At 40.1% G+C, this 72,089-nt stretch overlaps 3 protein-coding genes and 1 long non-coding RNA gene across 6 annotated transcripts; 3 read left to right on the top strand and 1 right to left on the bottom strand.

Annotated features, from left to right (window-relative positions):
* The first annotated feature begins 12,472 nt into the window (after positions 1–12,472).
* LOC134030922 (uncharacterized) lies at positions 12,473–13,091 on the top strand. Its single transcript, XR_009931778.1, has 3 exons — positions 12,473–12,633; positions 12,720–12,822; positions 13,002–13,091. It is a non-coding gene; the product is annotated as an uncharacterized LOC134030922 (long non-coding RNA).
* Positions 13,092–28,175: 15,084 nt separating this feature from the next.
* Positions 28,176–31,767, top strand: lrit1b (leucine-rich repeat, immunoglobulin-like and transmembrane domains 1b). The gene is made up of 4 exons (XM_062474753.1): positions 28,176–28,450; positions 28,828–29,285; positions 29,670–29,975; positions 30,105–31,767. Exons 1-4 carry the CDS (start codon positions 28,329–28,331, stop codon positions 31,163–31,165), a joined length of 1,947 nt encoding a protein of 648 aa, XP_062330737.1. The 5' UTR covers positions 28,176–28,328; the 3' UTR covers positions 31,166–31,767.
* A 974-nt stretch (positions 31,768–32,741) lies between these two features.
* Positions 32,742–35,255, top strand: LOC134031210 (leucine-rich repeat, immunoglobulin-like domain and transmembrane domain-containing protein 2). Of its 2 annotated transcripts, none has more exons than XM_062474755.1 (3): positions 32,742–32,904; positions 33,087–33,868; positions 34,251–35,255. In XM_062474755.1, exons 1-3 carry the CDS (start codon positions 32,795–32,797, stop codon positions 35,039–35,041), a joined length of 1,683 nt encoding a protein of 560 aa, XP_062330739.1. In that variant the 5' UTR covers positions 32,742–32,794; the 3' UTR covers positions 35,042–35,255. The 2 variants fall into 2 exon arrangements, with proteins under 2 accessions (XP_062330739.1, XP_062330738.1); XM_062474754.1 differs by having other exon boundaries at positions 34,116–35,255.
* Positions 35,256–37,020: 1,765 nt separating this feature from the next.
* On the bottom strand, positions 37,021–66,799 carry LOC134031204 (cadherin-related family member 1). Of its 2 annotated transcripts, none has more exons than XM_062474741.1 (18): positions 66,635–66,798; positions 66,376–66,393; positions 66,175–66,270; positions 58,488–58,633; positions 58,339–58,389; positions 58,165–58,254; positions 57,972–58,058; positions 55,249–55,365; positions 49,984–50,127; positions 49,791–49,869; positions 47,491–47,591; positions 46,934–47,137; positions 45,376–45,528; positions 41,000–41,164; positions 40,237–40,304; positions 39,313–39,541; positions 38,942–39,196; positions 37,021–37,714 (listed from the first exon to the last, which is right to left on the bottom strand). In XM_062474741.1, exons 1-18 carry the CDS (start codon positions 66,690–66,692, stop codon positions 37,178–37,180), a joined length of 2,598 nt encoding a protein of 865 aa, XP_062330725.1. In that variant the 5' UTR covers positions 66,693–66,798; the 3' UTR covers positions 37,021–37,177. The 2 variants fall into 2 exon arrangements, with proteins under 2 accessions (XP_062330725.1, XP_062330726.1); XM_062474742.1 differs by having other exon boundaries at positions 37,580–38,663; positions 66,635–66,799.
* Between the last annotated feature and the right edge of the window lie 5,290 nt (positions 66,800–72,089).

Raw genomic sequence — 72,089 nt, 5'->3', positions numbered from 1 at the left:
TAAGCTATATGTTATCACTGGCCTTTGACCTGTGGTGTTTCTGAAGTTGTCTTGCCGTTTTAGGTAGCCAACTATCTCACAGAAGTTAACAAGCTGCTGAACTAATGTTCAACTATAGGTAATTGCGCGTGGGTTTGTGACGTAGTGACGTTTGTGACTGTGGCTACCGAAGCTAGCCACCGTTAGCGAATACAAGCAACGCAATCGGGACCAAGACGAACATTTTGACACCGACGTTGTCTATGTAGTACAAATATTGAGGGATCCTTAGGGGTGGGAAAATAAATAATAACTAGAGAGGGCACAATTTCTGGGGAAATTGTAGGGTGTGCTTGCTTGCGTCGGTTGCAGATGGGTCAGATTATTAACTGTAATTTTTACAACTGATATTTCTGTATAGTTTATATAAAAATACGTACTTATTATTTATGAAGATTGCATAGATTTAAAAGCATACATTTGTTGCTCCTCATTTACAATTCAAAATACAAAAAGTGAAGTGTAGAATGAAACGGTTCTCTTCTCATTTCCCCTGCAAGAGGGAATTGAAAAGTTGGGTCAAACAAAGATATTGGGCAATCCGGTGTAAAAATGTTCCTAACCTCTATGACTTAAACGTCACCTTAAAAATGCTGTAAAGCAAATTCTATGATTTGCTTCTCGGTATACGTGTGAAATTAGTTCCTGAAAGCATGGGCAAAGCGCGAAAACGTAAAATTTGGAGTTAGACCATTGAACAGTTTCTCTTCCGTTTTCAGCTCAGGTTTTGTATAGGCGGAGCCAAAACCTGACCTATCTACGTCACAGCGACCTATCTACGTCAGATCACAGACGGCTGCATTCTGTTACTCAGATGGTACGATGCAAAGACAAAGTAATTAACACATAAAACACTCAGAGACTGCAGGTAGGTCTGTTCTGATATCTGCAATTGATTTAGCTATTGTTGCTGTTGTTGCTAAATTCAATAAATTCGAGGGGGCGGAGCTTCAGCTCCTTCAGGCGACACGCCCCCCCAGTCTCAAGCAGAGAAGACTGATGATTTTCTCACGATTTCAAAGCCTAATTTAACATACCCTATTTCTTCAAATAAACGCTGCAGCGTTTTTGGTGGTCATTTTTGGTGCGGTGTTTATTCGAGGGCGGCGTTTAATTAGTAAGAGAGATTTTGAGAATTGCAGCTGCAGTGCGGCCATAGACAAATGAAGAATAGACAAGGAGGTCAAACACAAAGCCAAGTATAACATTGAAGCGCGTGTCTATATTGTGTAGAAATCTGAAGCAGCATGCCGAAACGTTTTTACACTTCAGCTTTCAAACAGAAAGCTGTACAGAAAGCACTCACCAGCAGCAACAGATCTGTAGCACGCAAACTTGGGGTTGATGAAAGGCGAATTCGCCAGTGGTGAAGTCAGCTACCTCGCTATATTGTAGGCTACATGTAATTGTCGCAATTACATTATTAGGGTTCCTCCGGTAGGAGGGAACCTATTGTTTTTGTTAGTTTTCTTATTATTATATTTCTCAGTGAAATGGCTCAATATCTCAAAAAATCCTTGACCCGATTTTTTCAAATTTGGCCCAATGATACAACAGGTCACTCACTACTCCCTGATCGCTAATGGTCCACATATGCCCATAGGTGGCGCTATAAGCCACGCCCAAAGTCTACGTGATTTCAACCAGCGCCCCATTACTCCAAAAGGCCTGAAAATTGGTATACATGCCTTATTCCTCATGGGGAACAAAAAAGCCTCTAGGACCCATAAGGTCCGTCATGATGGATTTTCCTTTACAGCGACGTCATCTTTCAAAATGTTACCTGGTGGAAATTAATCAAATACAAAATGGCTGAAAGAGGTGTATTTATGTAAATTTACACATTGCCTCAATATCTTTGTGTCAATAAATCAAATATAATTTTGACTGATGGTTTTTCAAACCTTATTGGCTTCAAGATTACATCATTCTGAAGTACCATACGCAATTTCACCTTGATATGTCAAAATATGATTGAATTAAATTGAATTGCTCCACAGCGTGCGCAGACTCATCCTGCCCTTGACACACGCGCAAGCTTGGCGAGACACACACACACATCCTTTCTGGAAATTGTGGGCTGACCAACATAGACATAATAAAGAGTAGACGCTGCATTGGCTGCTGGGCGCGAGAAATGTGTCCGCCATCTTGGACAGGGCAAATTCCTAGTTACGTAGCATCAGAATAAACAAGATGTCAGCACTGTGCAGCATATTCCTGCTCAAATCGGCGGACAATCGCAAACAGGGCTCGGGGGATTACTTTTCACAAGTAAGATTTAACATTACCATACTATTGTTGTATTTTGTGAAAAGAATAACCATGTCCTGTATCATAGCTACATGTATGACCTTTGCAGCAAAGCAAACCGCATGAAAATCAGTTCGGTATTCAGTTCGGTATGATTAATTAAATGCGCTGACAGCTCATTGCCCCAGCCAAAAAGATTGCCCGTTCCCAGATGGCGGCCCCACGGCTCGTCAGCGCCAGTAGGCAGTAGCGGTCTATGCGGCATCTACTCTTTATTATGTCTATACTGACCAAGTCCAATAGTATGAACCTGCAGAGCCGGAGACCCCGGAGACCCCGGAGACCCCGGAGAGCCGCAGTTTCAGGACCGCAGTTCTAGGACCCTCGTTTTATCTGACAGCGCCACCTAGCGAATTGGATAACGAAAGGCAGTGTCACTAGATCGCAACAAGATATTTGAATGGTTTGCGAGGCAAGAAACAAGGAAAACTCTGGCATATGTGATGATGTTTGATGACACAATTATATAGAAAGGTATAATATTTGAAAATATGTTCTAATAATATAGAAAGGTATAATATTTGAAAATATGTTTGAATAATAAATATTGGATAATTAAAGAAATTAAAATAAAATTAGAAACAAATGTACAAATTTCATAGATGTCAAGATCCATTTGTTCAAATGAAGTAAGCAAATTAAGCAAAATAAAATAGCCTAAAAAAAGGTGGAAAATATATCAATGTGGACAGGTGTGATGCCCGGAGTGACTTTAAAACGTTTTCTGGGACTACAGAGAACCAATGAACACCCTGCAACATGAGCCTTAAGGATTGGGGCACATTTGCAGATACTCTGAACTCGTTCTAGAGTTGCTTTGATGGGCTTAACTTCACAGTGCCAAAATGTGTTCTGCTCCTTTCTTTCACCAACCGTCTCTGGAGGAGGGGATCCTTCACTGAATTGCTCCTCCCAAGGTTTCTTCAATTTTTTCTCCTGCAGTTAGTTTTTCTGGGAGTTTTTCCTTGTCTTCCTTGAGGGTTTAGGTTGGTTGAGGTGCAGTTCTATGGGCGTATGTGAAGCCCTCTGTGACATGCTTGCGTGTAAAAAGGGATATACAAATAAATGTTGATTTGATTTGACCAAAGTCAACAAAGCATTATGTCCTGAGAACATCAGTAATAACAAGCTCCTGGAGACCTGCTACAAACAACTGGCCCTGCCTTCTGTGAACTGTTCGACTGGTCCTTTTGAGGAACACACAGTTCCAGCTCTGTGGAAGACCTCTGCCATCTGCCTTGTTCCAAAGAAGAGCAGACCCAGACTTCCCAGTGACTTCCGACCTGTAGCTCTTACATCAGTGGTGATGAAGAGTTTTGAATGTCTGATACTTTTTCAACTACAAGAGACAGTCCAGAACCTGGCAGATCAACTCCAGTTTGCCTACATGAAGAGTAGAAGTCTAGATGGTGCTGCCCTTACATTGCTGCATCATGCACTCCCATCTGGAAAAACTAAAAGCACATGCTCGGCATGTGTTTGTGGAATACCTCTAGTGCCTTTAACAGAATGTAACCACATCTGTTGGGAATACAACTACTAAACATGAGTAAATCCTTGATTCATACTGAAGATGATTAAACTCCACACACACACAAGGTTCTGTCTCCTCCCCGGTCAAAAGACTTATGCAATGTATGTATTCTGTGATTCATTTCATTATTTTATTCTATGCTCTATTATACTTAAATATCAAAGTTATCTGAGGAAACATAAGTTCAACTCTAATCAGTTATACTTTATTTTATTTCATGTCATCATCACCAAAAAAAACGTTTTCTTTGTGTGATGTGGGATGGATGGTGCTGCGGAAGATCCACCGCTTCCTTCTCTTCTGCTGCTGGTGGTGAACCTCTATGGTGGATGAATGGGCTGCATGACGATGCTTCCTTTGGTGTGGATGGGCATGCTAGGATTAACTGTTTTGTATTGGACATGACTCAAAACATTGACCGCATGTCAGTGAATCAGATCATCTATCATATACCTGTAAATACTGCACACGCCTGTGTGCATGCTACATTTGGTATGTGTCTAACACCACAAAGTTCTGGAAAGTTATATTCTATTCTATTTGCTATGGCTTTTGCAGTCACTCAATCTCAACAACAAATGTGTAATGTTAGAGAGGCAAGACACAAGGTTGACTCTCAGGGCAGATTCAAGATATACATTGTTTATTTTTAACAATTGTCAATCAATGACAATCACCCCTCCATATCACTCCATCCCCCCTCCATATCACTCCATCTAGACCTCCATATCGACCTCCATATAACTTCATCCTTCAATGAGAGACAGAAGCAAGAAAAACAAATATAAAAAAAACATTATGGATATTTGACTTTTCCTGACCCTTCAATATTCAAACCCCAGATTGTGAAGTCGGTAACAGCACTAATTACTAGTTGAATGGTCTCCCTTCTGTGCGCAATTGTTTAGATATCCCCCTATCAAACTACTCCACTTCACTGAAATAGTACAGACAATATTACTTCTAGGTAAGCATAAATATCAGTTACACTAACAAAGTAGTATACATTAATTAGCATTACTTAAGTGGTTGATAATAAAGGTATTAATATGTAATAATTAGTATTAATATTAGATGATGAAGTTGTATGGCATTGTGCAGAAAATGTACATTCTCTACTTACCTCCGATGATAAACTGGTCCAGAGATGAAGACCTTTTCTGCATCCTGCAGGGACAGATTCCTCAGCATACTCAGTAAGACTTTATTTATATAGCACATTTCATACAAGAATTGTAGCTCAAGGTGCTTTACATAAAATCAATAAAAACAATAATACAAGTGATAAACAATTCAAACAAAAATAAAAATCCCAATAAGATCTCTGTTCAAGAGAGAAAACAACTTTAAACATGCATCTTAAAAGTAACATATACATTTGGTTCACCCCTGGTCTGTATATATAAAACCATACACTCTGTTAACAGATCCTTTCCCCAGGTCAAGAGTATGGGCCGTATTCTCTGTTAACCCTTGTGTTATCTTCGGGTCATTCTGACCCATCAGTCATTGTGACCCACCGTCGTATTGCGACAGATTTACCGCATACAAAGACAAAGTGAAGCATTTTCTTTTAACCGTTGGGCTGTCCCGAAGGCAGCACGAGGGTTAACAGATCCTTTGCCTCAGATCAAGAATACAGATTGTTTTACATATTTGTTTAAATACTTCACGCGACCAGAGTTCTTGTACGCTATCAGAGTTCGCCAACTCTGACCTAGACAAAGTAAAAATAGCAAGTCAAATATATAATACTCAGGCCGTATATGATGGCCTACAAAAATTATATGGTTAATTTTTAAGACAGTAGGCTGCAGATCATTTAGCTGACGGATCAAATCCACTTGCTATTATCATTTTTTGAAGTTTTATTAATGTGCTGGCTTTATCATATAAGACACCTACAATAGTTGGGCTTGCCAAAATCGCACTATGGTTTCAATATAACAAAACAAATTTTATAAAAGTTCGTATTTCATAAAATTATCATAAGTGAACTGTCATGATATAACTAGAGAGGGTACAATTTCTGGGGAAATTGTAGGGTGTGCTTGCTTGCGTTGGTTGCAGAGGGGTCAGTTTTTTAATGAAATTTTTACAACTGATATTTCTGTATATTTTATATATAAATGCATAGCCTACTTATTATTTATAAAGATTACATAGATTTAAAAGCATATTTTTTGGGCTGCTCATTTACAACTCAAAATACGAGAGTGATAGTGAAGTGTAGAATGAAATAGTTGTCTTCTCCTTTCCCCTGCAAGAGGGAATGGTAATCGGCTATTGCAGCCTCATAGTTCAATCAAAACAAATACATTTGGCAGACCGGTGTAAAAATGAACCTAATGTCTATGACTTAAACGTCCTTTTAAGTTTTTCCCTTCTCGTGATATTTTCAGGCATTTAGGCTACTCATTCATTGCTATTGCATTCATTCATTAATAAAAAAAAACCCTTCGAAGCTTATTCTAACAACGTTACCGGCAGTAGCTATCTCAAACATTACCATCTGCTAACTGAAATTATACCCCAAAAACGTAAATAAGTTTGACATTTATTTAGGGGAAAATCGCTCATTCATAAAAAGCTCACTGTACGGTGTTCATTATAGGACATCCTCAGATCTCAGACTCAAGTGTCAGACTCAAACGAAAAGGCGTCAAGCTCAGACCAAAAGTCGTCAGACTCAGGCGAAACGGCTTCAGTCTCAGAAAAACCTCTGGCATTCTCAGACAAAACGCTCTCAAACAAAACGCCATAATTTTCAGATAAAACGCTCTCAAACTAAACGTCGTCATTCTCAGACAAAACGCTCTCAAACTAAACGGCGTCATTCTCAGACAAAACGCTCTCAAACTAAACGGCGTCATTCTCAGACAAAACTCTCTCAAACTAAACGGTGTCATTCTCAGACAAAACGCTCTCAAACCAATCGCCATCATTCTCAGACAAAACAACGTCAAACTAAACGGCGTCATTCTTAGACAAAACGCTCTCAAACTAAACGGCGTCATTCTCAGACAAAACGATCTCAAACTAAACGGCGTCATTCTCAGACAAAACCAAGCCCTCGCCCCTCGGCTTGAAGCAATGGCCCCGGTGGATGTAGGTGGTATTGCATTTCTTGTTAGACTTCCGGCTCTTCCGGTCGTTTTTATTCTATTAACTCCAGTTAACATTTACAAAACTATCTCCCCCACTAATTTTTGTTCGATTCTCGAACCTGGCTCATACTACTAGCTTTTTGATAGAATACTTTTTCCTGATTTTTGCTAAATTTGAAAACAATCCGAAATGGGTAAACTAGCACCCCATTTATTTGCTTACGTCAATAAAAGTTGCCTGCAAATGTGCTCGCGGATACTAACAGGGCACGAACACAAAAGTTCACATTGGCCGATAACCGATTTACCTGGAGCTGAATGAGCCATATTGAATGAGCACAGGGAGAAATGGCTTGAGTTGCCTGCCCTGTTGTAGCAAGTTTAGCAAATGGTTGTCACACATACATGAAATGTTGTTAATATAGTTTATTCTCGTTATTTTAAAACAGATTTGATTTTTCTGTCAAGAACGTTTTTACGTTCATGACATGATGGCAAATATTATATTATGTTATGCGTGAGCATAGATTGTTGACATGTCTATCTGGAGCAAAGACGAAGATTAATACTTTAACTGATAACCACAATAAGAAATGATATAAATATGATTAGTCTTGCCTTCAGAAGCTTTTGTTAAACACACCCATTATTCTTTTTTTTATTGTGTCATCAAGCCAGACTGCTTTTGTGGGACAATGAAGGTCCTCAGTGACTATGTTTCACCCCCACTTATATCTGATGGAAACGTCTTGTATATAGGCCTAGTTCTGTTAATATGCCCCTTTCAAAGGCAAATGTTAAATAAAGTATATTTTAGACACACTTCTCAAGCTTTTATTTATTACAAGTCTTATTAGATCACGTTATATCCATTAATAGGCGTTTGGTTTTGTAGGTTGAACATATAAAACACAGGCCACATTTCTACACTGATATGTAAATTGAAGGCAGTGTGAATTTCGTCGCATTTCGTTTTAATATACAGTTGACAGTAAGCTATGGTAAGTCTGCATTATGGAAGATTTCAGTTACCAAAATAACTATTAAGCTTTCTTTGCCTGGCGAGAACAACGACGGAGCTAGGTGTTCATGTTAACAGTTTATTTAATCCGATACAATGCGTTGGAAATCATACTCAAATCACAAGAAAAAAAGCAACATGTGATGAGTTCCATCTAGAATATCCCTATATTTAGCCCTATAGCCTATTTCTAAAAACCAAGTGAAAGGAATACTATACAGTAGGGATGGGACGTATGGCACTGACGCAGCGATGCTTGTGTCGCAAAACCAATACGCTCAGTTTCGAAAAAGTGTTTTGGAGCTTGTATCAAATTACGAAACCACGTGATAGATGACGTTCAATGCTTCAAACGTCACGAACTGGTTCGAAGTTTTGCCGCTCTTCTGAACCAGAGCCATAGAAGGAACAAAGCCACCGCTTCTTGTTAAAGACAAATCTCACATTGCCAGAGAAGCAGCACCAGGCATCGCTCGAGTTTCTCCCATCAGTCATAATTATTTAGCCAAATCCGTATTGTAATAATTATAAATCCGTGCACTTGAGTGTTGTGTTATTTTATTGAAATGAAACGTAACATGATATGACTAGGTAGGTCTATACAGTGCCCAGAAAACAAATGTTGATGATTCGTCAATATTGTCAACAGTAATAATAATTAGTAAAAAATAAAGTCCCCCCCAGTTCACAATAGGCCTACATATCACAAATGTTAAGAATAAGAAAAATCAGTGTAATCTAGTTTAATTGATATAAAACCGTATCGTATAAAGTCCATCCACCCGCATCGACAGGTAACGGCTTTTTCGGTGGTGTAGCTGGTTAAAGCGTTGTACGACAACGTATTGATAATGCGAGTCTGGATACCCGAGTTTGCGCCCCATTGCAGGGAACCTCAGAAGATATTCTTTAACTTTTACTGTGAGAAAATGACATAATTCTAACGGCCTACAGATGTATCACAACATTTTAATGCGTGAGCACTAATATCAGATAAAAATGAACACATGTAGCCTTAATTAAAATATTAAATAACGTAGGGTAGTCTACCGTCGGAGACAACCACTACGCCTCATTCAGCCAGTTTATACGGCTGCTATATGACGCTGTTCATTTTCAATGCGCCAATAGTTCGGCTCTTTGGGCCGGCACAATCCAGAAGAAACCACCAAAGCTTCACAAGGCATCGTTCGCCCATCGCTATACAGTGACAGCATAAATTTACGTAAAGTTTGCATCATGTCTCTGATTCTAATCGGACTTGTACCCCATTCTGACACTGCAATTCCTTAGCTCACACGCTCGCAACCATATAAATCTATGCTCGCGACTGGTTGTCGCAAAGTATGACGTGTACAGCTAGTTGCAAGCGTGCACGAGGTCTCGGAGCTAGGGAAAAAAAGAGCCACTGTTTAAAGCTAGACCGGAAGAGTCAGAAGTGGAAAGATGGCGCGGTCCAGTTTCACGCTCTCGCTTGCCTCACTGCGCCACTGAGCACTTTTCATAGAAATGAATGGGGACGCCATCTTGGAAGACAAAAGTTGCTTCCTCTAGTAATATTAACTCTATGGGCAAAGCACACCCAATAAATGAGTCACCTATTGCCACCCGGAAGCATAAATGTAATGTTGGGGCTATGGGGGCGGGACCAGCAGAAGATAAAACTACATGGCTGAAACTAAGATCATGTCTCGTGTCTTCTCCATACAACACATCAAAACATGGTGTCAGAAGTAAAGTACTAAAGTAAAAAGCGCCAATAAGTGTGACGAAAATTGAAGTGTTAAAGCCACCTGCAGGACTTGATCTACTGCACGGTAATTTGTCCGAAAACTGGAGGAGATTTCGGCAAAGATTTGAGCTGTATCTAGACGCAACTAGAAGTGCTAGCAAGCCAGCCAAGGTAAAGTCCTCACTATTCCTTCATGTAGCCGGCGAAGAAGCGGTTGAAGTGTATAATACCTTCACGTTCGAAGGAGACGATGATAAGCATCGTCTGCCGAAAATAATGGAGAAATTTGAATAGTACTGTAACCCGAAAAAGAACATAACCTACCCAGCTAACACATAGGACATACACATAGTCCCATGGACAACGTTGCCGCGACGTTGTACCTTGGTCGGCTGGTTACGTTATTTTTTTGGTCCCATGGACAACGTTGCCGCGACGTTGTACCTTGGTCGGCTGGTTACGTTATTTTTAGACTCGTGGGCAACGTTGCCGCGACGTTGACCTTGGTCGGCTGGTTACCTTATTTTTAGACCCGTGGACAACGTTGCCGTGACGTCGTACCTTGGTCGGCTGGTTACGTTATTTTTTGGTCCCGTGGACAACATTGCCGTGACGTTGTACCTTGGTCGGCTGGATACATACATTTTAGTACCATGGGTTAAGTTGCCGTTAAGTCGCTCTTTGGTCGCAGGACAACGGATCTCGAGTGCAATATAGTGGTTTATCCAGAGATGGAGAGATCACACTGGACTCCTCTCAGTTCTGACACTTTTGCAATGTAGCCATAGTCTACATGAATTTCAATAACACACAATATTAAATGTTGCACCCAGCACGTATAAATGTAGACAATGCATGTAATTCATGTGCAGCTCAGCCCCAGCATGTCATTGGTCATCAATTTTCTCATATGCAGAAACATATCTTTAATAAATAAAAGACTGAATTTGGAATATAATTTAGTCTTTCATTCTTTACTATAAACATGTACAAAAGCAATCAATGTGTGATGTGTAACATGATTAAGCAAACATTCTTTGTATAGCACACCAAAGCTGTATGACACACAATGCAAATTTGTGCTCCAATTTTGTAATACAAAAGTGTTAAATGTGACCAAAAGGTAAGCGACTCTTAAGAGTTTTATTTCCAAAGACAAGTCATCACAGAATATTACAATTCTTCCTTAGCAAACCTGCCCCTCAGTCTGCCCCTGAGCAACAACTTTGCGCATGCCCATTTCAACGCATCGCTGAAACTGGGGTTTCAGAAGAGATTTTGCAGGGGTTCAACCGTCTTGTACGCATTGGATTTCAACTGGAAATTAGCTACTTCAAAGGTGAGTTTCTTTACAGATATAGTTTTAAATATATAAACATATTTTCAGAAATTGGATGGGGCATGCTATTACGTATATGTTTGAAATTGAGGCTATTTAGCCTGTTTATGTGCTATCAGATTCACATTATTTACGTTAGGATTTCGCTAGCTAGAGGTTAAACCCTCCAGAAAGTTATGTTGAAATACTGAAAATGCATAGGCCTACATGTTATCAAAGTTTAGCGTCTCACAAATAACCCACAAAAGAATCAGTGAAAATAAACGTTCAGAACTGTTAGAAAACCTTGTCCCAAAATAGTTTATTTAGCCCGGAATTTTAAAGACTGTGGAGCTAGCGCGTGGCTGATCACGTTTTGATCACAGTCGGTTATGGCATGCACAGCAATGGCGTCTATAAAAGTATCATGTCACTAATTCTTCCAATTTGTACATGACATCTGTTTTTGGGTAAGTGTATTCGTTTTAACGTTAACCTTTAGATGCGTGAGTTCTAAATATTTCCGACGCTTCCACAAGTTATTTTTCCAAAACGGAAGCTAGTTAGCTTTAATTAGCTTCTGTTACCTAGCAACCTAGCATAATACTCGTACCAATGCTACTACTTGCTAGTGTTACTTGTTAGCACACTAATTGTAAATGTTGAAGCCATACTATAGCGTTTGTCATATCGTTTTTGTCTATCGGAAAATAGTCGGTTGGAATGTTCAGAATCACACATGTGCGACGCTACGCTGTGGGGCCCTGCTTTCGAACGATCACATATGTGCGGTGCTACTCCTTTAATATCAATATGCTAATACTATGTACATAAACTACATTCCACTTTCATTTCTGTACATATCATCTTACCACCACCACTAGCACTGTGTCCCTTGGAAATTATGGTAAAGTAATGAATGACCGTTTATAACAGTGACAATAATTGTATGAGCCATGGCAACCCTAAAGGTTATGTTTTGAAGCAAAAGCATGACTTAAAACTTTTGCATCACCAGATGCCATACCCCTAGGTGTCAACTGTGGTCTAGTGGAGGAGAACCCATAGGGGGCCCAGGAAAACAGCTGGCATCCAGGCAAGTGCAAATATAAGACACTCAAAAAAATACTCAAACCATTGCCAACTCATTGTAAGGCATACCTAAGTTGTTCTGATCGTGGGGAAAACATATTTGTCAAAACAACAAATGTTATCATACTAATGCTTTGTATACCCCATTCAGCTGTACCATCTTGGGTAAGACCATTCAAGGTAACATTTGTTATGTACATCAATGTTACAGCTAATCTAGAAGAACCATAGTGTATGCCAATCATGCAAACTCTTGTAAACTTGTTTTACTTGTCCTTAATTACAGACACATTACAGGTTATGCTCCGGAAGATGGAGACATTGGAGGAAAACCAGCGAGATGCTCTCCTATTCAGGCGACTACAGGGCAGACACACTGAAGAGGTGCCAGTGATGGACCTACAGGTGGCCCAAACACAGGCTGAACTCCAAGACCTTGAGGAGCGCCTTAAGGTGCTGGAGTTCTGAAAGAGAGTGGTAGGTGTTTGGAGATGCCATGAACTATGGCTTATACGCAGCGTTCAAATTGGTGCTGACAATAAGTTCATGACTTCTAATTGCAGACGCTGTGATGAAGTGGAAGACAGGACCGGGAGAGAAGGCTGTGGAGCTTGTCATAGCCGAGACACTCAAACACGCCCCGGCAGCCCATTCAAAACAAGCAAGGTGAATGAATCATGATTGCAGCTTCCATATCCAACCTTTCACATGGCTATGTGACAAAAAACTAGAATCCCATAATATTTTTTTGATGATGTATATTATTTTAGATGTGATTTTTTTATGACTTTCACACATGCAATTATCTTGATAGGACACTAACTTATTTTGTGCTTCATTGTCAGGGACAACAGACAGGACCTGTAGCAGGGACTGGCAGAAGATTTTAATTCACTGTTTGGCACTTTGTTTGAAATAAAATGACTGATTGTTACATGGTAATGCTGCTTCGTTTATGATTAGCTTGAGTTAGGCTACACATCACACAAACATAATCCTCCTAAAGTTGGCTACCATGTAGCCTATTATACAAGAACAAGTAGCATTTTGGGCAAATGAGGTCTGCATATGAACCGCCCCAATATAAGCAGTCGAATTGAGAAATATAGGTTACTTAATTATAGTTGCAGTTACGGACTGGCAACGTCACAAAATTACGTTGCTAGGAGGTCGCGGTTACAGACTGGCAACGTCGGAAAATAACGTTGCCACGAGGTCGCGGTTACGGACTGGCAACGTCACAAGATTACGTTGCGGTTACCTTCTGGCGTCCCACAGATGCACGGTCCCGCAACGTCGCCAAAGACGTTGCGGCAACGTATGTTTGGTCATGTTTGGTCATTAATTCCTAATATTGGTTTAGCATCTGATTTCACAACAACGAATTCCAGTACATGTGTTCTCTTTTTGTATTTCACTGTCCAGTTACACTTTCCTTTCACAGGTATTTTGTCTCCGGTGTAACCCAGCTACCACAGTTACATAGCCCTTCCGTTGCCGCAACGTCATTCGATGACCAAACATTCCTTTGCTGCAACGTCTTTGGCGACGTTGCGGCAACGTGGGAAGTGAAAGACGCCATGAGGTAACGGCAACGTCACAAAATCACGTTGCCAGTCCGTAACCGCGACGTCGTGGCAACGTTATTTTCCGACATTGCCAGTCTGTAACCGCGACTTCCTAGCAACGTCATTTTCCGACGTTGCCAGTCTGTAACCGTGACCTCCTAACAACGTTGTTTTGTGACGTTGCCAGTCCGTAACCGCGACCTCGCGACATGGTAGCCAACTTTAGGAGGACTATGTTTGTGTGATGTGTAGCCTAACTCAAGCTAATCATAAACAAGGCAGCATTTCCATGTAACATTCAGTCATTTTATTTCAAACAAAGTACCAAACAGTTAATTAAAATCTTCTGCCAGTCCCCGCTACAGGTCCTGTCTGTTGGCCCTGACAATGAAGCACAAAATAAGTTAGTGTCCTATCAACATAATTGCACGTGTGAAAGGGGCTATACAAGTCATAAAAAATCACATCTAAAATAATATACATAAAAAATATATTATGGGATTCTAGTTTTTTGTCACATAGCCATGTGAAAGGTTGGATATGGAAGCTGCAATCATGATTCATTCACCTGGCTTGTTTTGAATGGGCTGCCGGGGCGTGTTTAAGTGTCTCCGCTATGAGGAGCTCCACAGCCTTCTCTCCCAGTCCCGTCTTCCACTTCATCACAGCGTCTGCAATTAGAAGTCATGAACTTATTGTCAGCACCAATTTGAACGTTGAACGCTGCGTATAAGCCATAGTTCATGACATCTCCAAACACCTACCACTCTCTTTCGGAACTCCAGTACCTTATGGCGCTCCTCAAGGTCTTGGAGTTCAGCCTGTGTTTGGGCCACCTGTAGGTCCATCACTGGCACCTCTTCAGTGTGTCTGCCCTGTAGTCGCCTGAATAGGAGAGCCTCTCGCTGGTTCTCCTCCAATGTCTCCATCTTCCGGAGCATAACCTGTAATGTGTCTGTAATTAAGGACAAGTAAAACAAGTTTACAAGAGTTTGCATGATTGGCATACACTGTGGTTCTTCTAGATTAGCTGGAACCAGGGCTCAACATTAACATTTTTTGCGACTGGCCCCACGGGCCAGTGGGTTTGAAACTTACTGGCCCCCCCTCCAAAAGTTGAAATTTAGCATTGTTACAACAAAACCAAAGACTTATAAGTTATGTTATTCTGTTAACATGTTGAACCATTTATTAAACACATCCTGGATATAAAAAGAACAAAAATTAAATCACATTTCTAGTGAAATAATAAGGTAATAGTCAGCAAAACAATTGACTTTTAACCTCAAACATGACGTGCTCTCTTCCCTACTGACGGCCATCTCTGCACGACTGTCTGGCTGAAACTGAAACCTCTGGTCCCTCAATGCCAATGTATAAAAGCTTCCATTGCATTTCATCAGTATGATACTAAGTACCCAAGTCGACACCATTCTTCTGCTGCAGTTCAATAGCCCGGGGGAACGAGGCTAACGGCTGGCCCGTCTTTACGTGATATGCCGTTGTTATAAGTCGTGCAATAACACGATGGGCATCTGCATTTAAATTCCTGACCAGCATGGTCAACGGCCTGGAAGATGGATTGTCAACCATCCGCTTAACTGTCACGCAAACCAGGTGCTGTCTGCTAGCATGGCTGGTCAGGGATTGTTTTCGAAAATTGTCGGTGCCTGTGTAAAAACATCAACTTTTGTCTGCTTTAGACGGGAACATAGGACAGACGACACAGTGCATCTTAGTTCCATAAAAAAAAGTTGCTTCCGTTTGAGCTCGAAGCTCTACTTTGCTGCCATCTTCACTTTTGTCTCGCGCCAGTTGTTAAAGAATGTATCGAGATTAGAGATTTACAAACTGACAACCACTCGTCACTCACTACTCAACTCTTGATTTGCCAAATGTGCGCCCCACGAGCTGCAAAGTTATTTATGCATTTAGCAGATAGCAAAACATATGAAGGATGTTCACTTTGACAATGCACATTTTTTTTATCAATCAATAATTTGCAGTGGCCGGATCGGGCTAGGGAGTTGCTAGTTTAACTGTCCCGACGTTACTTTTTACGGGCCCCGGGCCATTGCTTATGTCGAACCCTGCTGTAACATTGATGTACATAACAAATGTTACCTTGAATGGTCTTTTCCCAAGATGGTACAGCTGAATGGGGTATACAAAGCATTAGTATGACAACATTTGTTGTTTTGACAAATATGTTTCCCCCCACGATCAGAACAACTTAGGTGTGCCTTACAATGAGTTGTCAATGGTTTGAGTGTCTTATATTAGCACTTGCCTGGCTGCCAGCTGTTTTCCTGGGCCCCCTATGGGTTCTCCTCCACCAGACCACAGTTGACACCTAGGGGTATGGCATCTGGTGATACAAAAGTTTTAAGTCATGCTTTTGCTTCAAAACATAGCCTTTAGGGTTGCCATGGCTCATACAATTATTGTCACTGTTATAAACGGCCATTCATTACTTGACCATAATTTCCAAGGGACACAGTGCTAGTGATGGTGGTGGGATCATCTGTACAGAAATGAAAGTGGAATGTAGTTTATGTAGGCCTACATAGTATTAGCATATTGATATTGATATTAAAGGATTAGCACCGCACATATGTGATCGTTCAAAAACAGGGCCCCACAGCGTAGCGTCGCACGTGTGATTCTGAACATTCCAACCGACTATTTTCCGATAGACAAAAACTATATGACAAACGCTATAGTATGGCTTCAGAATTTACAATTAGTAGGCTAACAAGTAACACTAGCAAGTAGTAGCATTGGTACGAGAATTATGCTAGGTTGCTAGGTAACAGAAGGTAATTAAAGCTACGTAGCTTCCGTTTTGGAAAAATAACTTGTTGAAGCGTCGGAAATATTTAGAACTCACGCATCAAAAGGTTAAAACGAATAAACTTACCCCAAAAAAATGTCATCTACAAATTGGAAGAATTAATGACATGATACTTTTATAGACGCCATTGCTGTGCATGCCATGACCGACTGTGATCCAAACGTGATCAGCGCGCTAGCTCCACAGTCTTTGAAAGTTCCGGGCTAAATAAACTATTTTGGGAACAGGTTTTCTAACAGTTCTGAACGTTTATTTTCACTGATTCTTTTGTGGGTGATTTGTGAGACGCTACACTTTGATAACATATAGGCCTATGCATTTTCAGTATTTCAACATAACTTTCTGGAGGGTTTAACCTCTAGCTAGCGAAATCCTAACGTAAACAATGTGAATCTGATCAAATCAAATTTATTTGTATAGCCCTTTTTACACGCAAGCATGTCACAGAGGGCTTCACATACGCCCATAGAACAGCCCCTCAACCAACCTAAACCCTCAAGGAAGACAAGGAAAAACTCCCAAAAAACTCTCAACAGGAGAAAAAAATTGAAGAAACCTTGGGAGGATCCCCTCCTCCAGCTCCTCTCTCTCACCAACCGTCATACAGTGTCGATGGGTTTTGAAACACCAAAATCCATTGTTCAACTTTATAGATGTAGGACAGGACCGGGAGACTCGCGACCAAGTCCAGCGTTGGCTGACCGACGACCAGGCAGGTGCTGACAACTCAAACCCCCCCCACACCACAAGGGATGTGTGTGGGGGGGGGGACAGAGAGAGGAGAGCAGGGATTAGAGAATGCCAGGAGCAGCTAACAGTTACAGTCATAATGGAATGAGATCCCCACCGGTCAAGTGTGGACACGTAATGATAGCACATAAACAGGCTAAATAGCCTCAATTTCAAACATATACGTAATAGCATGCCCCATCCAATTTCTGAAAATATGTTTATACATTTAAAACTATTTCTGTAAAGAAACTCACCTTTGAAGTAGCTAATTTCCAGTTGAAATCCAATGCGTACAAGACGGTTGAACCTCTGCAAAATCTCTTCTGAAACCCCAGTTTCAGCGATGCGTTGAAATGGGCATGCGCAAAGTTGTTTCTCAGGGGCAGACTGAGGGGCAGGTTTGCTAAAGAAGAATTGTAATATTTTGTGATGACTTGTCTTTGGAAACGAAACTCTTAGGAGTCGCTTACCTTTTGGTCACATTTAACACTTTTGTATTACAAAATTATTGGAGCACAAATTTGCATTGTGTGTCATACAGCTTTGGTGTGCTATACAAAGAATGTTTGCCTAATCATGTTACACATCACACATTGATTGCTTTTGTAGCCTACATGTTTATAGTAAAGAATGAAATACTAAATTCTATTCCAAATTCAGTCTTTTATTTATTAAAGATATGTTTCTGCATATGAGAAAATTGATGACCAATGACATGCTGGGACTGAGCTGCACATGAATTACATGCATTGTCTACATTTATACGTGCTGGGTGCAACATTTAATATTGTGTGTTATTGAAATTCATGTAGACTATGGCTACATTGCAAAAGTGTCAGAACTGAGAGGAGTGTGATCTCTCCATCTCTGGATAAACCACTATATTGCACTCGAGATCCGTTGTCCTGCGACCAAAGAGCGACTTAACGGCAACTTAACCCATGGTACCAAAATTAATGTATCCAGCCGACCATGGTACAACGTCACGGCAACGTTGTCCACGGGACCAAAAAATAAGGTAACCAGCCGACCAAGGTACGACGTCGCTGCAAAGTTGTCCACGGGTCTAAAAATAAGGTAACCAGCCGACCAAGGTACAACGTCGCGGCAACGTTGTCCATGGGACCAAAAAATAACGTAACCAGCCGACCAAGGTACGACGTCGCGGCAACGTTGTCCACGGGTCTAAAAATAACTTAACTAGCCGACCAAGGTACGACGTCGTGGCAACGTTGTCCATGGGACCAACTGGCAACATTCCTTTTATAACGTTGCTACGACGTTGCCACGACGTTGCCAGAAGGTAACGTCGCGGGTTACCAACTGAGCACTTACTGGCAATGTTGCCGCAACGTCATGTGTTAGCTGGGTAAGAATTCTTTTTTTTTTTTTTACATGTTTACAATGTTTGGTAATTGTTTGATTATTATTGTATGTTTGACCAATACACTTTTGTTTCTACTGCTACATTTTATTTATTTTGATAAGTTTGATTACATTCTATTTTCGCATTTTGAATGCACAATTGTTTTTTAACCCTTGTGTTATCTTCGGGTCATTCTGACCCATCAGTCATTGTGACCCACCGTCGTATTGCGACAACTTTACCGCATACAAAAACAAAGTGAATCATTTTCTTTTAACCATTGGGCTGTCTCAGACCCCCCACATTGCGATGGTTAAAAGAAAATTATTTTTATTTGTTTTTGTATTGGGTAAAATTGGGTAAACAACGACAGTTCGTTATGAACCTTTGGGTCATGTGACCCGAAGGCAGCACAAGGGTTAAATAACAAATAATAAGAATTCAGTAGCCTACATTACATCTGTTATTTTGTCTTAGTTAGTAAAGTCTGGTGCCTTTAGTCTCTTCAACATGGTGGAAGGAAGGTATAAGGTGGGAGGTATACAGTTTATTTTTTATTCAACAACGGTATCGGATCGGTATCAACAGATACACAAAGCCCAGGTATCGGTATCGGGACTCAAAAAGTCGGATCGGTGCATCCCTTGGAAGAACACTGGAAATATTGTACAATAAAAAAAAATATTGAAGCAATTGGTTGCCTTGTATATTCTGTTCTATTTACCAAACTCCTTTCTTGTCTTAAATTGAGCAGTTGCTTGTGATGATGGTTAGATTCAACTTGCATCAAGTACTACAAATATAAGTGTTGTTAATGTGGTAAATTGTAAGTGGGCTGATGAATAAAAAAACTTTTAACAAGTCCCATTTACTTCAACAGTCGAAGATTAAACGTTAAATTGAACAATATAGTACTCATTAGGCTACTGTTTGGTACAGTTTGCACAGAATGGTAGCTAGCATAGCCATTTCTAGCTCTGCTTCACAATATTGCGTTATGTAGGCCTATTAGGCTATAAGTTAATGGAATATACATAAATGTTAATAAAGTATCAGACATATACATGATACAACACACCAGTAACCAATTGATATTATGTGTTAATATACCGAAAATGTCCATGAATTGAGATGGTGCTGCTGTCTGTCCCGTATTTGTAGATACGAGTCTGCTGGAGATAGCCAGAATATCGGATTTCTTTAACCGAGCCTGTTTCATTCGTCATTTGCCTGAGAAAGCAACTTCCGTTAGCCAGCTTCCTTGAAAACCATTCAAACAGGTTGACAGCAGTGGGGTTTTTGGAACTACAGTGAGCTACTTGAAATACGTGATCACGCGTCGGCGAGATCAAAGCGTGTCGCAACTCTCTTTTTCTATGGCTCTGGGCTGGCCTAATCACATCTCTTAACAGGCTCCACCCTTCCCCCTCTGTTTCTTGTGTCAGATGCAGTGGCTTAGAGCCAAAAATCTGTGGATTAGGATGGAGAAACAAAAGCGCAAGGGCAAGGGGGGTGCAGAGAAGTTGCAGGCCAAAAAAAAGTCTAGAGGTTGATGCCTCAACATGTGCAAAAATAACCGACATGTTTAGTGCTGTAGCTTCAGTTTCTAAGCCTACAGTACCTGCCATTTTGCAAAAACAGGTGAACATAGAACATGGAGGAGAGGTGACTGGCCTTGGCACCTGTGTCCGACCGATTGTTGTGGGCGGGTCTGAGCAAATGCCAGGGCAATTTTTTTGTCCCAGTCCAGCCCTGGCCTCAGCCGTACTTCGTCCTGGTCTTTAGGGTGTTTAACTTTTAGCTGCTTTGTGATGTTTGTGGTATTGCCACAATGGCGTATTGTTTTTTGACAAATGTCACATGAAGCTTCATCGTTGTTAACTGGAGTGAAATAACTCCAGATTATGCTTCTTTTTCTTTCAGTTATGACCGCAGCAATGCACTCGAATCTGCGCTGAGTGTGCTTTCACTGAGTGAGTGTTACCAGCGTAGTGAAGTTGGGTGTTAAGTGATAGACTATACCTACAACTAACGTAGTAAAATCTTAATAACATGATTGTTTATCCAAATATATCATATCATATGGTGTATTTTATCATCCTGCAGGCGAATTCCCAAACGTCTCGTGGAAAAATCTGACCAGCTGCCGAAACGATCACTGCAGTATGGAACGCCGACAGGGTCAAATGTACTCGTAATTTAAACGCGTATTTTTGATTGGACACCCGTTTAGGAAGCGCCTGCAGCTGTTTCATAAGCGGCTGCAGCCGTAAATGTGCAGGCGAAAGTTACACATGAATGTACGCGTTAGTTAACGCTTGCAGGCGTTAAATAAACGCCTGTATATTTACACGTGCAATTGCAGGTGTTAAATAAACGCCTTTATATTTACACGTGCAATTGCAGGCGTTAAATAAACGCCTTTATATTTACACGTGCAATTGCAGGCGTTAAATAAACGCCTGTATATTTACACGTGCAATTGCAGGCGTTAAATAAACGCCACATGCAAATCACTGCCCACAATTTCCCTAGCTCCTCCTGCAGTTATCTGGGCTAGTGTGATTTGATTCTTCCCTGTATTTTCAAGTACCAGCTCCTCCCCACTGTAGAAGCGGAAGATTTCAAAACAAGTTTAGCCCAGCACACAGCAGTTTGAAGGATGAGAAGATGGCAAGAAGGAACTTCATAAGACAGTGTAAGCAGACACTAAATGACTGCACTCAGCTTTTACTGTCGGATAACCATGGACACGACGACCTTCAGTCCATGTTGACAAAGGTACAGTTTTTTCGAAATCATTATTTGTGACTTAATCGTAATCTTCACCGGCTAGCTAGGCTAACAGGGGTTTAACTTGGTCACTCGCTGTGCGGATAGCTTTTGTTTGTTTGTTTTTTAGCAATGGATTGCTACTGTGATACTTCTGCATTGCTAGCTAGCCAGTCACTGACTAGTCTAGACTGTTGGATAAAGACTAGCTATTTGCGTTTCGTTTTTATCCGTGAAAGCTGCCATGTTAAGGCTGGACAGTCCATATCCAACTATCTATAACTACTTTGTTGTTACCTAAAGTCGATTAGTCTAGCTAGCTGGTATTTTGAGGCAAAACCACTGCTGAAGGCAAGCAAGCTCAACCTTCAACCTAGGCGACTATTTGTTCACGTTCTTATGAGATATGGTCGATAAATTATTACTGGTTTAGATACAACAACAAAAAATACTAGCCTTGTCTACTTTAACACCATTGAATTCTTTCAGGCTGGAAACAATGCAGCGAAGCCTAGAGTGGGCAAAGGGGTACGCTCTTAAATGTTGCTTCAGCAGACGGCCTGATAGCTGAAGTGTCCGAGCTCATGCAGGAGAGTCGCACCCATGGTCGGCATGCACAACCAGGTGGGAACCATTTCAGTGGGGGTGGGTGCTCACAGCTCAGATAGTCCTTTGAGTTGTTTCACACCGTTCACTTGCTGCCCATTGCATTTTCCCTTGTGCAGTATTTTTACTGCCCTAATTCATTTGTTGTTAAATTGCAGTGGTATTTAACAGTGCATGCCTAGAGCTTGTGCAAGTTACAGTCTCTTAAATGTTGTAAGCACAGCATTGTATTATTGTTGCAGCCAGTTCCGGTTACCAGGCTCCATTGACTTGGAGTGGAGCTAGAGGTGCTCCTCATTATCACATCACCGGAGAGCAACTGAGGGGGCTGATGATAGATGGCAGATATTCTTCACGTGTTCCATTCTACACTCAAACCACATCTAAGGTCAGTTGTGCTTGGGGTTGAATGCTATGAAATGCAAAGCTTTTAAATGCATGGTTTCCACAATTTTGGCATGAATGGATTGTGAATAATCAAGTACTCTAGTGATACATTGTCTCATCTTGGCATTGTCAATCTTTCTGTCTTGTCAGGCACTTTTGCATTAACCTGAAGGCAGCTGCCTTCCCATCAATGTTGCAGAGGCTGCACAGAAGGTACAGTGTTGCTGCTCTGAATTCTTTATAACACATCGATGGAAACTACAGACTGAAGGTAGATGCTCGCTCACTCACTCACTTTCTTGGTATATCTTGGTTATTTAAACTGTAGGTTGTAACATCTCAAATGCTATCAGGTAGCTCACTTGTTTATCAATTAGAGCAAGAACTGACATGGATATGTGGATAAGAATAGTTTTATGATGTTGCTGCTACTTTGGTTATTGATACAGTAGTAGCACCTTGAAATATACATGCTTATATTGACAGTCCAATGTTATGTTTTTTGTGATTTCAGGTGGAGGATAGACATTATGTGTATCTGCCTTGAATCAACAGAGACATGGCATACTTCTGCAACCAGTGGAACCACCATGGTTTAAGGACTGAGAGGCACCAGTCCCCTCTGCAGATTTTCATTAGGACTTGCCTTGCACAACAAATGCTACCAAACACTTCACGGTTCAAGACGGGGCCGTTCAGGACGGATTTTTGCAAAAGATCATTCAAAAAAACATCACATTTAAAAGCAAACCTTAATACAGTGAACACCATACTGTCATTGAAAGTAGTTACTGATTGAATACATCTAGTAGAGATGCTAGATACTGAGAACTTATGTCCTGCTGAGTTGTGAGTGATGAGGTTAAAATGATGTGATAATCACAGTTCGTTTAATCCTCACATGTATAAAAACTCACTGCTCAAAAGCATCCCTGAGCCTGCTTTTCAAGTAGACTTTTGTGGTCCACCAAGGCATCCCTCTCCTCCAAGGTCCACTTATCGGACTGAACCCAACACGGAGAGTTCCTCAGAGGCCTCCAGCACCGCTTCCTGGGCCTCGTCCACAGTTTGTGCTAATTGTATGTAATTGAAATGAATGAATGAGCAACGGTACACTGTAAATCAATAACCTTGGAAAGATGTATCAATAATGAAACTTGGCTTCTCTTTTTATGCCTGAACTCTCCCCTGCTGGCAGCAATAAAAGAGAGCAGTGGAGAGTAGGACCATCTGTTTTTGGAGATATATTTGTAATTTACACCTTCTGATAACATTCTCTTGTGAAATTTTTTGTTTGTAATAAAGGATGATAAATTTGTATTTTATGTTGTCTTTTTCTTGTAGGTTTTTGGCAGATGCTTGCATTCAAAGTAATGAGATTTGAGTATAAAACCTCTTGATCTAGTCTGATACTTTTAACACCAAGTTATTACTCTATTGATTCAATCCCACAAATAGTTTGGATGTTTTCTGAAATGCCGTGAAATTTTGTAAAAAAAAAAAAAAATCAGCAGATAAATGCAGTCAGAGGAAGATGTATGACACTTAATTGTATGTATATATATATATATACTGTGTGATAGAAATGCAGGGTCTAAGCCTATATTATGTAATGTTTCTGTGGTTATCAAGAATTATCAATAGTATGTTCCTGCAGTACCGGAGGCTGCAGTTTCAGGACCGCAGTTCTAGGACCCTAGTTTTACCTGACAGCGAATTGGATGACGAAAGACAGTTTCACTCTATTAAGCGAATTGGATGACGAAAGGCAGTGTCACTAGATCTCAACAAAGCAGTGTCACTAGATCGCAACAAGATATTTGAAGGGTTTGAGAGGCAAGAAACAAGGAAAACTCTGGGAAATGTGATTATTCAGATATGAATATATTTAAAATATATATACAATAATAAACAATAACAATCGCAGTATCACATCCATCCACCCCTCCACCAAATACACCTGCATCGCTCCATCCAACTCTTCATCATTCCCTCCACCCCATCAACCACTCTTGAGAGCAACATTTTGAAGCTGAAGTTTCAGCACTGCATTTCTAGGATTTCTAGATTTTCACGACCACCAAAAGACCAAAAAGAGTGCGACTGTAGCCGATGTGTATCGGTGAAACTCACTCCTCAGGTATGTAACAGGCCACCCGCATCAACGAATAGCTAGCTTTTCGTTGGCGTAGTTGGTAGTGGTGGCGCTTGGGAAGCCAGAGGTGGTAAGTTCGAACCCAGTGCGGGACGATTTGCCCGATACCTCTGACGGAGCTTGCAAGACCACGTCTGTTACACGACCAAAGCAGTATTCCCCACAAATAGTACTTTCTGTCTTCAACTTTGTTGTTAACAGTTGTATGTAACTGCAATTAGCTCATTGTTAGGTAAAGACAATCATATATCTCAGGGACTGCTTTTGATAACACAGACTGGTCAGTGTTTTTTGACAACACACTTGATGAGGCAGTGGAGGCTTTGTCAGCATATGTGATGATGTTTGACCTGTAGCTCTTACATCAATGGTGATAAAGAGTTATGCTCTCCGGTGATGTGATAATGAGGAGCACCTCTAGCTCCACTCCAAGTCAATGGAGCCTGGTAACCGGAACTGGCTGCAACAATAATACAATGCTGTGCTTACAACATTTAAGAGACTGTAACTTGCACCAGCTCTAGGCATGCACTGTTAAATACCACTGCAATTTAACAACAAATGAATTAGGGCAGTAAAAAATACTGCACAAGGGAAAATGCAATGGCCAGCAAGTGAACGGTGTGAAACAACTCAAAGGACTATCTCAGCTGTGAGCACCCACCCCCACTGAAATGGTTCCCACCTGGTTGTGCATGCCGACCATGGGTGCGACTCTCCTGCATGAGCTCGGACACTTCAGCTATCAGGCCGTCTGCTGAAGCAACATTTAAGAGCGTACCCCTTTGCCCACTCTAGGCTTCGCTGCATTGTTTCCAGCCTGAAAGAATTCAATGGTGTTAAAGTAGACAAGGCTAGTATTTTTTGTTGTTGTATCTAAACCAGTAATAATTTATCGACCATATCTCATAAGAACGTGAACAAATAGTCGCCTAGGTTGAAGGTTGAGCTTGCTTGCCTTCAGCAGTGGTTTTGCCTCAAAATACCAGCTAGCTAGACTAATCGACTTTAGGTAACAACAAAGTAGTTATAGATAGTTGGATATGGACTGTCCAGCCTTAACATGGCAGCTTTCACGGATAAAAACGAAACGCAAATAGCTAGTCTTTATCCAACAGTCTAGACTAGTCAGTGACTGGCTAGCTAGCAATGCAGAAGTATCACAGTAGCAATCCATTGCTAAAAAACAAACAAACAAAAGCTATCCGCACAGCGAGTGACCAAGTTAAACCCCTGTTAGCCTAGCTAGCCGGTGAAGATTACGATTAAGTCACAAATAATGATTTCGAAAAAACTGTACCTTTGTCAACATGGACTGAAGGTCGTCGTGTCCAGGGTTATCCGACAGTAAAAGCTGAGTGCAGTCATTTAGTGTCTGCTTACACTGTCTTATGAAGTTCCTTCTTGCCATCTTCTCATCCTTCAAACTTCTGTGTGCTGGGCTAAACTTGTTTTGAAATCTTCCGCTTCTACAGTGGGGAGGAGCTGGTACTTGAAAATACAGGGAAGAATCAAATCACACTAGCCCAGATAACTGCAGGAGGAGCTAGGGAAATTGTGGGCAGTGATTTGCATGTGGCGTTTATTTAACGCCTGCAATTGCACGTGTAAATATACAGGCGTTTATTTAACGCCTGCAATTGCACGTGTAAATATAAAGGCGTTTATTTAACGCCTGCAATTGCACGTGTAAATATACAGGCGTTTATTTAACGCCTGCAAGCGTTAACTAACGCGTACATTCATGTGTAACTTTCGCCTGCACATTTACGGCTGCAGCCGCTTATGAAACAGCTGCAGGCGCTTCCTAAACGGGTGTCCAATCAAAAATACGCGTTTAAATTACGAGTACATTTGACCCTGTCGGCGTTCCATACTGCAGAGCGCGAGCAGATCGCGGTGCGTCCATTTTGATAATATGGGTGGCGATAGAAAAAAGACTGCGCTTCCAGTCGCTTCGCAGCTAATTGCGCTTCGCAGCCAGTGTGTCCCAGGCGTTATTTTGAATTGTAAATGAGCAGCAACACATATTTTAAATCTATGCAATCTTCATAAATAATATGTAAGTTATTTCTGTATATAACATATACAGAAATAACAGTAAAAAAAACTGACCCATCTGCAACCGACGCAAGTACACCTCACAATTTCCCCAGAAATTGTACCCACTCTAGTTGGTTAGTAGTCCTGTCTGCCACCTAGTGGTTTAGATTTCATCAGTTAAAAACGATCAAGCATCCGCATCTTATATTTCTTACAGAATTTGTTGTATGACATAAGCCTTATATGACTTATAGGCAGTGGCGGAGCCAGGGAATTTCCATTGGGGTGGCCAGGATGGGGCCAGTGATAATTTTTGGGTGGCAAGCATGTGTCTCACCAGGCGATGCAGAGCTATTTTAGACACATATAGGAAACCTGGAGGTCCATTTAAGTTGCTGCTCTCTGGGGGCTCCTCATCCTCACTCTCTGCCTGTTTTTTCTCCATCTCATCCTCATTCTTTGCCTTAGCTGTCTTCTTTCCACTTGCCCTGAAGAAGGACGCTATGTCTGCCTTCTTCCTCTTCATTATTTTTCCCTCTTTAATGACACCTATCCAAAATGCATACTGTATATACCTGACACAATCATAACACGTTCTGGCAACGTAGTTATCAAATACAGCATAGCATATAGCAATTTTAACAGTTTACTATGTTCTCCTCCGATCTAGCTTGCTTCTAAACTTCGCAAAATAGATAGTCATGGGTGGGATAGTCACAGTTATTAGAAGACAAAAACAACATCCATTATGATATCATACCTTTCTGTTTTGCGTTTCTTCACTTAGCCGCAGGTGCCGGTCGAAGCGTCAGGTGGTAACAGGCATTCTCAGGCCATGCTTGAGCCGTTTAATTCAAATACAGGATGTGTGCGCGCTGCGCGTGGCTAAAGGGTCCGACAGTGTACTAGCGGTGCGAGAAAGGTTCCGCATTTTTCCACAGCCGTCAAAACTTTTAACCGCTCTGATGTGGTGCTTGGGGTGGCCAATGGGGTGGCCGAGATTCTACGGGGGGTGGCCGTGGCCACCCCCGGCCACCCCCTGGCTCCGCCATTGCTTATAGGCCAATATAAACGGGAAAAAACTGTACAATAAAGCAGTATATTCAAAATAATCATTAAGCATTGATTTTGAAGATACGGCTACTATTGGGAAATATTTAAAATGTCTGATCATACGGAAAGCGTTTTATTACAAGCGTTGGCCTTCTATTTTTCAAGATAGAGAAGATTTCACTTAAAATTTAATAGGCCCTATAATCAGAGAACGCGGGATTGAATGCCTGTATTCGTTACCCGACTAAATCAATGGATCAGGTGCGCGTTGCTTTTAAGATAGTATTAAAACTCCGTAGTCTGCCATGACAAACGTCAATCTGTCGTTCGGAAGTATGCTCCTATAGTTTCTATCTGTTGGTATACAAGGCATATACTTGCCCTGCCCTGTATACAAACAGATAGAAACGATTCCGCCTATCAGCTTCCCAGAAGCAATAATCGTGTGAATGAAAATAACCAAAGTCCTTTCACTAATCCCTGTATATCCTTTTTATCTGTGGAATCAGAATAGGCAGACCAGTATGGGGCACTGAGCGAACAAGACACTACGATGCTCTTACCTTTGGATGAGCAAAGCTGCAGCGCTTCCGTTTTAATTGTAGGATAGTTTAGTTGTAGCTTTTTAAGGTTAACATGTTTCGATATTTTTGTCCGGGCTTTTGGATGGCATTAGTTTGCCTGCCGCTGGTTTGCAGTGCGTGTCCATCCCAATGTAACTGTTTCTTCCACAAATTAAGTGACGGATCAAAATCAAGGTAAGAATTACCAAGCGGTTTCAACTGTACGTTTCCGTTAATTTATGTAAGAGTTCAGGACAATTCAGTTTCAGGACAGCTTTTCTCTTTCTTCACTGTATAAGGATTAACTTGCAAATGCTCTTTAATCTCCTTTGGTTATTAGTGATGTACAAAAAATACTCTCCTTTACGTAAATAAACCAACAAAAATTTTGTTGGTTTTATATAACTTACTACCAAGTGATTAAAAAAAGGAATTTGGACTCTTCTTTTTTGCAGTTATACATTGTCCCATTCCTTGTGTGTAACACTAAATTAGTATAAATATAAAAAATATATGCTTTTTGAGGTTTGCTCATTTCATCAGTTGATTGTTTTACTATTTTTCCCATTTAGGAGTGTGCTTTGCAATGATCCAGAAATCACTGCAGTCCCCCCCAATTTTCCTGTTGACACCTCTAAATTGAGAATTGAGAAGACGGCAATCACAAGGATTTCCAGTGAAAACTTTCACTACCTAAAAAACCTGGAATTTATGTGGATGTCCTTTAACTCTTTGAGCTCTCTGAATGTCGACAGCTTCCGTGGTCTGTATAGCTTGGATGAACTGAGGCTAGATGGGAACTCTCTTACCTCTTTTCCCTGGGAGTCTTTGACTGACATGCCCAACTTAAGGCTTCTTGATCTGCACAACAACAAGATCACATCCATCCCCACCGAAGCCTCCATGTACATAAAAAATATAACCTATTTGGACTTATCAAGCAACAGCCTGACAACTTTCCCCCGTGAGGTCCTCACCACATGGCTGAGTGTGAAGCCATCCCAGGACGATTCCTCCAAACTGATTCTTGGTGAGGATCAAGATCAGACCATGACACCTAAGAATACTGTGTTTTTAGACTACAAGGCCTTAGTGCTTGCAGGCATATTATAATACCAATGTAAACTTGGGCCACCTGGCTTCTATCTGAGGGCTGGATTAAGTCTAATAATAGTAATGTCTAACCTTAACAGACTACTTGTGGCAAACTTAATTTACCTATATCACCATGATCACTTCTCCTTCAATCATGACATTATATTATACATATTTGGCTGATGGGATAAAGCACAGTGATATACATATATATGTATGTCTTGCGATATTAAATGGAGCAGAGAGGTGTTGGGGGTGATACTTAACTTTGTAATCATTTAGCAGACCATTTCATTGTGTTTTTTTTCCATAATTACAGGTCTCCATGATAATCCCTGGCTGTGTGACTGCCGGTTGTATGACCTTGTCCAGTTCCAGAAGTCGCCCTTCTCGCCTGTAGCCCTCATAGATACCCGATTGCGCTGCGCTGACCCAGAGAGCCTGTCAGGTGTCTTGTTCAGTGAGGCAGAACTGCAGAGATGCCAAGGGCCTCGTGTTCACACAGCCGTGGCTCGCGTCCGCAGCTCCTTGGGGAATAATGTGCTGCTTCGCTGTGGGACCATTGGGGTCCCAATCCCCGAGCTATCCTGGACCCGTGCCGACGGCAAGAAAATGAATGGCACTGGTGAGTTTGGCTGAAGTCATTTCAGACAAATCATCCTTGCTAAGATCAGTTCAAGTACATCTATTTCAGTCACCATGCGTAATAACAAGATTAAGGATTCTTTGTATTCGTCTTAATCTTTTGTTACAGTACAGGAAGAAGCTTCCAAGGAAGGAATTATTTGGTCCATCCTAAGCGTGTCTGCAGTTTCATACCATGACTCTGGGAGATATGTCTGCAAAGCCACCAACTTCATGGGGACTGCAGATGCCATAATTTCCCTGGTCATCACAGATTCATTTCGATCAGAGGAAACGGGTGGAGGCTCCAGAAGGAACAGAGGGAAGAAAAACGGAGGTATTGGAAAAGCTGCCTACCAGGAGAAGCTCATTGCCAGATATGTCCCACCACCAACAACTATGGCTGCTCAGCCTATTATCGAGCCTCTCAATGGCTTCACTGGTAAGTATGAGATTGAGAGCTACAGTATTTCTGACAGTGTACCAGATGGACAGACCGGTGTCCCCAGCACAGTTGAGCCAATGGAAGTGGAGAAGGCAGTGCTTAGTAATCTGGCAGCCAACGCCTCCTCCCTACAGCAGGCCCCGGAGAGAAGGGTGGTGCGCTCAGTAAAGGTGATAGGGGACACCGACCACACAGTCTCCCTGAACTGGCGAGCCCCAACAGCCACCAACACCACCGAGTTCAGTGTCCTATATGCTGTTTTTGGAGAAAGGGATATGCGTCGGATCAATGTTGGAGCAGGCAAGAACCGAATCACCATCGACGGCCTAGTGCCAAAGACAAAGTACATTGCCTGTGTCTGCGTCAAAGGCCTGATCCCCAAAAAGGAGCAGTGTGTAATCTTCTCAACGGACGAAGCTGCTAGCGCCAGTGGCACCCAGAAGCTCATTAATGTAGTGGTGATAACTGTGGCCTGCGTTATCGCTGTCCCCCTGACATTGATTGTCTGCTGCGGAGCACTGAAGAAACGCTGCCAAAAACTGCTGGGGAAGAAGTCCAAGGAGATGCAAGACTCTTACGTCACCTTTGAGACGCTCTCCCCAGGGACCAAGACAAAGGGTACAGAGGCAGAGTACTTAACCAAGCTCAACCCAGATGAATCCAACAGACTCCTCTCTGCCAGGTCAAGTGTGGACTCCGAGGCCCCAGCCAGGACTGAAGGGCCACCAAACGAATACTTCTGCTGATACCAAATGTTGGTCTCAAAATGTAGAAAGTACACTTTGAGTGATCTCTTCAGGCTGGCGATATTCACTGGCGAACTATCCACACCACCAAATGAGAGAGACCATAGGAAAATGAGAGGGAACCATAAACCTTTCTGCAAAAGGGCATGCAAGGCTATTTGAGTGTAGATGTATGTAAAGTAAATGTTCACATACCTTTCATTTTACAGCCTTGGACAAAAATAGGCCAACTGGTGAACTTGTACAAAAGGGAAATTATTTCAGTATACACATACAAACTGTCTGATTTGTATTCATGTATTTTGTATTGGTCATGCACTTTCAGTGGGGTCATATGTACCCAAATGTTATTTTGTTTTTTTAACAATATGTTGCTATAGAATACGTAAAACCCATCTTTTAGTTAGCGTCAGGTTTTCTGAGGGCTGTATGGCCTCATCATTCCGCCACGTTTTTAATCTGATACTGTCTGTAGATTTGGTGAAGCAGAAATGATGTATGTAGTTTTGTATGTCAGTGTACTGTACTTACCATAAATATTAATGTGCCAGATTTACTGTCTGAATCAAACCTAATATACAATGTATTTTATATGTATTTATGATCTGAGAAATAAATGTACATCTTAGTTTATGACAAAATAAATTGTGTTTTATATAAACAATGTGTTGAGTGTCAGTGTCTAAATGACCAACAAATATTTCTGTAGAATCTAATCATTTAACTTAATTAAAATAGGCAATTATTTATTTAAATTGATCAGAGAGGATGAAGGTTATGTGGAGCTCCATTTGTTGCCTGGAATACAATCATTTAATGTTCTTTTAACTATAGTTAGATGCTCTGTGTAAATTGAGACAACAATCTTATCAAAATGCCATGCTGTGGCCAGACGTAGTCCATTAAATAAATACATATTATTCTGTCTCATTAACCCTTGTGTTATCTTCGGGTCATTCTGACCCATCAGTCATTGTGACCGACCGTCGTATTGCGACAGATTTACCGCATACAAAGACAAAGTGAAGCATTTTCTTTTAACCGTTGGGCTGTCTCAGACCCCCCACATTGCAAAGGTTAAAAGAAAATTATTTTAATTTGTTTTTGTATTGGGTAAAATTGGGTAAACACAACGATGGTTCGTTATGAACCTTTGGGTCATGTGACCCGAAGGCAGCACGAGGGTTAATGTCTAAGCACCCTGATATTGACCAAAAGCCAAAGAGATTGTGTTTTTTTATTTGCATTGAAAGTCTCTACTTGACAATGGCTTGGCTAGTTTGTAGCCAAAGTGGTATTTCACCCTCTCCGTTATGTATGTCTTTAAACGACTTTTGATTAGTCTTTAACATTACATTGCTCAGTGTTCAGGATAAGTACATTATACAGCTCATATTCATTTCCAAATATTATGATCCACAAAACCTCAATCTAAGGGTTCTACTGTAGATGACAGCAAAGTAAGAAAATAATATGGTTTATTGCTAAAAATAAACATTTCTGGCGTGTCTAAGATGTCATTTGGTGTCTTAAGAATTGCGTCAAAGAAGATTAAGGTAATAGGCTTTCTTCCCTCTGAGATAGACTTACCATGCAGAGAGACCTCACAGGCATTTCTTTTAAAGGAATATGGACATCTTGTACATACCATTAACCATAACTTTTGTTTTTAGTCTAGCAACGCCTTGTTCGTCGTATTGTTTGCCCGGTTGCTCTTGTACAAATGACAATTTGGGAAGGTGAGTAGCCTAGTCTAGACTTTTCATTCCCATTCCTGTCGACTTTATGAATCATTCCTGTAGACTTTAATAGTTTTTCCTTATCATGTTAACATGTTTGTGTGTGTAGTTCACCTTGAAAGCATGTAATCTTTCCCCTTTCTATCAATTTATGAATGAACCTTTTTCCCGTGAATTTGTAGGTCATTACTTTGTATGGAAACCGCCATGGGACAAATCCCAGAAGATATCCCTGATGATTTTATAAAGATTCGCATAGAGAATTCACACCTGACCGAATTGCCTCGAGGGGCATTCTCTGGTGTTAGTGCCTTGGAGTTTCTTTGGCTAAATTTCAACGATATCACCCTTATGAATATCAAGTGTCTGGAAGGGCTCAGGAATTTAACAGAGTTGAGGTTACAGGGCAACAAGCTGCGTTCAGTACCATGGACAGCGTTCCAAGCTACGCCAAACCTAAAGATTTTGGACCTAAAACATAATCGACTAGATGTGCTCCAAGAATACGCTTTGAGACATTTGCCAGGTCTGACGTACTTAGACTTATCCTTCAATCAACTTACGGTCATATCAAAAGACGTCTTTCTGAACTGGCCTCTCCTCCAAACTACAGGAAAACAGTGGGTCAAAGATGGTGTGGCAGCAAATGTTGTTCTGGCGCTCCACGACAATCCATGGCTATGTGATTGTCGTCTTAAAGGGTTTGTCGAATTTATCAGAACTGTGAGCCCACCACTCATTCTAATGAACTCTTACCTGACCTGTGCAGGCCCTAGCACCCGTGCCGGAAAATTCTTCCATGAGCTCCAGTTGAAAACTTGTATGAAGCCTGTGGCCTCAGCCTTAGACACCAACATTACTTTACCACTGGGAGCAAATTTAACTCTCACTTGTTTAGTCAAGGCTAGGCCTGACCCCAGCATTCAATGGATGTACAGTCTGAAGATTATAAGAGGATTTGCTGGTAAGGCTCTATTTACTTTAAAACATATATATATATATATTTTTTAAAATTTATTTTTTTACTTATCACCGTTATTTATAAAAAGCAACAGTTTATTGATGGGCTAAGAACTATACCCCTAATACTGCTAAGACAACATTAAACTACATTAACTGTATAATTAAAAAAAAACATGTGGGCAAGTTTTGGATAAAGACGACTTCTGGTTTTGGCTCTTGGGTTCTTTAATTTATTCATTGAATAATAGGGCATTCAATGATATACATACGCTTATTAACAGCACATTCAATGAGGTACGTACAGAATATTAATATATGTCCTGATTTTACATATGTATATCCTGCCAATCACATGAGTAACATAATTCTTGGTGCCCCGTTAGTCAAACAGATACGTGTGGACGAAGACACCATCAGCTCGCAGCTGATAATTCCATCTCTTCACCTGGCAGACAGAGGATACTACATTTGCATTGCCAACAACTTCATAGGAAACTCCTCCATTAGCGTTATTGTCAACGTCAGGTCCGTCAACTCCTCCGTCACCTTGTCCCCTGCTTTCCCGTTAGCATCAGCGGAGGAGAATGTGTATATAGACATCCGCATCTCCAAGCAGACGGTCTATGGTATCACCTTGGAGTGGTATGCCGTCACAGAGAACCCAGCAGAAACCTGGTTTACCATCCACTTTGGTAAATACGACTTTCCCAAAAAAGAGATGATCTACATTGGCCCTGGCATCAATAGCTACTCAGTTGGTGACCTGATGCCAGTCACAAAGTACGAGGTCTGCGTGACCCTAAAAAACCAAGCTCCTCGTGAAGGCCAGTGCATTGTGTTTGTTACAGGCAGTGACATCAGCGAACTGGAACAGAGGGAGAGACTCATTCACATTATAGTGATTGTGTGTGCTATGGTACTGGCAGTGCCTGCTGGCATGTACGCCTGCACCACCGACACCAGGTTTAAATGCTTTGAGCGCTGTACAGAAGTGTGCAAGAGGCGGAGGCAGCAGGGGAAAGACCTAAAGAGAGCAGAGGATAGACACGGCACCTTCGATAGCTTGCAGGCCGCCAGTGACGAAGCACTTTGTCGGGACTCTGAAGAGAGGATGATGAGGAGGAGGTCAGATGATAAGAGTGGGAAGGGCATCAGCGGAGCACAGCTGTATTAACTTTAGCTATATTAGCTGCCAAGGTACCTACGGTAAGCATAGAGATCATGTTAAGACACGGTCTTAGTTGAAAGTTAAGTTTCAGAATGGTTGACAGTTAAGCTTAAATTGTCTTATTAGGATTTAAATGCCTTTCTTCCGTGTTCCTAGGAAGAGTTTGTTGATGTCTTGTGCAAAGATTTTTTACTTAAAAAAGAAACGTTTTTTTTACATAAATTTTATATTTACATGTGATGTTTGTAGATAATTTGTTTTAAGTGGTGAACACTTAATAAAAGTTGTTGTCCATTTTCCATCTGATCAATTATCATAACCATGCTTTTCTATATATATGTTTTCCTCTATATTATTTGCAGGTTGTTACTTGCTTTTCTCTTTTGGAGGGATTGTTCTTGTGTTGAATGACAGGGTAAAGGTCATGGAGGAGTTTAATATGGAGACTGAGGCATACTCTTTGATTTTAGCGCAATTACACAGAGGATTTGTTATACAAGCTGTGTTTTGCGTGTGTTTATTAATGCAACCCTAACCATAGTAAGGAGATTAAAGCGCTTTTCTATCTGAATCCTGTGTGTCTTGATCATATCTAGAAAGAATAGCATTAATGTATTGGCCACACTAAATAGTGTAGTATTCCTTTGGTTTTGAATGCTGTGCTTTCGATAAATGCTCAAATTAGTATAACTAGTCTTTGAAGATTATAGCCCAGGAGAGCGCCACATTCCAATGCTAAAGTGTATTTTGGATTCTGATGTGTATGTGGTTTGTTCAATAAATCACAGTTGTTGGTAGACATGACAATGGTCAGTCATTTTTAAGAACAGTAAAATCTATATCACGGACAACATGATTGTGGCAAGTTGACTTGATTGACTGAATAGATCTAGCTTTGCCAGTCAGACAAACGACAAAATAAAAGATTTCTAATTGAATAAAAAAAAATCTTTTTACATTTATTTATTACAAATTATACGTACAAAGACAATACAAAGGTGTCACTCCGGCAAGTACTATTCGTAATATGTATAGTTAGACAACAAGAGTAACACTTATAAATATTAAAAGAAAACTGGACATGGATTTACCTTCAGTAGAAAGTGCTGTGGAATCTGCAATTGATCCTGCACAACAAATAATCAGTTTCTTAAGCAGTGTGTCGATAGAATAACACTGCTAAAGAAACTACCAAGCAAGTTTCCTTGAATTTTATCTATTGTTGTATTTTCCTGAAAATGTCAAGGGAAAAATAATGCCTCTCACATGCGAAAGTAAAATGATTATAGATTTGAAATTCCTTGTCTACTGTGACTCATTATAAAAAATGTATGAAGTTTGATCAGTATTGAAGAACCAAAGATATGCCTTTCAATCAAACCCCCAAAATAAATAATTGATCAAAGCAAGCAAAAAAGCATTACATCTAAAAGCATGTCTATAGGTGTTGTTAAAAAGCAAATGGCTTGTATTGTTTTGAAAGCCTAGTGGCACATGTAATCATAGAAGGGGAAAAATCCATAGCTTTAAAAGCCAGTATTCATAGTACATTCAGGTGAGAACTTCCTGTTAAACAATGGTGTTTATCACCTGTCATGTAGCTGCATTGTAAAAATGTTATATAATTCACAGGTGACACTTTGAGCACTTTTCTTCAAAAAGATCTTGCAGGATCCCACTTTTCAGAAAATGTAATATACATTTGTATGGAAAGTAATTAACAGCAATCCTATTTACAAACGCAGCTTTGTTACCAAGACATAATCCTCAAAATGGCAGTGCGATGACCTAAAAGGTTCGAATTACCTGACTCAGTTACTCTTTTATGCCCGGAGATAAAGTGTCAAGACAAACAATGTAGGGTTACACAAACAAGTTTTGTCCAAATCAAATGACACACCCTGTCATTCACTTCCTAACCAGCATGAAACCAGTGTTGTTGAATCAAATCCTACATGTGACTGCTGCTTATTTTTTGATTACTGGCTTCTGGAGGCTTATTTAAAAACTTACCATCTTTGATCATAGTCTTCATCATGGTCTATTCAGGAATTGTCTTATAAAGCAAAACTAAGGAGCAGATGTGACAGTGCCTTGTTATAAAACAATGTTTATAAATGGATAGTGTTTATAAGAATACATTTAATAATAGCCTTGGTTGCTTTCAATAATTTTCTGCTCCAGTCTCATCTTGAGCTCTGAGACCAGGGCTGAGCTGACATTGTTCTCCTTGCTGTTGCTTGATTTCTTGGAGCACTTTGATGAAACGGTTCCAGAAACTGTGGGCACTGCCCTGGGCCTCTCACTGGGCCTGGCATTGCTGATGGGGGGAGGAGGCAGGCAGGGGGCCCTGGGGGGTGGAGGTTGTGAACATGGACTGTTGATGTTCTGGTTGGAGTTTTTCTCCAGATCGTTGTTAAGGAATTTTTCCGATCGGTTACTGCTGCCGAGGAATGGCATTCTGAAAGTCCATGGCTGGTGGTTTTGTGGTCTCCTTCTGATGATACGCCGTTCAGGCATGATCCTGTTCGACTTTGTGTTGCGCATGAACATAGCCGTGGAGATGAAAACAGTCAGCCCTACCAATATGCTAATGATACCTGTGACCATGCCTAGGGCTTTCATTGGATTGTCCCTACTTTGCATTAAAAAGGCTGCCATAGGCCCCTTGAGTTGAGTCTGTAAAAGAGCACAAAGATAATACTTTAAATACATCCAATGGACTGAAAGGAAAGATTTAGTCATCATTTGACCAAAGCATGCCAGCATGACAAGCAAAGACAACTGCTTAGTAATACTACTTTACAAGCATACATAACACAACCACACACACTCTTCACAATCTATTGTCTCCAGCCGAATCGATGAGAATTGATTAGAGAAGCTAAGCACTATGCACACTGCTGGTTGTTGGGAATGCTTCTGGCAATGCACTGCATTTGGACAGTTCTCTATGACAAAACGGGACTGCGATGACTGTGACTGTGAAGCCTGAGTTCAAGTCACTTTGTCGTAAAGACAGTTAATCTGTTTTCGTCGTTTCAATATGGACAAACTTATCTATGTTTTGAATGAACTGTTATGAAAACTATAGCTCACTCTGGTAATACAATTATCAGGAATGCATCCAAAACAACATGTTTTTAAAAAGATGACATAACAAAAAGATTTTGATGTATTGAATTGGGTATGATAGATAGTTGACACTTTTTAAGAAAATAAAAGTAAAATGTATTAAACTGATTTTCTGCTCTTTCTACAGTACATAATGTGCTCCAGTACTTTTTTACAGACAGTAATAGAAAAATAGATATCATTCTTAATATAAATACAAATAATTATCAATGTAAGTCAAGTATTTCAAATGTCTCAGACATTTACAGTATAATATTAAAGAGATATACTGCACGGTATAATGGACGGTCTCTCATGGTTTGTGCCTGCGAACTACTTTTATGTAACTGCCCTCAGGGTTAATACGAGACTTTTTCACTGCTTTGCAGTACAAGGTAGTAGATATACAGATCGTTAGTAAGATGATGATGCCGACAATGCATGAAAAAATCCCCAAAACTGTTGCAGGACGCTTGCTGAGGCCCAAGAAGTATGCAATAACTCTCTCTTTGATCTGAAAGCACAGTACAACACACAGACAACTCACATAGTATCAAGTATAACAACAGAATGTAGGATGAATTAATACAATGTTAACATAACAATGTGGTGGATGGATGTGAAATGGCTATGCAAATATGATGTTTCAGTCAGGCCTTTCAGTGAACATGCTGCATTATTTTCGATGATTGTGTGCGCATTCTTAGAATGTAGAACAACGTAGGTGTGTTCCTTACAGGCATGGCAGGTCTAGAGCTGCTAGCTAACTATGGCATTGCTATGGGTACTTACGGCCTCAGTGATGTCAATGTTCACCACAGTTGTTGTGCTGAAAGACGGAGATCCTCCATCTCTGGCCTGGACCAAGAGAGACCATTTGCAATCCTTCTGCTTGGTGATGTTCTGGACAATCGCCATGGACTTGATATATGGCTTGAGCTTAATCTCGCCTGTTTCTGAGTTGATGTCAAATATGTTGTCTGGGTCTGCTTTCATAATGGAGTACTCTATGACATTGTTAGGTGACTCTGCATCATCATCCACAGCCTGTTTGAGACAAAACAAAATATGAAGATGGGGAAAAAGACATGCATGCAATGGGATTGTAATTGGGGTGTCATTCGGCAAAAAAAATTATAATACAAGTGAAACCTCTATTTTACCTCTATTTTGACAGGTGCACCAATGATCATGGTCTTTTCCAGGAATTTATCATCAAACTCTGGGTAATGGTCATTGAGGTCTAGGACAGTGACAAAGACTTCGGCCAAGCTATATTTCCCCTCAATATCCTCTGCCTTTACATAAAAGTTGTATTTTGACTTGACCTCTGCATCCAAAGCAGCCCAAGCCTGTGTGTATATGATTCCCGATGATGGATGAATCAGGAACCTATGATTCATATTAGAGAGAAAGTATGAATTAAAAACCATTTCACATAAAAAAAAAGTTTTATAATTATACAATATAAACAAATCTATTTCAAGCATTGATGACATCAATAAGCTAGCACTGACAAAATATTCCATAACAAATGTCTAGACCAAAATCAGACAAGTAACCACATGTGATCTAAAATTGTGTTACAACATCACATTTTCAGCCGTTTCCACCCTTTATACCACTTTTTCTTTGTGAAAATTATCAACTTTCTGGAATCTGTTAATTTTCACACGTTCGTGATCTCACTCCCTGCCTGTGCCGAGGCAAGAATACATTTGCACCCACCGCCAACTGTCTCCAATCTCCGTACCTCCAGCTGTCACATAATTGGCAAGCCAGACACGGCAGTCTATTTTTTCCCTTCAAATCCAATTAGGAGATTAGACAGAATCTTGCTGCCATCCTACAGAAAGCAGCTACGACATTACTGAATCTTGGCTCTCTTCTTCCCAACAAAGACTGAGGTTCCATAATGCTCTGTGTGCCTCTCTGAGACAACATTGGATACGTGAATCTTGAATAGTGCTGTCTCACGTCTTCAGAAGTATTTTTTATAGGTCATGGAATTAATCAGAGGACATTTTAGCATGTTCATTGATTAAGAATGTCACTATAGAATATACATGTAGGCATGGTATACTCACAAATCAGATCCTGATCCATGAATTGAGTATTTGACTTCCCCCCAAAGGCCTGAGTCTGGATCTGATGCCTGAAAAGCAAAGCAGATGAGTTGAGTCAACACTCTGCTTAAACCCTAACCCACATGCTAACCATGTTCAGTTATTAGTTTTTTATATCGTAAACATTGACAAATTATATAACAAATGATTACGTTCATTAGTGAGTATGTGATCGTAGTGTCACAATTGCGGTATTTTTTAAGACAACTGTTCTGAGCAAGGGTCATTCAGGGACCATCCATTAAGTTGATTGTTACTTCCTAAGGATAACCTAGAAATATTGCAAGCTCATCCAGTTTACAATGTGAGGAGGATTTTAAACCAGCAAGGACTGTCTACTAAAAGACTGCCCCATAGAGCATTCCCAAATATGGGTAACGGTCAATGGGATTATCTCAGGGGAACGTTTACCCTTATCCACACAGGGTCTAATTACTTAGATAGCTACTACAAAAAAGTATTGGACAAATTGAATGACACCCTACAGTACAATACGTGTGACAACTCATCCTTAAAACCAATCAATCTCCAGGAGTGCTAAACAATATTTTCATAACAAACAGGAACATGACTAAAAAGCTCTATTTGTCTGTCTACTCAGTCTCCTCTCCACTCTGCTTCTAATGAAACTTGCCCATAAACATGCCTTTATTGGAGGACTGTGGGTAATATGTAATCACGTATTTGACCAATTGGAAGCTGATTTTAAAGCATATTCACCCACCGTCACAGACACAACATTGGAGCCCCCAGGGGAGTTTTCAGGGATCCTGGCAATGTAATACTTGGATATGAATTTAGGGATGTTGTCATTTGTGTCTAGAAGGTTGATCACAATGTCAGCTGTTGCACTGAACCTCTCTGGTGTGTCGATCTCAACCGCTAGCAGCTGCAGGGACAGAATGGAACATTCAGTTCAGCTTCTACCCAGCTAACACATGACGTTGCGGCAACGTTGCCATTAAGTGCTCAGTTGGTAACCCGTGACGTTACCTTCTGGCAACGTCGTGGCAACGTCGTAGCAACGTTATAAAGGGAATGTTGCCAGTTGGTCCCATGGACAACGTTGCCACGACGTCGTACCTTGGTCGGCTGGTTACGTTACTTTTAGACCCGTGGGCAACGTTGCCGCGACGTCGTACCTTGGTCGGCTGGTTACGTTATTTTTTGGTCCCGTGGACAACGTTGCCGCGACGTCGTACCTTGGTCGGCTGGTTACGTTATTTTTGGTCCCGTGGACAACGTTGCCGCGACGTTGTACCTTGGTCGGCTGGTTACGTTATTTTTTGGTCCCGTGGACAACGTTGCCGCGACGTCGTACCTTGGTCGGCTGGTTACGTTATTTTTGGTCCCGTGGACAACGTTGCCGCAACGTCGTACCTTGGTCGGTTGGATACTGTTATTTTTGGTCCCGTGGACAACGTTGCCGTGACGTTGTACCTTGGTCGGCTGGATACATTAATTTTGGTATCATGGGTTAAGTTGCCGTTAAGCCGCTCTTTGGTCGCAGGACAACGGATCTCGAGTGCAATATGGTTTATCCAGAGATGGAGATCACACTGGACTGCTCTCAGTTCTGACACTTTTGTAATGTAGCCATAGTCTACATGAATTTCAATCACACACAATATTAAATGTTGCACCCAGCACGTATAAATGTAGACAATGTATGTAATTCATGTGCAGCTCAGCCCCAGCATGTCATTGGTCATCAATTTTCTCATATGCAGGAACATAGCTTTAATAAGTAAAAGACTGAATTTGGAATATAATTTAGTCTTTCATTCTTTACTATAAACATGTACAAAAGCAATCAATGTGTGATGTGTAACATGATGAAGCAAACATTCTTTGTACAGCACATCAAAGCTGTATGACACACAATGCAAATGTGTGCTCCAATAATTTTGTAATACAAAATTGTTAAATGTGACCAAAAGGTAAGCGACTCTTAAGAGTTTCATTTCCAAAGACAAGTCATCACAGAATATTACAATTCTTCCTTAGCAAACCTGCCCCTCAGTCTGCCCCACTTTGCGCATGCCCATTTCAACGCATCGCTGAAACTGGGGTTTCAGAAGAGATTTTGCAGGGGTTCAACCGTCTTGTAACGCTACGCATTGGATTTCAACTGGAAATTTGCTACTTCAAAGGTGAGTTTCTTTACAGAAATGGTTTTAAATATATAAACGTATTTTCAGAAATTGGATGGGGCATGCTATTACGTATAGGTTTGAAATTGAGGCTATTTAGCCTGGTTATCTGATCAGATTCACATTGTTTACGTTAGGATTTCGCTAGCTAGATCTAGGTACTACTAAGAGCACTTTTTAGGCCTATCTATCCAACAATGCAAGGAATGTCTGTCTGTGTGTGGTTTTATATTTTATGTAATTTTACAAGTGTCCATTTCAGAACCCAAGGAGTGCAGTTTGTTGTTTGGATAAGCGCTTCAACATCTCAAAAAATAAATTTGTCAGTTTTGAGATGGACCTCTTTCAGCCATACTGTGGGCCTCATGTACGTACATTCGCAAACGTAGCGTTATTAGCGCCATGGCCAACCTGCAGATTGCGCACGCTGTGATACTTCAGTTAACGTTATATTTACGAAACCTGCAGGTCATCGGGTAATCAATGCCTTTCTCCGCCTACTATACCGTACATTGCGAGCATTTAAACGCGCAATTGAATGGGCCTCCTTCTCTCTTTCTATCAGCCACCAAAGTCAAAACAGCGATGACTGTTTGAAATGATCCTGATGCCAATATTTGTAATGTAGTTTAACAACTGCTGGAATGGAATGTGAACGCTGAGTCGGAGATTCGATGTAATCTTTGATTTCTTCCAGTAACTGTAATATTGTATGGCTGCCTAATCTGTAACGCGTAATGATTTCGTGTTCACTCAACTAAAAAAGTGTGATCCTTGTGGCAAAAATCCTTTGGCCTATGTCTTCGTCTTGCTTGGGTTAACGGCTGCCATTTTACCAGGAGGCATATGCACATTCTGGTTTACGCCTGCTTTTAACAGGCGGAGAATTTTCACCGCAAAATACAGGTGCGCTTTCACAGGCTGTTTTGTACATACCGCAGAATACATAATTAGGCGCACTTTACGCATCCCCCTCCCACATACATACCTCTCCATGCTTTTACGCGCAATTTGCGAAACAAATACCCCTGAAGTGGGCGCAAAAGCGTTATACATGAGGCCCTGAGTTGGCTGACCGACTTAGCTGCACTAAGCACTGTAGCCACTGATCTCGCAAGCCGAAAGGATATGGCGAGCCAAAAACATACAACAGGAATACAACAGGAATAATATTATTTGTCTATGCAATGCAGACTATTTTACTGCAATGCTGTTCGAGAACAGCTTGTTTAATCACGGGCAGTCAAGGTAGGACAAGCAGAGATCGATAACAGGATCTGTAACAGACAAGTGGGACTACACAAAATTTTGCAAAGGCCAGATGAGCAAGGTTTCCTTTATGGATGAAATACTGGCTGGCTAACTAAGAGAAAGACAATATTTAAAGTGGATACTTTATTTCAGTATGTTTAGCTGGAAGGTTATTAGCTACAATTGTTGCTTTGTAGGGTTTTAACGGTTTAGCCTGTACAGTAGTTAGACAACAGGGATTTGATTTTCATTGCTTTAGGCATCATCAAACAAGGACTTGCTGGACAACCTTTCAATTGACAATTCAAAACTACGTTTTTGGGGTATATTGTGATATAGAAGCTAATTCACTTTTACAGCGTCGACACGGCCAGGTGAGCAATGCTGACTGCTGGTATAGCATTGAATCAGCTTCTTTCCAAAAGAGTTTTCTTTTTTAATGAACTGTTGGTCAGCTAACAGAAAGACAATATAAAATGGATACTTTATTCAATATAGATCAGTGAATTTTGTTACATAAGCGCAGCTAGTTCAGGCAGGGCAATCGGTTCATTACCACACCTGTGTTAGCCAGCACAAGCCCATTGGGCCACGTCCATTAAGACGGCATTAAAAGGCCGCACGCATACGCACACACACGCACACACTCAGCCCATTTGTTGTATGATCATGTTGCTGCCACCCTCAACCATCCCCTTCTCCCCCGTGCTGTCTGTATGTTCTATCCATCAGGGGGATTATATCTCTATTGCTCCCTGCCTCATATGTCATATATGTATGTGTTGCATTGAAGAGGCAGGGAGTGCTTCCCTTAGATCATCCACTCCGCCAAAGTCAAACCTACATGTCCATGTCATGTAAAAAATAAATGCTCAATCTAATACGTGATTGTCTTGACTGAATGAATGCGTTTACTGATGCAAAAACTTGGGCCGCAGCGGCTATAGAATAAGAACGCTATTCCTACCACTTTAACCTCCTTGGTCTGTTTCTTGAGGTATTGATTTTGGCATTGATTTAGCCTCCTCTGTCAGTTGTTGGGAATGCGATACAGAAAATACAAGACTATGTTACAGCATTGCATAGCACAAAGGAAAATAATACAAATGTTAATGTAAACATAGCAAACTCCCTTTAGGCAAAACTGTACATGTAGTGCTGTATGGTGAATTAGGCCTATAATTATGCCAACTCGCTCAACCATTGTGCATGTAATGACTTATGTAATCAACTAAATGTCTAGATGTTTGTGGGGGTTAGACAATTTAACAGAAAACCAATATAATACATTTGATCATCACATAAGCAATTGATAATGTACGAAACAGCAAACTGTAGGCTATATCATTTGTTGCATGAATGTACCAAAGCATTGGCAATTTGTAAAAGAAATAGGAGAAATTGCTTTTATGCTTTTTATGATTTTATTTGTGACTAGATGATGTGGAGGTTGACCAGGTACTTTCGAGAATTTTAATTGGGATCTGAGAAATGTAGCATCATAGGCACTGCACTATCCATCTATGATTCCAGAAATCTGTGTCACTGACATCTTACTCACCTACTTCATCTATCTATAGATCTAGGAATCTGTGTGTGTCTTACCAACATCTTAATCACAGACTGCATCACGGGCACTGTGCACTAACCAGGAGGACTCTGCATGAAACAATTTAGCTAACAATAGCTAAATTACCTTGAAAGTTAGGATTGAGCCTTTTTCATAGTCGATGGCAGCACTGTCTTCCACTATGATGGTGACTTGCGCTTCATTTAGTACTGTCTGAGGAACCACTCTCAGTACTCTGCCTGGGCCCACCAGCCTCAGTTTGAACTTCGCATTAGCTCCCTAATCGAAAAAATAATCAAATAACAAAGGAAGTTAGGGAATATTTTTGTGTAAATGCAATACCATATTTCACTTCTTACAGGAATAACATTTGTAAAATTATTGAAGACAGACATTATGGGGATGTTTGCATTCGATAAATGTAGTGGCTTAAAATGTATATCACAGTATAATTCTGAAGCACGGACTGTAATAGTATATATCACGATATAGGCCTATTCGTTCGGGGGGGGGGGGGGATTAAATACAAAGCATCATGACACTTGGTATGATTTGAAATGATTATTATCACACTAGCATTCAATTATCACGCCACACAATTACACTGCACTGAACTGTAAGTAAAGTTAAGAAAATTCCCTAAATAAACAAAACCTGTAATCAATCAAATTAAAGACTGATGTAACCTGTAATCAAAGAACGAATATCATTCACGTCTTACTGCTAAACCTAGCAGTCACGCAAAAGTGAATGACGAAAACAAATCCTTTCTGTTTTCTTTTCGGAGCGTATGTATTCAGATCAAGTGAAAAATTATCCAAAGACTCGGATCCGAAGACACAGTCGTGGTTAATCTTGGTTTCGGTTTCTTCTACCAGTACTGAGCCTATGCAGGTCACGTGTAAAATGAGCCAAAGACTCGTACCCGAACAAAGGTATCGTTCACCTCCTTCAGGTAAAAGATTTGTTCCTCTGCCGTCTGAGTCTTCAGGTTAAAGATTCGTTCCTCGGCCGACCGTGTCTTCGGGTAAAAGATTAGTTCCTCTGCCGACCGTCTTTTCAGGTTAAAGATTCGTTCATCTCTCGTACCCGAAGACACAGAACGAATCATTTCTGTTTTTTCAACAGAGCCGATGCAACAGTCACGATGCGCGGCCATGAGAAAATGAACGAATCACTCTTTGTGAGTACTCGTTACTACGGAGTCATTGAATCGTTCATGAACGACACATCACTATGGGGTACCGCAGGTGTGTCGCATGAGTTGCAAAGCTAATATGTAGCTTTCAACAGTAGCCTTCGTTTATGGGATCACAAGAAAACTTTGTTCAATATTTGTAGTGAGCTAGGTTTAACAAAACAGGGCAGAATACTAGATTCTGTTTGCCTACAATAAACATTTCACAATTCTAACCAACCTGGCATCATTCTTCCATGCTGCATTTTTGACGTCATATAAAACCGAACGCTAAAGCCCGAAAACTACTCCATCTGTCCAATACTGATTATGTGTATGTGGAAGACTGCTTGCGATGTTTGCGGAGATTGATTGCAATATTTGGGTTAAAGTTCTGGCGGTAAACCTTGCCTGGGGCGCCAAATGTGCTAGGACCCCCACTGTGCAGTATTGTGTTTTAGAGATTGTGAGTACACAGTCAGGAATGGTGGCATGGTCCTTCTCTACCTGATCCGAGTCATTGACTGTGATCTTCAAGCCCCTTAGGATCTCTCCAGATGGGGGATGTTCATACATGGTGACCTCAAACTTGTTCTGTGCCCCGTTCTCCCCGTAGAAGGTCGGAGGGTGGTTGTTTAGGTCCACCACTCGAACTGTCACCACAGTGATGGTGTGGTCCAACAGCTCATTGTTTGGTCCCAGCTCCGAGGCCTTTGTTTACAAGAGACATATCCGACAGACAAGACAGACACACACACAAACAGCTACAATTGGTAACAACAAAAATATATATATTAAATGACAAATAGTACCCCCAATTCTCGTCTCAACATTCTTCCAGCTCAAATTTGATTGACAGTGTTTACTGGGGATTACTGGTACCAAATTGGTTGGAAATATCGGTCCGCTCCTAAAGTTTAAAATTAATATTCCAGTGGCACGTAGCTGTCTGTGGTACAAAACTCTCAGAGGGCCTCATTAGCTTACACAACATGTTTATACGTGACAAAACATTGTAATTGTTTATTAAAAAAATCGTACCTATTGTACCTTTTAAGACGTACCTTGATTTTGATTTCATACAGTTCATTTCTCAACTGGACTGGATAAGCAAGAAGAGTTATGCAGCCACTTGTGTCGTTCACAGCAAACACACCATCAGTACCTAAAAAATTAATTGTTCATCCTGCAGTCACAATAGCTACAAACAGAACTATGCAAATTAACAAATATCTTCATTCATTTTGTTAACCTGCCAGTTTTTAAAGTTTTTGTAAGTAACCTATCATCTCAGGTTTGAGTAGTCCAAGCCAATCAGATAACATCTAGCTGTAAAGTTCTAACCTTTTTAATGACAGGTGAAATTTACCAATGGGACTGTGAATTTGCTACTAACTTGCAAAGTTTTGTTCAGTGCAGTGAAAAACTTCTTGGTGAGTCTGACTTATTATACATGTCTAGCATTAAGGTAATATTGCATGGAAGCTTGATGGCAAAGACAAGAAAATAAATGCAAGGCTAGTGATTCAAGATCGAGAGAGAAAATGATGCTAGATTAGTAGGGCACATCACGATTTAGCCTTTTTCTAAATATATGCACTTGGGCGGCATTTAGGGCAGTTTTACGTTGGTTTTAATTTGTCATTATGGTATTAGTGTACATACTTTACCATTTGTTTTGCTATTTAATGTTTTGTGAAAAGTGGTTATAAGTTTAATATATATATATATATATGTTTTAACATGTTATTTCAAAGCTGGTCAGTTTTTTTTCTTCTTTTTAATCTATGAATGGCAAAACTACCCATATAGAGCTGTATGAATAATAATAATAATAAATATAGCTGCAAGCAGCGATGCGGGTTCCTCCTCAAAATGGCAAAATATTATAAAAATGTACATTGTGTCATCTTGAAGCCAATAAGGTTTGAAAAACCATCAGTCAAAATTATATTTGATTTATTGACACAAAGATATTGAGGTAATGTGGACATTTACATAAATACACCCCTTTCAGCCATTTTGTATTGCATTTCTTATTCCATTTCACCCTATATAAAGACACATCTGCCCGCACACTATCCCCATTCATGCTGTTTCCCTCTCTCCCAGTGCAAGTCACGCCAAGGCAGAAATGCGGTGGCCACATGAGGTTTAGAAGTAGCCCAAAAACATGCCTCCCACAATCGACACATTTTAAGCTTACTCAAATCCAAAATTCCATTCTGATAATAATACAATTATTTTAGCTTATTGTTACGTTCACACACTTTGTACAAAATATGGGCATAGTCCTATGTTGTAGCCAGATAAGTAAGAGGTTTTAAAATGCTAATTTACCAATTTTTACTAATTATTTCAGAAATGCTATTGTAAGACATTTTACTGAGTGGGCGACTATAATGTTAGGCAGAAATTAGAAAAGGGAGACTTGCTCATGTACGAGTGGAGACAATAAAGGTTGCCCGGCTGAATCGAGGAGTCACGGAGCCCTGTAGTCTGTCCGTGTGTCTAATTATGATAAATTATAAGCTTTCAAGAATGATCGGTTACGCTATGTGAATCCAATGATCATTACATCCCCCGCCCATGCCGTCATCTCCTTTTATTATGCCTATCTTATTTTATTAATAAATGGATTAGCCTACCATTTGCAGTCATTAATCATTGCATGATTAAGTCATTAATTTGTTTCACTCATGTGTGATAGCTCTTAATGGTTTCCAAACTGCCTAGTTGAGAAGTTGTGTGAGCATAGTTTGGTGTGTGCTGCCACTTGCCATTCAGACACACAGTCTCCTGTCACATGCTTCAGCATTTATGAAACCCTAACTTTTTATACGATTATTAACCATTTCTCTATCTTGGCCATTCCCTGTGAAATTTGTATATATTTGAATGGTCCTAATACCAATAAAATAAGGACTCCTTAATGAATTATTGCCTCACTTAAATGTAAATGATTTAACATTTTCATTTGATTATCTCTGTTTCTGATGCTAATGTTAAACTTGTTTTGTTTAACTAGCTGCGACCACATACATTTTTGTGACCATGTGAAGTCTGGTGATGTGCGTGAGTATAAAATAGCATTTATATATTCAGTTACACTTATATTCAGACTAATATTTGTTTTCTTACTTACATTTATTATCAGAGTTATATATATATATAGTATAGTATAGTATACTGTATAGTTCCAGCTATATACTCAGGAACAACATTTCTATATTTAGACTTACATTTCTATATTCAGGAATTATATTGATGTATCTCTAGTTTGGCCCTTCAATATGTACACAGTATAATTTAATGTGTTCTGCATTTGCACAAACAGCTCCATAGAAATTATGACATTGCTTACCATTAACAATGGAATAATGAATAGGTCTAGGATTGCCTTGATCTCCATCTTTGGCATACACAATTAATATCTCAGTGCCCTGCAAGCACACAGCAGACATTTATGATAATCAAGTATTTAAATTGACATACATGGAATTTCATATGATTGTTATCATATATAGAGTAGAAGGATTGAGTTGTCCAGCACTTACAGGAACCGAGACTTCATAGACATATCCAAAGTAAGGGGTGCCAATAAAGGTTGGCGATGTATCTTGGGCATCAATCACGTTGATGGTGATAGTGGCTGTGGAAGTCATCACCTGGTGCTTGTCTTTTAACTTCCCACCCCCATCCTGAGGCGAAAACGAAAGAAGAAGAAAATGTTTTTATTGGTTGCCATTATGAACTGAAGATCTGTCGGGTTGGTTATTGACTGATGCACTGAGGCCCTTATGTACGCATATTTGCAAACATAGCGTTATTAGCGCCATGGCCAACCTGCAGATAGCGCACGCTGTGATACTTCAGTTTACGTCATATTTACCAAACCTGCAATTCAGCGGGTAAGCAGGGCCTTTCTCCTAGCCTGGTCCTAACCAGACTCTCGTACATTTCATTTGTACAGAGAGTCTGGCCTCGCTCCATTGACAAGCATTGACTTCCTTGTAGGCGGGTACTTTGTTGAAGTTTAAAACTATTGGATCTGCCCAGAGCCACTCTGATCTGCCATAACCAATCGCTAGCGTTCGCCTTAGCCAATTCTTTCACCACTACTCTAACCGAGCTAGCTGCCGTAGCTGCAAAATCAAACTGTTCCCGAACCCCGTGGGGAGGAGGGCCACAACATCATCGCCACCAACAAAACTCAGCAAAACTTGTTCTTGCTCTGGCCACAACGGACCGAATGGCTTCGCTCGCATCTTTCTCCACCGCCATTATGGAACTACAACACAAACTAGCGCACGACAGCCATTCCCTCTGTTCGCTGATTGGCCGGTAGAAAATTAACCGGAGACATCTGACTTACTTACCTCATGGCCAGACCTAGTACAGAAGCAAAATCAAAATTGAGCGGAAGTACGTAGGAGGGCAGAGCCAGGCTACCTTTCTCCGCCCACCGTAAATTGCGAGCATTTAAACGCGCAATTGAATGGGCCTTCTTCTCTCTTTCTACCATGGATCAGCCACCAAAGTCAAAACAGCAAAAACAAAGATTTTGTGATAATAAAAATGATGTGCTTGTTCATGAGGTAACACCGAATTTAAATATTATACAAGGTCGGAATTCCACATTGACACAAAAAAATTCCATCTGGACCGAAATTACAAATTCCAGTAACTGTAATACTGCATGGCTGCTTAATCTGTAACAAGTAATGATTTTGTGTTCACAACTGAAAAAGTGTGATCCTCGTGGCAAAAATCCTTTCAGCTTGTCTCCTTGGCCTATGTCTTCGTCTTGCTCGGATTACTGCTGCTATTTCACCAGGAGGCATATGCGAGGAACAGTGTTTCCTCTATGTTGAGTTATTTCTGCCGCCACGGTATCAGAAATACGGCTGTACAAAATTTTAGGCCGTCTATCAGCAGTGATTGTAAAGGCCGATATATGCTTCTGCGTTTTTCGAAAAACGGACACATGGGAACGCCCTCATCTCCGTGGAACGCCCTCTACGAGCTCTCCGTCAGCCCTCGGACAGCCTCGGACACCTTGACGTGCACCTCCTGAATTTTCTAAAGGCCGATTTATACTACTCCGTTTTCACGGACACGGACACAGGGAACGCCCTCTCCGAGCCCCTCTGAGAGCTCTACGTGCACATCCTGATTTTCCTGACTATCCGTCTGTCCGTCCGTCATTTTACGGATACCCCTTGGCTGTGATTGGTTCGTATTAAGAACCGCTTGCGTCAGGGGCGGGGTTGCCGTGACCAACAAGACGAACCGAATCCTTTGACTGCAATTGCTATAAGTTTTCACAATTCATATTTCAGCTAAACAGTACATGTAAATCAGCATCTGAATTAAAATGTGACGAGAAATGGGCAGTGTAGTTGCTGAAAATGTGCTTATTTTATTGATGAAACGGCTAATTTGTAAATTTGCTCCGACTTCTCGATAACCTAGGTAAATAAACACTCGACGACGACTTACAAAAAACCGTTGTGCCACCTCCTCTTCTGGCGGTGAATTGTTTTCAGCACCCACAGCCTACGGAGAACCATAAACAAAGTCTATCCGTCCGTATCCGTGTGTATCCGTGCGCCCGCCCATCCGTAAACGGAGACGCAGAAGCATATTTCGGCCTTTAGAGTGCATGTCGGAGAATAGCACGGACACGCGCTTCACACCGCAGTTGAGATTGCGTGTGTGCGTCCTTGAGAACTGTAGCGTAAATTGTATAACTTATGTTGTCAGTTCATTTAAACCTGTTATTGTATTAGTCTATAGTTCTTGCTAATTTAAATTAGTTAACTGGTGATTTTCATTTTTTGTATTCTTCCCCTGCTAGCTACAGTAAATTGCACGTCTGTTGATTCGATAGGGATTGCTGCCTTCGCTCACTTTATATTTTAGGTGCAAAAAGCAGATTTCCCATATCTCTTGAAAGCTTCCCTGCTCGACTTTTTTTTGTGAAGATTTGACTGTAAAACTGTAAAATTATGAACTTTGTGACATGAAGTGAAGACATGGCTGCCGCCTAATACTATGCGATCTACCGGGCGACATTCTCACTCAAATTTCAAGACTTTCGTGCCCCAAATCAAAATTCTGATGTGACAAATCAATGGGGAATCGCTTTCTCTCTTAAAGGCTGTTCTCCTCTACCTTTTTGGTCTTTTTAAATCAAACTATTTGTATAATCCGTGTAATTCTCGAGCCGATATAGCTCGAAAGACTATATTTTCCAGACAAACCTGCCCCCACTGCAAAAAAAAATCCTATAGGAAACACTGGCAAGGAAACCCGCCTCCTGGTTTACACCTGCTTTTATGAGGCGCAGAATTTTCATCGCAAAGTAGAGGCACGCTTTCATGTGCGGTTTTTGTACATACCACGGAATACATAATTAGGGGCACTTTACGCATCCCCTCCCATCTCTTTATGGGAAACTCCCACTTTCACTTTGACCCTCCCGTGAATGCATATGCATGACACGGAAAAGCGCAATTTGCCATTTTCAGTTCCCGCAACAGGCTGTCTGCGCTTTTAGCTCAGTGCGGCATGTTTGTACATACCTCACCATCAGCGCTTGACATAAAACATTTTCCACAATTTTGTTGTTGGGAAATTACGTTTTATTTGATTAAAGTTGACTACGGTTTGCTACAATTTATATTGTAGCAAATATTGTATGTTTGTGTATATGTGAAAGTGAGAATGAATGTTGAAATGCGTGTCTCACGGTCAATGCGTGAGGCTTGAAAACCCTGCAATGAGTTTATTATTTTAGATGTGTTTTTGAGAAGACTAGCCTATACAACAGGGTTGCAAACTTTTCAAAAAACCTTGGAGTGAGATTTGGTGGGGGGGTGCAGGGTTTAGATCTCGGCACAAGGCAACACAGAAGACTAGTAGAGGCCGACGTCCAAAAATATATTTTATTATTTAGTAAAAACAATTATCTGTAGCCCCCCTCAGCCTGATTAGCAACCGGTGCGTCGAAACCCTCCCTCTCCCGTTCCACCCCGCGACAGGGCCAACCAAAATGTTACTGCGCAACCCAGCCCCGAAACGAGATTTCACGGGTGTTCCGTGTTCGCGCGTCGTTTCACTCTGTGTATTTGTGCCTCGTTCATTACTCGTTACAACGTTAGCAGAACTACTTGGTCGTTTCCTTCTCAGCGTGAGAAATACAATGTGTGGCATGAGAGCGTGTGAATTGGTTGAAATGCGTGAGAGTTGGCAGCCCTGCTACATTAACAAATATATATATATTGAGATATATAGAAGTCCACCCGCCAAAGTGGCTAGTAAAACTGACTGCTTTACACAGCCGAATTCTACCTGCATTTGGCGGGTGGGCGGGTGCTAATGTCATGCCCTGCTCACCATGCTTTTACGCGCACGTTGCGAAACAAATACGCCTGAAGTGGGCACAAAAGCTTTAGTACATGAGGCCCTGAGGGTCCTGAAAATCTCTGTACACATAATATTGATGTGTGTATTATCTGTGACAGAAGCTGTGAAAAAGGTCCATAATATAGGTGCATGTCAGCAGTTTAACTACTGTGCCTATGTCATATAACTAAAGTTATGTCGGTTAGTTCTAAACAAATGCAAAATGGGGAAACAAACTTCCCATTTTTGACGTTCATGTATGTTGTCATAATTCTGAGATATTTTCTCGTCATTCAGTGATATGTATCTCATAATTCAGAGATATTTATCTCATAATTCAGAGATATGTATCTCATAATTCCGAGATATTTTCTCCTAATTCTGTGATATGTATCTCATAATTCTGAGATATTTTCCCCTAATTCTGTGATATGCAGTTAGAATTGCAAGATTTTTCTCCAGAGAAGAATTATTCTTATTTTTGTATGAATGCAATACGCTTCCGTAGACTGGACATGGTTAGGCATAAATATATTTTTGGGAAGATTGGAGAATTCTGTTCTGATGAGGCACAAAACATCATATGCCGTCTTCTACCAAAGTTCACAGCACCTCAGAACAAGTCTTATTTCAAATGTACTTAATTTACAGGGCACTACATCGCCACTGCTGTTTTATTCTCTTTGAAAAGCACTTTTGTTCTTGGTGTAATTTCTTTGATAATTTATGAATAATTTATATATTTTGTCTGTCAAGAATCACATTACAATTGTGCAAAATGTTGGCTGACTGTTGGCTTGAAAACACATATTACACATAAAATACACATTTTCCCTTAACATATTAGGCTTTAAAGCCTAAGCTACAATTACCACATTTTATGGAACTTACGTTTGTGATGAAAGTAAATTACCAACATTTAGCAATTTTAACAAGTCAGCTATGCAAGTTTGTTTCTTGAGGGTTAGCTGACAACCCCACAGGCTGATAATGACAGGTAGTCTAGTGGGGGAGTGGTTGTAGGTGGAGTTAATCTACTAGTGTTTCCACCCATTAAAAAGTGTGAAAAGTTCATGTTAGTTTAAGGTAGCATATCTTTTTTGTCTATTTTCAACAATAAATGACACATAATTTGAAAGCTTACAATAAGGACTTTCAAAATTAGTAAAAAATTATAAAATTACCATGACCAACTTGAGGACCAAAATACCAGCACCTGTCACTATTATTACAGATTTAGAAGGACCACAAACATAAGTGCTACTTCTGCATGCAGATTACTAAGCTTTTTTCAAAAGCATCTGTTTGCAGGCCCTTCATGTAATTAATCATTTAGGCATAGGACTTGCCCCCTGCCACCCCCCCCCCCCTCGCCAACTGAACCAGGGAGAGGAATGATATCCCCGACTCACCTTGGCGATCACAGTCATAAAGTGTGTTGGCGTGGTCTCATAGTCCAGGGTCTCTCCGGGTTTGATTCGAAGGACCCCACTGTGGCCGTCAATGGTGAACTTGGTGGTGGGCGAACTCTGAAACAACATAGAGATGTTGCCACCAGTGTAGAACCAATGATACAGACTTGACAATGGCGGATTCCTCCTTCAAAATGGCAAAATGTTGTAAAATTGACATAGATAGTTACACTGGGATTAACCAGAAGACTTGAAACTGTAATTTCTCTCATATGTTTATACCTCTGACTGGATTAGAACCCACCACCCGTCGCACATCAGCACCGCATCTCATCCTACTAAGCCATTCAGAGACTTAGACATTTACTTGTTCAGTTTTTGTATCAGAAAATAAGACATTTCTCCAATGGCAAGCATTGTCAGATTTGGTTAAAGATCAAACAGCTGTAATTTAGTCCTATTTATATATGGGACATAAAAACAGGACAACGGGATGACTGGGTTGCTGCTGTAAAGAATAGCTTACTCGAAGTGCTTTAGAATCAGAATTCGTTTTATTCGCCATGCATGTTATACAAACATGGAATTAACTGTGGCAGGGAGGTGCAAAACACTAAACATATACGAAACTTAAATTAAGTAAAAGTACAAAAGTTTAACTATTTTTAAGAACTAAACATTCTAAGAATACAACAATTTAAATATAAAATTAAATATATATAAAAATAAGAGTAAGAATAAGAATGAGCAGCGCGAGTAAAAAAGGTTGTTTGGGTGCCATAACTTGTCATTGAAGGGAATTTCAAATCATGCCTAGCATCAGTGGCGATGTGTCCTGGCTTAGGTAACTGAAATGAATTTGTGCAACAGGCAAGGGATCCACCTGAACAATCAATATACTTCATTTGAGCTAACTTGATTGTGAATCTGACACTACCATGCGTAGACTACAAGTAGCTAGCTACGTGGTGAACCTGGCTTGTTTTGCAGTGGTTTAAACAGTCTCGCTAAACAGTGTTTGGACTGTTGTAAAGGGCTCAAATAAACACTCATTGCTATGTTTTACAATCGGAAGATTGACCGGAAGACTAGAAACCGTTCTGTCAAAAATTGTTTTGCCTTTGACTGGTTTTGAATCAACAACCCTTCGTTTACCAGCACAACATCTCATCCAATTGAGCCATTGAGCCTGGACTTTGCCATGTTCAATAACTGGATAAAAAAAGACATTTCTCCAATGGCAAGCATTGTCAGATTTGGTCCAAGCTCAAACAGCTGTATTTCAGTCATATTTTCACATATCAAGGTGAAACTTTGCAGGGTACTTCAGGGGGGGGGGTGTCACCTTAAAGCCTATTAGGTTTGAAAAACCATCAGTCAAAATTATATTTGATTTATTGACACAAATAAATTGAGGCAATGTGGAAATTTACATAGATACACTTCTTTCAGCCATTTTGTATTTGATTCAACTGTCTTAAGTAACGTTTTTAAATACATCAATGATACTTATCTGTAAAAAATTTCAAGTCAATTTGACCTTTTTTTAAGAGGTGATCGACTTTGAAGGTCTTTGCAAAATGTTGCCGTACAGGAAAATCCATCATGGCGGACCTTGTGGGTCCTTGAGGCTTTTTTGTTCCCAATGAGAAATAAGGCAAGTATACCAATTTTCAGGCATTTTGGAGTAATGGGGCGCTGGGGAAATCACTTAGACTTTGGGCGTCGCTTATAGCGCCACCTATGGGCGTACGTGGGCCACTAGCCGTCTGGGAGTAGTGAGTGACCTGTTGTATCATTGGGCCAAATTTGAAAAAATCGTGTCGAGGACTTTTTGAGCTATTGAGCCATTTAGCGGAGAAGAGGAACATTTTTAATAAGAATACTAACAAAAACAATGTTTCCTCCTACCAGAGGAACCCTAATGAGAATACTTACAAAAACAATAGGTTCCCTCCTACCGGAGGAACCCTAATAATAGTACCAACAATTAAAATAGATTCCTCCTGACGGAGGAATCCTAATTAAAGGCAGAATAGGTCCATTTTGCTAACCAAGCAATTTTTGCTTCAGTTTGAAAGGATTCAAACTAAAATATCCCACCCCCTCTCTTAAAAGCCAATCCTCCAAATATGAACACGCTGCCTGACTAATGCTGGGATTACCTACAGACAGACATATAGCCTGTCCAATCATTGCATTCGGTCCTAATGCCATCCAATCATTAGTGCCAGTCCGACCTTAATTACCTTTATTACAGTCCTGCGACGCCTACAGATATTGGATTTATTTCATATTACTGTCAAACCTTTAGATGTATTGGTTGCTATCAGGATGTGAATCTTATTTCAGAAAATATGTCAGTGTTTCTCAACATAACCTTCCCTGCATTTAAGTAATTGCAATAACAACAGCACATTTATTTAGCAAAACTGTCCTTCATATTGCTGGTGTTTGCTTGTTTGTGAGGTTTTAGGTGTCTATTACTAAATGGATAGCATGTATGTTCCCAGTTGTCATGTGTACATTTGCCAACCTAAGCTTTGACTAAGCCTTCATTACCTTGCTGATGTGTAAATTAAATATGCACAGCTAAATGCACTGTCAATTAATCATTTTCTTCACACAGGTTTTTTATGCTTGATAAACACACATATCTAAATACCAACCGAAAGTTAGAGCAAGCCTGTGAACAGTGTGACTGTAATAGCCATGATTGTCACCTGTAAGTAGTAGGACACACTGCCTCCTGAACCCATGTCCTTATCCACTGCCTGCACTTTGTATATGCTACTTCCAGGGAGAGTGTCCTATAGATGACATTAACATTCAAGGTCATTCCAAGGTTAATTCAATAATATATTCAGAAACATACTGTGGTGAAGCAAAGCTGTCACTAGAAGATTTAACACAAACCTCTGGGATAGCAATGACAAAAGGCATATTTTGGAACTCTGGTCGCTCATCATTGGAGTCAGTGACAAACACCCTTATTGTCTCAATAACCTGTAGAAGAGAAGATGACAAATTAATCTCAGACAATATTTAGCCTTTTGTGGACAATATATTCTGTTTGTCAATAAAGCTTACCTTATTCCGACCATCAGTTATGCAGACAAACACTGAAAGTTCATCTTGTTCCTGAAACCATCCCCCCCAAAAGGTGTTTAGGCAAACCATAGGACACATGATTACATTGCTGTTACACACATCCTCAGTCTGCACTGTTTTGTACTCACCTCTCTATCTAGTTCCTCGATTAGGGTCACATATCCTGACTTAGGGTCCACTTTGAAGTATTCTGTAGAGCCCTTTTCAAAATCCAGCCCATATTGTACTTCATCCCCCTCTGGGTCTGTACCATTCAGAACATATACATGTGTTCCTGTAGCACATGAGAATGTGTTGAGTATATTGTTTTGATAATTGACATGCATACACTATACAGTCTGGTGTTATTTCACAAAGTAGGGTTAACATACTGAGTTCAAACCACAACTCTGGATTGACTGACTGAGCAGCCAAACTCAGAGTTGAAAGTTTCAGAACAGGTGGTAATAATTAGTTCAGTTGACTCTTGAGTCTAATTAACCCTCAGTAAAGGTCGTGCATGAGGATATAAAAAGCCCTCGTTAATGGAACACAGATAACACTATTAATCATGGCAACCGCCTATTTCTCCTGATTGGAATTAGAAATATTAATGACTGAATGACCGAATATGCAGGGTTTTTCCTGCATAGAGAAAATTTTGGCGCGCGCCAAAGCCATTTTCCCGAGCGCCAATGACAAATCCCGAGCGCCAAAGGCAAAAAAAAAGTCAGCGAGGAAGAAAAGAAAAAAAGCTGTGTTCATCACGCGTGCAATGCATGTCAGCGAATATGTTCTCAATAGTATGTTTCAAGTAGGCTACAGCCGAACCCTCGTTCTGTTTTTATCAATAGTAATCGAGTTGATAAGCGTGTCTTCTTGTCTGATCAATACGTAACTGTGAGGTGCGCAAATGGACAGAGCGGCCAGTAAACTGTCGTTCCGCTGCGAGTGCCAGCCCGACGTGCACAAATACACCTGTAGAAAATGCAAATTAAATTTCCACTCAAAATGCTGACAAAAGTTTGATTTAGGATTTCCAACGCAGCCTCCATTGGTATTCTTAAACTGGAATATATAGTGCAGTGTTTCCTCTATGGCTAAATTTCTGCCGCCACGGACCGGTATCAGAAATCAGGACCATTTAGCTACAATAAGTTGTTACGTCAATTATTAATTGGCAGCATTTATGCCATTTAGAACATACTTTATGAGTGTAAGGTGTCTTTAAGTAGCCTAACTCTATTGTTTTAGGGGAAATAGGATGAAAATATGTGCAATATTACATTAGCTAAGTTGTTTCATACAGAAGGATATGCTTGGTGTAGATTAATGGTGCCATTGTCACATAAATATTCGTTTATCGGGTATCATGATGTCGTGTATTTGAAGGTTACCGCCAGTAAGTAAGGCTGATGAATACGTCAGCTCTAACGTTGACACCCAGCTCGCTAGCTCTAGCTTGTTCATTCGCTCGCGCAATTGCGTAGCCGTTAGCTCCGAGGTTATAACTGTCACATTAGCATTGGGAACCTGACCTTACAAATAGTTAACTATAGTAAGAAAAATCCTATTCATACCTTTTATCTTTCATATCCACATCAACCGTAAATACTTAACATTTACATGTACAACTACATACACCAGTGTAGTCTCACCTGATTGTTGGTCTTGGTCAGCTACCGTACCGTACAAACCTAGCTCTAGTTAGCTCTATCTATCTGTAACTAACGCTAAAACTAATCTAACTACAATATACAATAAAATACCTACAATAAATGACACTAAAAATACTAATCGAAAACGATTTATTAAACTACATATAATATTAAACTATTCTTACGCAAAAAATTCACAAGCTAATATACACTATCTAAATAACAACTATCAAAAACGATTGGGCTACTATATATAAAATATTAAATAACGACTGTAATAAAACTTAGATAAATACTAGCTAAACTCCAACTCTTATCTCTAGGTCTACTTTTTCCCATTGGCTATAATGGATGTCAGATTTGTCCAGTAAGTACACACAGACGCGGCCTTACCTATGTTTCACCCGTTTCAATTGAAACGGGCCCCGCCCTCCAAGGGGGGCCCCAACAGACCAGCAAAAATCCCATTAATTTTCTCCGTAGGATATTGATTGCCAGCCATAATGTCTGAACCATCCAAGGTAAACTGACCACGAGCTACGAGGTTGTGAAACGAAAGTTTCTGCTCCTATAAAAGCCACAAGTCCGTATGAAATCAACCTTGGCCGGGTTTCCCAGATTCGTTAAGAAGCTCTAAACGCTAAGAGCTTCTTAGGAGCGTTCTAAGAGCGTTCTCTTAGAACGCCCGGCCCTTGTTAGTTGCGATCTTCTGTTGAAATACTACATTACCCACAATCCTAAGCAACACAACACTGACTCATATCTCTGATTGGTCGAACTCGCGATTACCATGGCGACGTTTAGCGCCCCCGCGACCGGCTTAAGTGATCTGAAGGTTAAAATGTTAGTTTTGAGCAGGAAAAGAAATGAAACGTACATATGCCAGTGGTGCTGAAAAACGAAAGATATTGGACAGCAAAAGAAAAGCCTTATCCAGTCTACCAAAAGTGACCTCTTTCTTTTGTCCAGCATTTGTAGAGCTAACGTTAACCCTACCGGCGACAGCAGCGGTGCGCCCAGTGAGCTGCATGTCCACGGTGCTAAAATAACGTGGAGCCCATCGTTGTAGCTCTACTTATGATAAGTTCGGTTCAGTTTCAGTCACTATTTTTCTTATTTGCTTTTGTTAAATAATTCAAGTTGAGGGGATGTTTGAGCTGTTTTGGGCAATATATTTTCAGCTGAAAATATACTGCGCTAATCAATTAAGCAGTGAAGTTGCCGTGCGTGAAAGGGCGAGGCTTATTCCAACGTAAAACGCTGTATAATTGTATATCGTTTTAATCAAATAAGGTTGGATTATTTCTATGTTGAGCTGCCCTGTTCTTGAAGCTGAAAGTGCACGTAATAAAATAATATACCATTGATGCAAACCAACAGGAATCCTTGCTTTTTCTGCTCTATTATGTTTATGTTTTATGTGGGTAGGACCCCATATTAGTTATTGAAACGGGCCCCCAGATGCTTAAGGCCGCTGCTGAGTACACATTTTGAGACTTGTATGTATAAAAGCATTTAGTTTCAAATGGACAAAATGTTATACTGGTAGTGTGGAGATGGCTGACAGTTAAAAAAGGTTTTTAATTGGAGAACATTTATAAAATGTAGCCACTGAATGGTGTTTAATTAAGCTCAACATCACAATTGCTAGTATTGCAATTATACCATAACGGTTTGAAGTCTATTTTTATATTTCATCTTCAGTTACTGCTTATTGCGTTTGGTGCCTGCTGGTTTGCACCTAAATAAATGTAAAACATTTTATAATGCACGCACACACAATTAAATGTTGAGTAAGTGGACCACTCAGGATGTCAATTTTTTCACTCGGTCAGCACTCAAGTTCTTTTGATGCTGCGGTCGGTGGTATTGCCTTTTTCATAAATATTAGTTAATATCAGGGTTTTTCCTGGGTCAAAATGGGTCTTCGGTGCTCCAAAAAAATAATAATATATGTATATATATATATTTTTTTCTAATCAATGTATTTATTCCCAGGTGTTTTGCACCCGCCGAAACTAAACCTATATTTCGGAACAGGTGTTCCGAAATATAGGTTTAGTTTTTTTTTTTTTGGAGCACCGAAGACCCATTTTGACCCAGGAAAAACCCTGATATTAACTAATATTTATGAAAAAGGCAATACCACCAGCAGCATCAAAAGAACTTGAGTGCTGACCGAGTGAAAAAATTGACATCCTGAGTGGTCCACTTACTCAACATTTAATTGTGTGTGCGTGCATTATAAAATGTTTTACATTTATTTAGGTGCAAACCAGCAGGCACCAAACGCAATTAGCAGTAACTGAAGATGAACTAGAGAGGGTACAATTTCTGGGGAAATTGTAGGGTGTGCTTGCTTGCGTCGGTTGGACAGGGGTCAGTTTTTTAATGACATTTTTACAACTGATATTTCTGTATTTTATATAAAAATGCATACTTATTATTTATAAAGATTACATAGATTTAAAAGCATTTTTTTTTGCTGCTCATTTACAACTGAAAATACGAGTGAAGTGTAGAATGAAATAGATGTCTTCTCATTTCCCCTGCAAGAGGCAGCCTCATCGTTGAATCAAAACGAATAAATTTGGCAGACCGGTGTACAAATTGACCTAATCTCTAAGACTTAAACGTCCTTTTAAGTTTTCCCTTCTCGTGATATTTTCAGGCATTTAGCCTACTCATATTGCATTCATTCATGAATAAAGAACCCCCTTTGAAGATTATTCTACGACGTTACCGGCAGTAGAAGATGGAATCGCGATTCAAACAGTACCATCTGCTAACTGAAAATATGCCCCCAAAAACGTAAATAAGCTTGACATTTATTTAGTGGAAAATCGCTCATTCATAAAAAGCTCACTGGTAGCGATCATTGTCAGTAACAACGCAAAATGCGATATAGCCCTGCGTGGAGAAGCTGCCCCGGTAAATTGTACTACTACGGTACAGTACTAGACTACTGCTGTGTTCGTCTCGGTAGCTATTGCGTTGGTTGAATTGGATTTAACGTTCCGTTGTACGGTTTAGGCTGAAATTAATTATTTTCATGAACAGATTGACAAAGTTTAGGCTGTGGCAATGAAGTTCAGGTTAGTGGTTAGATAGACTTTTGATTTAAGTAAGGGGAGTGCCGAACATGTTCTGTCGCCGTTTGACTTCCTACAGCTGTGTAGATGTTTTTGTAGTGTCTCGCGTAGGCTACAGCGTTGCAGTGATACACTGGATTGAAACCACAGGTAATTCACTCACAAATCGTTTACTTGTAATCTAATGTCATAATAAATCCTACAACGAAAATGTATATGTGAGGAATGTTTATTTTAACGATTGAAAACAGATAACGCTACATCATAGACCACTGTAGTATGTGTTGCCCGGGCAACACAGGCTAATGTCATGATGCTAATACTTCAGTGAAATAGTAGACTACTGTTTCCGAAAGTAGATGTACTTCCTTAATAATATCAGCTTATACTGTACATTACACATCACAATTGTGTGTCATATCACAAAGTAAAATGAGTAAATAGTTATCACCCTGGCCTCTTTGCTTGTGGCGTTTCTGCAGCTGCCTTGCAGTAAAGCTATAGTTAGCCTAGCTATCCCCCAAGTTAACAGATGCGAAACGAATGTTCTGCCAAAGGTAGTCACGCGTGTTTTCGTGACGTTAGTGACGTAGTGACGTTAGTAACGTCAGTGACTGTGGCTAGCAAATTAGCCACCGTTAGCTTCACTTTTCGCCACAAAAACTTAACTTCAGCCTAAACCATGCAACGGAACGTAAATTCCAATACAAGCAACTCAATCGCTACCAAGACGAAACTTTTGACACCTACGTTGTCTATGTAGGCCAAATATTGACTGAGTTTTAGGGGGGCGAAAATAAACAATAAATAATAAATAAATATATATGTGAGACAACAAAGGTTGTGCTCTCGCCGAAGGCTTGAGCACACCCAAATATAAAAATAGACTTCAAACCGTTATGGTATAATTGAAATACTAGCAATTGTGATGTTGAGCTTAATTAAACACCATTCAGTGGCTACATTTTATAAATGTTCTCCAATTAAAAACCTTTTTTAACTGTCAGCCATCTCCACACTACCAGTATAACATTTTGTCCATTTGAAACTAAATGCTTTTATACATACAAGTCTCAAAATGTGTACTTACTGGACAAATCTGACATCCATTATAGCCAATGGGAAAAAGTCACAGTCACTTTTGACACTTTGACAGACGATTGCCTTCGAAATATTCTCAGCGTCACCGATGTTATATAAAAAACTTTACACAAAGTGCAAAAAAAAATCACGTTTGTAAAAAAGTGCAACACAAAAAATGTGTTCTACACTGAGAGAATGTCCATGTTGTGTCATATGAATGATATGACATGGCCAGGGCATGACATTAGCACCCGCCCACCCGCCAAATGCGGGTAGAATTTGACTGTGGCGGGTAAAGCAGTCAGTCTTACTAGCCACTTTGGCGGGTGGACTTCTATATATCTCTATTTTTTTTTTTTGTGTAGCAGGGCTGCCAACTCTTACGCATTTAAACCAATGTACACGCTCTCACGCCACACATTGTATTTCTCACGCTGAGAAGGAAACAACCAAGTAGTTCTGCTAACGTTGTAACGAGTAATGAACGAGGCGCAAATACACAGAGTGAAGCAACACGCTCACAACGCGCGAACACGGAACACCCGTGAAATCTCGTTTCGGGGCTGGGTTGGGTTGCGCAGCGACATTTTGGTTGGCCCTGTCACGGGGTGGAACGGGAGAGGGAGGGTTTCGACGCACCGGTTGCTAATTTGGCTGAGGGGGGCCGGAGATACTTGTTTTTACTAAATAATAAAATATATTTTTGCCTCTACTAGTCTTCTGTGTTGCCTTGTGCCGAGATCTAAACCCTGCACGGGTGGAGCCAGGTTCACTGTAAAACTGTGACAGCCCCACCAAATCTCACTCCAAGGTTTTTTGAAAAGCTTGCAACCCTGTTGTATAGGCTAGTCTTCTCAAAACACATCTAAAATAATAAACTCATTGCAGGGTTTTCAAGCCTCACGTATCGACCGTGAGACACGCATTTCAACATTCATTCTCACTTTCACACATACACAAACATACAATATAAGATAAACATTTGTTTGTTGGACATTTGGGAATCGGAATTGATTAATGATGTTGTTTTTAAATATTTAAGTTGACAAAGGAGTTTTTTGTTTTGTTTTTTCAGTTTAGTTTAGTTCATATATTCAGTTTAGTTCATATATTTTGTAGGCCTACTACATTTTATGTAATCTTGTGAAAGGATTGTAAAACTACATGTGAAAGGATTGTAAAACTAGTTATTCAAGTAAATTGTAGCAAACCGTAGTCAACTTTAATCAAATAAAACTTAATTTCCCAACAACAAAATTGTGGCTAATGAAATTACTGAGTGGCTAGTAACTTTGGAAAACCACTAGCCACAGTGGCTGGCGAGCAACATTTTTTATGTCAAGCACTGGATATGGCTGAGAATATTGTTCAGATAAATGATAGAGCTAGATTGATTGTTAATAAAAACGGTAATGCTCAATTATATTCATCAGGGAATGATAAACATCCAATCAGGGTCTTATCACATGTCTATCTCCTGACAGGGATTTCTGCAGTATTTGTGTTTCCAAATTAACTGTTTCTTCGAGAAAAAGACACACCATATCTGACACATTCAGATAGCAGGTTTCAGTTAAAGAGTAGGACAAACTCAGGGTTAGTTGAGTAAAACCTCCTGGCGAGCAGTTTAGCTTCATGGAGTATGTTGCCGTAGTAACTGACTCAGAGAAACGCTGAATTGGCTCTTTGAAATCGTAAACCCAAGGTTTCCATCAATTCTGAGTCAATTTAGAGTTTTCACTAAACCCGCTATATCTACAGTAGTCAAGAATAACCTTGTATAGATGTGTATTGACTATTTAGTGACAACATATTTAACAGTATGTGAAGGAGTCTGGCTGTTTCACTGCTCTCCTTTGTTTTCTTACTGTATGTCCCAATCTGGAAGGCATTACAATAATAATATGCTCAGTGCCGCTATTACTTTTCATATGTAAACTTGGTGTACAAAGCATTTAAACATAATCTTTGAATTACAAATCTCTGAATAAAAATATACTAACCAATTGGTGTATCCTCCGAGATGCTGAACAAAGCCATGTTGCCATTCGAACTGCTAGGTCCATTATCGAAAAAATAAGGTGCAAAGTCTAATTGCCCTGATGATAAACAAAATTAGTCATATCATATATATTGTACCAATGTCATATTTTAAGTATAACTATATTTTACTACGATATTGATTCAGTAATTATTGAACTCACTTGCCAATAGGACAGATACTGTAAAGAGAAGAGTGTGTACAGTCCTTAGGGGCCATATATAAGGTCTATACAGTATCAATACCACACAAGCAAATACAGTAAGTACCGTCCTACTTACTTATAGATACTACACTCACATAACGAGATGGGGTAAGACATGGGGTGATAGGATTAATGTTATAGTGACAAGATAATACTGTCAGGCATTAACTCCTAACCATCGCATAAAAGGACACCAAAATTTAAAAAAAATACCTACCCAAGAAGAAATGGACCAAGAAGAACAGAAAAACAGAGGCTCTCTTTTCGCTATTCATCCCGGTAGAGAGACAAGGTTGAGCTGTATCATGCGGAGGGCTTTGGGTAGGGAGGTTAACCAAATACCCTTTTGGAGACGTCTAGTATGTGGCACAGTGGAAGAGAGGCTGGAGCAGATTCTCAGGCACTAATCCAGTGACGCATTCTTTACCCCGCAGACATCTTATACTGTACGTGTCTGCTTCTCCCACTTGTTCCCCGCTCTTTCCTACACAGAGCTAGACAAATATCACACTTGTCACTACTCAATAGTGTGATCACACCTTATTGTTGATAACATAATCGTACAATCAATTAATTAATTGATTAATTATCGAAACGGTTAAACATAACATATTTGGGTCCTTTCTTTTTTCTTTGTTGTTTAATTTTCTATCTATGAACCACTTGTTTAATTATCTCTAAACAAATGCATTGTGAAACCACCAACTTAACCATTTAGAAATGAACTTTAAATAGTGTAATAGCTTCTCAATCTATTTATAAGTGACTAACTATTAAATGTGTTAACAAATTCTGAAATAAAATGCTAGTCAAAAGTCTAATAGCAAATAAATGTATGTATGAATCAAGGTAAATAAGAGGTAAGGGGGTAAGACCTGCAAGTTTGTCCCTGGGCTCTGGAACGTGACATTATTCAGTGTTGATTCACTCACTTAGAGGTGCAGTTGTGTGCACATCCTCTATTCACATGTTTAAAAATAGTGGGTGACGGTTGATGACAGACTTAGCACCAGTGGCCAGTCACAAACATCCACAGTTCCCCTAATATATGCAGTAACCATGAAGGGTTTTACTGTCTTACAGTCCAAAAGGACCAAATGAGAGCTTACTCACTTACATTTACATTTATTCATTTAGCAGACGCTTTTATCCAAAGCGACTTCCAAGAGAGAGCTTTACAAAGTGCATAGGTCACTGATCATAACAACAAGATAGCCACAAAAACATTGCGAGTAGCCAAAACATGAAGCACACATTGTGAACAACCAAAGTAAGTGCCAAAGGGAAGAACCATAAGAGCATGTAGTTAAACAAGTTACAATTAAACAACATGAACCGCTATAAGTGCAAGTGTACCTGTGGAAAAAGCAAGCAACAATAATAAAGCAATATATCACAGCGAGTACAAAATTTAAATCAGTTACCACTAATCACAAGAGCAACAAGTCTCTAAGCAAGAGTCATTGTGATCCTTGAGGAAACTAACATCGGGTCAAGCGAACCATTCCTAAGTACCGTTGTACTCCCGGACTCACTTGACATTTTTCTGCCGCATAACCCGTGCCCACACAAACATGCTTAAAGTACCACAACAAGGCACGTGTAGGGCATTAGCCTTTTCCAGTGTTTGAAACACATCGCAAAAATTATCTGCAGCCAAGCTTCCAAGGTTTTTTCTTCCATTTCATCCGCCATATTGTCTTTCAACACCATTTATCATACACGTCATGTACAGTATATCATTTAACAGATTTTAACACACCAAAGCAGTGAGCCTGCAAATGTATTTGTTTCTTTTTTTTAAAGCACCTGCATATTTACAGATGTTAGCATCTGTTGCAAGTGGACTAGTTCTGAGGTTTAATTTAGTGGAGTGGGCAGATGGTGGACAAGAGGATTAGCATGCTAATCTTTTGTCATCTGGTGCTGCGCAACACCAGTCTATGGGGAAGTAGAAGGTGCATCCTGTCTGTCGCTACTATCTAGTTAGGGCCAGTGACTAGACTGAAAAATACTGTACATGCACATGTAGCGGTTGTTAGTACTCCTCGTGCGTTGTGTCTGATGTCACCATGAATGCAACGGACATGGTCTTGGAAGCTCTGTCAGGCTTTTCCGGACCGTGTTCATCCATCAACGTGAATCGAACCCGCCATCTCTGACTTCCAAAGGGCGACCACTACCAGCTACGCCAACGAAAAGCTAGCTCTTCGTTGACGCGGGTGGCCTGCTACATACTTGAGGAGTGAGTTTCACCGATTCACACCGGCTACACACACATAAGTCTGAAAACATAAAAGGTGCAAGGATATTGTTCACACAACACTCAAAAACAATCTGTCTCCATTACTGTGTTCATCCCCTCTCTGTTGTTCAGTTCGATGTCACAGAAAATAATGAGAGCAAGCAGTACAACAGAATCCACTGATCAAGTAAAATAAATAAGCCTATGGTCCACACCTCCCTGTGTCACCAACCATCTGTGGAGGGGTATGGAGTAAAAAAAGGTACAGTAATATTTTGCATCTGCAAAAAGGTTTTGCATCTGTAAAAGAAAGTGTTGGTCAAAAATATATTTCACATATACCAAACTTTTTTACAGATTCAAAAAATATTTCTACAGATGCTAAACTTTTTTACAGATGCAAAAACTATTCTTTGGATGCAAAACGTTTTTACGCATGCAAAACTTTTCTACAGATGCAAAACCTACAAGTGTGAAACTTTGGCCGTGTCAAAGTCGTGCCAAAATGTTAGCCTATCAGCACGATGCTTGTTGACTAGCCAATAAGACTGCTGTCCACCGACCATCCAATAGGCCTTTATCACAGTCCGCAGCAGCATTGGACCCACAAAGGTTGACTACATTGCTTTTAGATCTTCCTCACACCAACAACGTTTGTAAGTTTGTCAATAATCATTCTCAAATAAAGATATCCAAACTTGAGAATGGTTATAAATGACTCTACTCTGTTTCAACTATGTGAGGCTGCCATATAGCCTATCACCATTCCCTTTTGCACTAAGGGAAATGAGAAGAGAGCCGTTTTATTCTTCACTTAACTGAAGTGTAAATGAGCAGCAACAAATGTATGCTTTTTAATCCATGCAATCTCCATAAATAATAACTATGCATACTTAAATACTTAAAATATACAGAAATATCAGTTGAAAGATTTAAGTACACCCATGAAAACCCATGGATGTTTTTATATTAGTTGAAACAATATTGTTTGGAGGTGATATAGTAACTAAAAAAAGATAAAAAGAAAGCTGCAAGCAGCAATGGCGGATACCTCCTCAAATTTGCTAAATATTGTCAAATTGAGATGTTAGAGGGTTAGACGTAACTGTTGACATGGAAATTGTTAAAGCACATCTCAACCTGCAGAATACTAAATGTCTGCTTGCAGCAGAATTAGAATTTTTATTTTATGTACACACAACGATTATATATTGTAATTTTAGAGTGAAATTAACGTATAATGTTAGATTCTTCAACTTAACTTGCCAACTCAAAATATTTACTGGAACAGCTTGCACACAACACTTTCCAGTACAGTTACATGAACGTTATGAGTACATCTGACACAAAATGTTGAGTTGTTTAATGTATATAGTTATGTCTTTTCAGCACAAACACTGATGTAACTAAACCAAATTATTTTGTGTACAATTAGCTAATATTTATTAAAGTCTTATGGTCAACTGAACATTAAGTTATTGATTTCCCAAGTAGAATTTCTTTTGTGCAATTAACAAATATATTTCAAATCAAGCTGACACATTTGTAATTGTACATCTGAAGTATTTATTTTTGGTTCTTTTAAACATATTTATTATATTATACAAAACGTCCCTGTTGTGTGTATTAAACATGAAAACATTGCCATACATTACAAAACAAATTTATAGGTTGAAATTCACTAATCAAAAGAACCTCAAAAGAACCTCAAAAGAACCTCAAAAATACATTTTTGAATCGACTTAAATGCCTTATAGCAAAACATAGCAGTAACACATTTCTGAACTTGGAAGAATGAATTATGCCAGGTCTCAGAACATTGTACTTCTTAATCAAACTCCCATGTGGTCTCTACATTCTCACTGTTCAACATTCTCATTGTGTCACGCCCCCCACTTCCTGATTCCAGGCTCTGGTATTCCAGACCATCTTTTCCATCTTACCCGTCAAACCTACACACCTGCCATCAGTCGCGACCCCAGACATTTTTCATAGGGGTGGCCAATGGGGCAAGGGAAAATCTTGGGGTGGCACACCAAAATAAAAACACATAGCCTAACAATAATTTTGAAAAGCGTCTGCCTCAAAAATGCCTAGACAAAAGCACATATGTGTGGCGGTCTGCAAGAACCCGTCGGATGTCGCGGCCGCTCATTGTTGAAAAAAGAAAGAAAATCAATTTTCTGTCAAAATTGAGATTTTTGATGTTTTGTATAGTTAACACCCTAAACTTAATTGTAATGTAGCCTACAAAAATTATATGATTACTTATGAAAAACAGTTAGTTTCAACGGTTTTTGGACATGTTAGCTAGCAAGAGTTTCAAGCATGTCAAATCACATGCTCAGTTTGTCTGGACGTTTTCTACACTGCACTTGGCCTTCATTTGTTGAAGAAGGTTTTGTCCCAACAGTAGGGCAGTTGGGTTGCCCATATTGGCACATTTTGAAGCAACCTTGTGCTTCAGCATTCTAAGGATTGGAATGACCTTTGCTAAATGCGCTTTTTTGCTGTTAGATGACAAGATTGATATCAATCTTATGTTTGTATGTGAAGCACAGAGGTGTAGCTATGAGGCAAGTAGCTTAGCTTGTTTTGTGAAAGCAATGTCCTTTAAAGAATGTTTAACAGACATATCAATAAGTCAAATTAAATCAGTTAAGATAGTCGTAATCAACGCTTGACATTAAAATATTTTGCTCACCAGCCACTGTGGCTAGTGGTTTTCCAAAGTTACTAGCCACTCAGTAATTTCATTACTAGTACTAGAACTAGTTTTACAATCCTTTCACATGTAGTTTTACAATCCTTTCACAAGATTACATAAAATGTAGTAGGCTTACAAAACATATGAACTAAACTAAATATATGAACTAAACTAAACTGAAAAAAAAACAACTCCTTTGTCAACTTAAATATTTATAAACAACATCATTAATCAATTCCGATTCCCAAATGTCCACCAAACAAATGTTTATCTTATATTGTATGTTTGTGTATGCAGCGCTTGCGCAAGCCTGATAATAACAAAACTAGAGAGGGTACAATTTCTTGGGAAATTGTAGGGTGTGCTTGCTTGCGTCGGTTGCAGGTGGGTCCGTCCCCTTACGTTTTCCATTGTAGTGACATTTTGTGACGGCCGCACCCCAGGCCGTGCTCTCCGTGCTCTCTTTCCGCGCTTTTTGACATTGATTCCGAGCCAAAGTTGTAATGTGGCCATCACAAGAGCACGAGCGAGGCAGCAAGAGGATTCCTCTCAAACTCTTAGCACCCTGCCCTTTTACGAGGCCGACTTGGAGGTAGGGCCAGGGAAGCCCCAAAAGACACGTCGCCAGAGAAGACAGGATAAGTTTCTGCGCACAGCTGTAGATCCATCAGTTGAGCTGACCCCAGAGCTGCCTTAGGTTTTAATCTCCCTACCGATGTG

This window comes from Osmerus eperlanus, chromosome 12, assembly GCF_963692335.1.
Source record: "Osmerus eperlanus chromosome 12, fOsmEpe2.1, whole genome shotgun sequence".
Taxonomy (NCBI): domain Eukaryota; kingdom Metazoa; phylum Chordata; class Actinopteri; order Osmeriformes; family Osmeridae; genus Osmerus; species Osmerus eperlanus.
The sequence above is the reverse complement of the archived record's forward strand: the minus strand, read 5'-3'. Positions and strand labels throughout refer to the sequence as shown.

What these genes read in the sequence shown, in the direction of transcription:
- lrit1b (XM_062474753.1), top strand. Translation starts at nt 28,329, where the DNA reads ATGTTTCGATATTTTTGTCCGGGCTTTTGGATGGCATTAGTTTGCCTG. An exon ending in AGTGACGGATCAAAATCAAG is followed by an intron (nt 28,451 to 28,827) that starts GTAAGAATTACC and finishes TTTCCCATTTAG; the next exon opens with GAGTGTGCTTTGCAATGATC. An exon ending in TTCCTCCAAACTGATTCTTG is followed by an intron (nt 29,286 to 29,669) that starts GTGAGGATCAAG and finishes CCATAATTACAG; the next exon opens with GTCTCCATGATAATCCCTGG.
- LOC134031210 (XM_062474754.1), top strand. Translation starts at nt 32,795, where the DNA reads ATGGACATCTTGTACATACCATTAACCATAACTTTTGTTTTTAGTCTA. An exon ending in ACAAATGACAATTTGGGAAG is followed by an intron (nt 32,905 to 33,086) that starts GTGAGTAGCCTA and finishes GTGAATTTGTAG; the next exon opens with GTCATTACTTTGTATGGAAA. An exon ending in GATTATAAGAGGATTTGCTG is followed by an intron (nt 33,869 to 34,115) that starts GTAAGGCTCTAT and finishes ATTGAATAATAG; the next exon opens with GGCATTCAATGATATACATA.
- LOC134031204 (XM_062474741.1), bottom strand. Translation starts at nt 66,692, where the DNA reads ATGAATAGCGAAAAGAGAGCCTCTGTTTTTCTGTTCTTCTTGGTCCAT. An exon ending in TAACTGATGGTCGGAATAAG is followed by an intron (nt 58,255 to 58,338) that starts GTAAGCTTTATT and finishes TCTCTTCTACAG; the next exon opens with GTTATTGAGACAATAAGGGT. An exon ending in TTATGACTGTGATCGCCAAG is followed by an intron (nt 50,128 to 55,248) that starts GTGAGTCGGGGA and finishes TTTTCGCCTCAG; the next exon opens with GATGGGGGTGGGAAGTTAAA.